The sequence below is a fragment of the Perca flavescens genome, chromosome 10 (assembly GCF_004354835.1).
Source record: "Perca flavescens isolate YP-PL-M2 chromosome 10, PFLA_1.0, whole genome shotgun sequence".
Lineage (NCBI taxonomy): Eukaryota > Metazoa > Chordata > Actinopteri > Perciformes > Percidae > Perca > Perca flavescens.
In genome coordinates, this window is record NC_041340.1 from 8,347,144 (window position 1) to 8,400,290 (window position 53,147).

General features: G+C 39.2%; 4 protein-coding genes across 6 annotated transcripts in view; all 4 read left to right on the top strand.

Moving 5' to 3' along the window:
* The first annotated feature begins 475 nt into the window (after positions 1-475).
* On the top strand, positions 476-7,717 carry tmem33 (transmembrane protein 33). 2 transcript variants are annotated; one of them, XM_028589322.1, is made up of 8 exons: positions 476-510; positions 2,779-2,846; positions 3,394-3,488; positions 3,599-3,786; positions 4,642-4,709; positions 4,988-5,121; positions 6,029-6,112; positions 6,632-7,717. In XM_028589322.1, the coding sequence occupies exons 1-8, from the start codon at positions 477-479 to the stop codon at positions 6,759-6,761; spliced, it is 801 nt and encodes a 266-aa protein (XP_028445123.1). In that variant the 5' UTR covers position 476; the 3' UTR covers positions 6,762-7,717. The 2 variants fall into 2 exon arrangements, with proteins under 2 accessions (XP_028445123.1, XP_028445124.1); XM_028589323.1 differs by lacking the exon at positions 476-510 and adding an exon at positions 1,258-1,371.
* A 1,205-nt stretch (positions 7,718-8,922) lies between these two features.
* bbs7 (Bardet-Biedl syndrome 7) lies at positions 8,923-15,158 on the top strand. Its single transcript, XM_028589524.1, has 19 exons — positions 8,923-9,447; positions 9,621-9,686; positions 9,798-9,860; positions 9,960-10,135; positions 10,232-10,418; positions 10,524-10,596; positions 10,706-10,813; positions 10,883-11,013; positions 11,253-11,337; positions 11,566-11,668; positions 11,795-11,987; positions 12,113-12,187; positions 12,292-12,360; positions 12,589-12,728; positions 13,206-13,370; positions 13,573-13,682; positions 13,781-13,884; positions 14,101-14,224; positions 14,433-15,158. Exons 1-19 carry the CDS (start codon positions 9,412-9,414, stop codon positions 14,564-14,566), a joined length of 2,142 nt encoding a protein of 713 aa, XP_028445325.1. The 5' UTR covers positions 8,923-9,411; the 3' UTR covers positions 14,567-15,158.
* Positions 15,159-16,414: 1,256 nt separating this feature from the next.
* ccna2 (cyclin A2) lies at positions 16,415-19,881 on the top strand. Its single transcript, XM_028589804.1, has 8 exons — positions 16,415-17,009; positions 17,598-17,868; positions 17,996-18,102; positions 18,266-18,489; positions 18,594-18,798; positions 18,897-19,010; positions 19,123-19,256; positions 19,332-19,881. Exons 1-8 carry the CDS (start codon positions 16,797-16,799, stop codon positions 19,381-19,383), a joined length of 1,320 nt encoding a protein of 439 aa, XP_028445605.1. The 5' UTR covers positions 16,415-16,796; the 3' UTR covers positions 19,384-19,881.
* Positions 19,882-32,782: 12,901 nt separating this feature from the next.
* anxa5a (annexin A5a) overlaps positions 32,783-53,147 on the top strand; it is a 22,306-nt gene continuing 1,941 nt past the window's right edge. The window contains exons 1-10 of one of the 2 annotated variants that reach the window (XM_028589814.1): positions 32,783-33,010; positions 37,571-37,665; positions 40,022-40,135; positions 41,457-41,547; positions 43,055-43,134; positions 43,500-43,550; positions 47,106-47,199; positions 51,231-51,326; positions 51,526-51,584; positions 52,744-52,866. In XM_028589814.1, coding sequence (XP_028445615.1) covers positions 32,878-33,010; positions 37,571-37,665; positions 40,022-40,135; positions 41,457-41,547; positions 43,055-43,134; positions 43,500-43,550; positions 47,106-47,199; positions 51,231-51,326; positions 51,526-51,584; positions 52,744-52,866 — 936 coding nt within the window. In that variant the 5' untranslated portion in view covers positions 32,783-32,877. The remainder of the gene's footprint in view (positions 33,011-37,570; positions 37,666-40,021; positions 40,136-41,456; positions 41,548-43,054; positions 43,135-43,499; positions 43,551-47,105; positions 47,200-51,230; positions 51,327-51,525; positions 51,585-52,743; positions 52,867-53,147) is intronic. The other variant, XM_028589815.1, reaches the window with a different exon arrangement.

The following is a 53,147-nucleotide window of genomic DNA, read 5'->3' on the forward strand; positions in this document are numbered from 1 at the left end:
AGCTCGCCGAAACTACTGCCGATTGCCGAAGTTGCTGGCTGGCTACGCAACGTTAGCTAATCCCGCTAGCATACGTACAGGCTAACTATAGCCAGTTAGCTTTGTGCTTAATATTTCAATAAAAAGTATGGCACAAAATGAGCACTAACGCCACGTCTTGTGTTGACAACGTGGACGTAGCTCCGAAGGCAGTTGTAATACCGTGTTAGCAGTCTAAGCTAACACTGTTGCGCTAACGTTAGCAAACGTCGGCGTAGCGTTAGCTAGCTGTTTAAACTTGTGAAATGCCGAACAGCATCCCCGTCCAAACTGCCTTTCACTTCCGCCCCAATATTGACTCGGTCGAGACCAAAAGCCATATTTTGCCAGATTAGGGGCAGAAACCGTGACCGGGGCGCGATATTACGAATCCCACTATGGCCACGCCAAGACCCGCTCTTCAATAGCATTCACACACTACTGTTGGCCAGGCGTCCATGGGTCCATGGGTAATTCCTCTACTGTGCGACAGTAAGTCACTTGGTTATGACCCAATCGTTAGCCTATTTTTACAAAAACGTCTGCTACGGAACCATAACGTGAGGTACAAGGTAATGAAGCCTTTTATACATTGTCGTGTTTCTTTGGAACTAAACAACGGACAAATAGAGTCTTCAAACATTTCTGATGTAAAGTTATTTGCAGTCAAGTGAAAATGGCGGTCAGCGGAATGCTAACAGGAGGTGATGGCCAGTTAGCAACAAAATGGCGCCATAGATGGCTCGAGTTCTGAAGCGAAGCTTACCTGTAGCTTACCCCCTTGGTTGTCTCCCCAACGTGACGTCATGCAATGCATTGTGGGGGAAAGGAGAAACCACTGTAAAAAAGTACTACTTTTTCGTATTTTATTCCGTTTTGTGATATCCATTGTATTTGATGTTGTTGGGTAACAGTTTAAATGTTTATTACCAACAAGCAAATTGCAAAAAATCGTTAGAAAATAAACCCTGCAACATGGGCTTTAAATGTCCATTATGTCCTGTAAGTCAGTTGTAACGATTCAGTTATGAAAAGATACCATATAGTAGCCTAAACTGTTTTTTTTCTTCATTTTGAGTGCATTGCGCATTTTATTGGTAAATAAATGTCCCATGTCAGAATTAAAAAGAAAAACCTTATGCTTCCATTAAAAAAAAAAAAAAAAAAAAAAAAGCAAGTCTTGTTGCAGTTCGGTATGTTTACCACTAGAGGGAAGTGTTATCTGTGACCCAGACGCTCCTTCTCAAATCTCGCGAGAGACATTTTCCTTTTGAAGGCCAGCTGATCGTTTACTTCAGTGTGGTGACTAGCCTGAAGCTTTTAAGTAAACGCAACGTCGACGCTGTAATACTGGTAAGCTGTGTGCTTTATGACTGCTATATATGTTATCAAAAATAAGTATTCATTCTGTACGAGTTCCTTTAAACAGTTAACAAGCGTAACATAAATGCACGAGGTAGCTAACGTTAGCGGAGAGTTTAGCTCAAATGCTAGTAACGATGGTAACAGGGAGAACATTCTAGAGCCACCTGCTACTAACGTTAGCATCAATAAACAACCGACAGAAATCTTTAATTATTTACAGACGTTTGTCTGTACTGGTCCACTTTAAACAATAGTAACGCGTAGTCTGTTCCATTTGCATCGGTCCTCCATTTAATAACGTAGTCGTTACTTAACGTTACCCAAACTAGCGTGGGCTAGGTGGGCTAACGTTACTCCTAGCTAGCTTACGCGTAACGTTAGCGTTTTATCTTTCTCTTCGGTTTCAGCTAATAATGGACTTTATAGTTCGTCAGTTCCAATGAAGGTTAGTCTCATTGAGATTAACACGTTCACTGTTAAAAGTCACAGTGTCTTTATGGTTTGCTCAATTGAATAAACTAAAATGGTAATCCAGCGGTGGAGGAAGTATCGTAGGGAAGTATTCAATACCAAACAGTAAAAACACTCTAGTACAAGTAAAAGTCCTGCATTAAACATGTTACTTAAGTAAAAGTACTAATGCAACACTGTACAAATACACACGTATAAGTAAAAATTCTGCTTTGAACCCGTTACTTTGGTAAAAGTATGTAAGTATAATCAGGGAAATGTACTAAAGTATTAAAAGTAAGAGTACTCAATGCAGAAAATGTTCCCTGTGACTATTCTATTATACACTCACCAGCCTCTTTATTAGGTACAGCTTGCTAGCACCGGGTAGAACCTCCTTTTATCTTCAGAACTGCCTAACTAGGCGATGCAAACATTCCCTAAGAGATTTTGGTCCATTGAAACTGAAATTAAAGCATCACGCACTTGCTGCAGATTTGTGTGCTGTACAGCATGTTGCAAATCTCTCGTTTCACCACACCCCAGAGGTGCTCCAATGGATTGAGATCTGGTGATTGTAGAAACTATTTGAGTACTTACCTACTGTCATTGTCGTTTGTGTACTTTGTTACGTTCCACCACAGCTATAAACATAACAATGATTCACCTCTGAGGTCAGTCACAAGCTGATGTTAAGTTAATATTAAAAAAAAAATAACAACAGCAAAAAGATTCCCAGGAGAAGCTATGACCTGCTGCTTTGAGACCAGTGAAAGGTTAGAGTAGAAATTATTAGCCTAATAGATCAATCTTTTTGGTGATTGACTTTAAACTCATTAGTTGCAGCCCTAGGAAAAGTTTGTTAGTAGTTAATTGTGACTCCTGTTAGTATGACTTGTCAGTATTGCTACATAATGCATTTTTATTTAATTTTTTTGCCAACAGAGCAACAAACACTTCCAAAGATGGCTGACGCAAACCAACAAAGTCCTCCTCCCCAGCTAGGGCCTGTGGTAAGTTGTCTGATTGATCCACGCACTTTACCTTCCAACTGTTTCTTCCCTTGTAAGGTCCACTCTGATCAGACCAATATTACATACAAAAATACTTGTCACAAGGAGCACTACTTAGCCTCTACAAACATTTGTATAATGTCTTCTGTGGCTCTACAGAGAGTCCTCCAAACTGTGTGGAAAGCTCAGTATTGTGTTAAACTGTTTCATCATGAATTAAACATCATAGGTTTCTCAAAGGTAATATTTATTTCAGAGCGGTGTTTAATAATGTGCAGGTGTTTCTTGTTATATCATTTACTCATTGAGAGAGCGTGAAGGAGAAGTCTGAGACTTTCAGCAAATCAGTTCTCAGTATACAAGTGAAAACAGAAGTCTCATCCTGTCATGATGGTGTCACAGCACTTTGCCCCAAACCCTAGCACAGTTAACATTGGACATCCTTTGCCCATGATGTTATATCATATGAGATGGAGCAGGATTAACACTTATCATCACATTTCCTAAAACATCTGTTCCTTTTCATTTTTTTTTCTTTCTTCCACAGCAATTTTTAATGAGCAACAAGCTGGAAACTGCAATGTGGCTTTCACGACTCTTTACCGTCTACTGCTCAGTAATGTTTATTCTACCAATTTTGGGGTGAGTACTCTGTGACAGTGCACATCATCAACACACTGCTTTTCACCCTATTCTCATTTCTCCCAGCCTAAATGGATGTAGAATGTTTGTGACTGCTTGTTGTATTTCAGACCCTATGCAGCAGCTAACTTCTATCAGCGAGCCTTGTTGGCGAACGCCCTCACCAGTGCCCTTCGCTTGCATCAAAGGCTTCCACGCTTTCAGCTGAGCAGAGCTTTCTTGGCCCAGGCTCTTCAGGAGGATAGCTGCCATTACCTGCTCTACTCACTCATCCTGGTCAACTCCTACCCCATCACAAGTATCCTTTCATCTTCAAATATGGGGAAAAGACAAATGGATAGTGCTGTATATCTGGTTGAAATTAGAGATGCACCGATTGACCGGCCAATCACCGGAATTGGCCGATTTTCGAGTGCTCGGCCATGACCGGCGACCGGCAGGTCAGTCTGACATATGCCGATTTTATGCCGGTCAAATGCTATTGGGCGCCGCATGATTAAAATCGCGCAAGATCAGCGCACCGCCGCTCAATCAGCTGTTTATGAAATGTTATAAAGTCGTAATTATACACGGCTCTGCAGAGCCGTCTGCTGTACTGATCTCAGCCGCTCTCTCTTCCCTCTGAGGCTGAATAAGTGGAACATGAAAACCGCGGGTCCAGTGAAATTTGACAGCTACAGTTTATTGGAAAATATTGTTGGGCACACTGACTTTGATGAATTTACTGTTGATCAGACCCCAGATGAGACAAGAAGCTAACATTAGCGAACGCTGCGGTGACTGTCCCTCTGACGTCCGGCTGCAAGAGACGCTGTTAAAAAATAAAAGACGCTGTATTCCTCCGACACGCTGTATTAACGTCACCGTTTAAAACACTTAACAGGTTAGAGGGGATGCATACCACTCAAAACCTACATTAAAAACATAGTAATCTTCCCCCAGCATTTAGTTTGTTCTGATTAGTCCTATGATAATCCCATGATTTTAATCATTAAAACATACTTTTTGCCGGGGGGGTCTCCAATAACTGCACTAAATTGTTGTGGAGGGTTTATTCTGTCTTTTTATGTCACTGGAATTGTACCCTGTACGATTTCATGTAACAAAAGAAAATGGATTGATTGGTTGGTTGATCCTTAACACTTGTGTCCAGTGAGCATCTTTCCAGTCTTCCTCTTCTCCGTGCTTCATGCAACTACCTACACAAAGAAAGTCCTTGATGTGAGTATAAGGCAGCAGTCCTCTGCTGGACTTTTAATGCTGACAGTTGACAGAAAGCCTTTTGCTGAACATTGTTTAACCCTAAATGGTGTTTTAGATATCTACTCAATTAACCAACCATCGCCCAGAGACCCAAATGCAACCCGAAGATCTAATAAAGCTGATTGGATTGATCTCATTTACTTCTCTGTATCAGTATTTCATGTAAACTCTGTGCCTTACTAAAGACTTACTGCAGCTTTTTGTTGTCGACTTGATGTTTTAATCTTTCCTTGCAGTCTGTGGGCCCCAATAGCATGATGTTCATCAGAAACCTCCTGGACAAACTTACATCCAATCAGCAGAACATCCTGAAGTTTATCGCCTGCAATGAGATCTTCTTGATGCCAGCCACTGTTTTCATGCTCTTTAGGTAAGTGCACATGTAGAAAGTGTTTGTTTTATTAATTTTGTGAAGAGACATTACAGATCCTTATTGCATTGGAATATCATTGCATTATCTACCAATATGTGCGCTTGGATCAGTGACACTATGGAAGTAGTGATTGTGTTTGTCAGTTATCCAACCAGTTTATCAATCTTATGTTGCCAAAAATACTTGGAACAGATTATGAGCAAATTTGGTTTATGGATTTTTATCTAGAAGTACATGAAAACGCAATACTGGAAATCCCAGTTACAAAACTGACCACATAAATTGTATCTCAACTACCAGTGTGTGTCAGCTTCAATAGTGGTCTGACAGAACATTTTCATATGCAAAGCTTCAAGGCAAGTTACAGAGTAAAGAGGCCAGATAGTCTTTGTATTGGACTGCATTAGATTATACAGGTGTTCGATTTGCTTGTTACTGCAGAAATTTAGATTAATGTTAACAATGTTTCAGCCCGATCTTGCAGAATTACGTGAAATTAAAACAACCTTTTCACCATTACGTGGTGGTGTTAAAATTGCCTGCCAGCCCCACTGAAACAACATGGGAAGTCAATTTGTCGTGGTGGACACAGAAATTCCCTGGTTCGACACAGTCCTGTCTCAAAGTCAAACAAACACAGGAATTTCACCAAGGAGACCGCTATTTGTGTACTGTGTGAAACCAAAAGTCAAAATTGCCATATTTTAACTTATGTATGCAACTTAAGTTGCGTAACAATTTTGTGGTGTTCAGAGGTCCTTGTTATTGGCATATTTCTGAGATCAGGTTGCAATGTTTATAAAAGTGCTGAACAAATGTTTATTATTAATGTTATTGTTTATTATTAAAACATTGAACAATCTACAATTGTGTAAGGTCAGTTTTTACTTTGTCTTTTTGACAGCGGACAGGGGAGCTTGCTGCTGCCTTTTATTTACTACCGATTCCTCACCCTCCGCTACACATCCAGAAGAAACCCATACTGCCGGTAAGATGTTAAATGATACAATTCAATAGTTTTGAGCCATTCATGGGACCTTATACCTTGCATCCATGGGAGCCAACATTACCTCATCTTGGATACAGTATAGCGGTGTCAGCGTATTTTGGCCCAAAAGTTGCAAGAAAATTCAGTACAGAATTGGCAGAGATATGTTTGAGGTAATGCACTATATATTCTGTCAAATATCCAGTATTAGTCAGGCTCTACTACATGTGTTGTTGTGTATGTGTGCAGAAATCTACTAATATAGATTCATCCAACATATAAAAACATTATGTTTCTGCGGCTGGTCAGAGCAATCTGGAGCACAAGGAAGACAAATGGAGAAGATAACTGTTGCAAAATTTGCACAATAATTTGATTGGAAATCAACGACTGTACTAAACTTTCAGTAGAATGTGATCTGACGTAACACAGTGGTCTCGTATTCAGAAATGTAAAACCTTAGAATGAATTTACTGGGCTGTCAGAGTTGAGAATTAAACAAATCTGTTTCCACCCCAGCACTTTGTTCACAGAGCTGCGAATTCTTCTGGAGCACTTCATAATGAAGCCTGCCTGCCCCACCTTCTTCAGGAAGATGTGCCTCAGCAGTATCGCCTTCATCAGCCGCCTCGCCCCCACAGGGGTCTGATTACACTCCATAAAAGTTCTGTTTTTTGTTTTGTTTTTTTGTTCCGCCACTTAAGATGCGACTTAAACTTTGATGAGGACAGACATTGCCATCAACAGAAGGAACTGTTTTTTGAATGTCAACTTTACAGCCTGTGCTCCAACTTCTCTGTAAATGAGTACAGTTGAAGAGCAGCCAGTAATGCACTGAAGGCTCATGGTGATATTTCCTTCCCATGTTCTTAATGTGACCTCATTCAAGCGGTGGACACCCCTAACTTTGTTACGTTCACTGAATGCAGCACAGTAGACAACTGTGATCTGTATGTACCGGCTGTTATTATTTGTTCCTTTTTATGTCCTTTATTTATTCATGAAATCACTTATTCTATGATGAAACATTAACATTCTGAGATTAGTAACTTAAATTAAAATGTGGTTCTACATTGTTAAAAATGTTTGGTTTTTTTGGTTGTTTTTTTTAAATGATCATGTTGTGCTTGGATGGGTGGAGGATAGGATTTGTTTGCAGCTTCTATGTGGTCCAATGTCTTTTATTTCTTTTGTGTTTAAAGCATCCTATTATTTGATTTGTCTAAATGCCTAACTTTAAATGTATTCTATCAATGCCATCAACTCACTCTTTTAACAAATTAGATCTATGAAGGTATGATGTCAAAATGGGTGTTCAATTGAGAAACAAGATATCTGCTGTATTTTTGAGAATATTTGAAGGTACCAGACATTTTGCTGTGGGATTCATATGTGAAATGAGTTGCACAATGCCTGTCATGTTTTCAATGCATTCTTGTTTCTCAGTTTGAAAGCTGTTTTGAATGTGCTTCATTTATTTAGTTTTCTTGCTCTGATTTATTTTTCTGCCATGTTAAATGTGTTTTATTTGCCTACAGACAAACCACATTTTTATGACAAGAATAAAATGATCTCTTAATTAAACCAATAAAATATTAAAGAAGAGTAATGTGGTTTGTGCTTACAATTTGTTTTAATTAACTGTAGTTGATCTTGGCCTCATAATGCATCTTAAACTAATCAATTACATTTGCCATCCATAGATACGAATTACAATTATTTCTATGCTGGCAATGTGTTTTGACCAAAATATATCTACTGAGGGGAAGTTTATTCTTCAAATTAAAAGTAGTAGTCTTACCCAAACAACCTTAACTAAAGGTCAGTTTACTATAACTAAAGCTATACTTATAAGCTTTCAACTTCACCTTGTCTTGGTTAGCGTATATGTTTAGTAACTAAAGATTCATGTTTTACTTTAAGGCTGTTATAGTGTAGCATTAGGTATATAGGGATACTTTACAAATTCCAAGTGCAATCTAATATAACTGTTCTGCCATAAAGTGTGTGTTTATGATGCCCATAATGTTTTGTGTTGTGACACTATCATAGAGGTGTTTAATGTTTCAGCATTGAGGGCATATTTAGTGATGTGTTGTGCTTGACTGTATTATATTCAGAGGTGTTTCTAATATTCTGCCCCCTCTCACATATGTAAAAATAGGGAGGACAAATAATTAGAAACACCTCTGAATATAATTTAGTCCAGTACAACACCACATTTCTATTACCTGAGAAATGCTGTGTTACGCTGTGTAATACGTCACCAGAAACTGTCAGTCATAAACTTTTATTAAAGGTGCTGTAGGTAAGATTGCGAAGATCCAGGAAGAAATTTGAACATCGACAACTTCTCAGTCCCTCCCCCCACAAAGGAGAATGAATGTGTGTGCATGAGCAGTGATTGACACGCAGTTAGACACTGCCGCTGGCCTTGATTGGTGCATCTGAACAGGGAGCTGTGGATTTTAGAAAAATTGCACTACAGGCTAGTTTGTGCCAGAGGAGCCAGATTTGTTTTTTAATTACCTGCTTCATCTTCATGTAGTTCTACTCGAACATAGGGTCCGTTTCAGCAAATATGACAGAAAGTTAGTTTTAAAAGTCTTACCTACTCCACCTTTAATGTATGGCAGATATGTTGTATTAGTTGCATTACATTGTACAGGTGAACCTAATACAGAGTATATACCGATATATAGCGTGATATTAAGTCATACAGAATCATGGAAAATAAACCTCAGAGCTAAGATAGCGTCTTTACGAAACAACCAATCAGGAAACAGCTTTAACCTCTGACATTCCATCTCATCCAATCGTGTCGCAGCTTTTTACTGGTTCAGCGTTGCCTCGACAACGAACACTGCGTTTATGTGGTCCTCCTGAAGTGTCTCAGGGAACGTTTCAGCCCAACTAACTAGTATACGCGTTAAAAAAAGATTTAAGTTCGCGTTTACAACATATAGAGACGTTTACTTGCTTCCGGTGTCTTAATGTATCTCGGTAAATTTGGTTGAAGATGATCTATTCACCAAAGTAGACAGTTGCCGTGCGAATAAATCCTGTTAGTCAATTAGCTTTCTAGCTAGCGTTAGCACGTCGAGCTAATCTCCTTGCTTTAGATAATCTCAGTCTCTCTTGACCATTACAATCGTGTTCTAATTTTATCAACACGTTGTGATTGACATACACAGTCTATGACTGCAACTAATGATCCCTGCAGTTCTATAACCTAGCTACCTGGAACATTTGCACTATTCTTTCTCCCCTTAAGAAAAAACACTCAGTGGAGAAAGAAGATGGAGATCAACCTTAATCGAGTTGATTATATTCAGGTAACGTTCACGCCAAGTACAGCCTGTGGTTTGTTTGTTTTATGATGTTCTTTTAGAAGTCTTTTATTCTGACATTGGATTTTTGAACATTAGCATTCAGGGTGTCTCCCTCAAGTGCCTTTTTTAACTTAGTCAATTTGTGTTAAACAATTACCTCTGTTATGTCCTCACAGGTTGGTGTGACATCCCAGAAAACTATGAGGCTTCTTCCAGCATTGGGAAAAAAGGCTACCCAAAAGGTAATGCGTCCTAAAAATGCCTGAGCCTAACCTGGACTTATCAGACTTTGTCTTATAATTCAATTGTTTCGTACTGCAGCATCGCGGTTCTTGGTTGTCTCTATGTTTCAGGTTGCTGTTGCTGATCATGATGGTATACTAACGTGTTTTGGGATGAAGAAAGGAGAGGCAGTGGTAAGTGTCCTGGTTATGATTTTTCTTTCCTTATCATACAGCCAGTTGAATCTTAGTTTGTCAGTTTCTAATGGAAAGGAATCTGACTCTCTGTTTCAGCCTGTGTTTAAAACACTTCCAGGGCAAAAAATAGCCAGAATGGACCTTGGAGGAGCTGCAGGAACTCCACAGGAGAAGATTTTTGTTTGTTCTGGTTCTCAGGTCCGAGGATTCACCAAGAAAGGCAAACAGTTTCTCACCTTTGAAGCCAACCTCACTGAGAGCATTAACGCCATGTAGGAACCACTTCTTTCCTTTACCCTACCTTATTTACTCATGCAGGACTGTGTGATTTTTACTGTAGTAAGTAATGTTGGTTGTCTCTTCTCTAGGCATGTCTCAGGCGCTGATCTTTTTGTGTGTGCGAGTTACATCTACAACCACTACTGTGACTGCAAGGACCAAAACTACTACCTTTCTGGAGACAAAATCAATGATATCATATGCTTGTCCTCAGAAAATGGGACTTGCCTCGTCCCGGTCCTGGCCTGTCAAGATCGGGTTCTCAGAGTCTTGCAGGTAGACCAAGATTATATTTGCTGTTCTTATTTTGATATGGGTAGTTGTTCTACCTCATAAAATTAGATGTGATTTATTATTCTGTGTTTTTTTTTTATTCTGTAGGGATCCGAGCTTGCCTATGACATTGAGGTCCCTGGCCCTCCATCTGTCTTGGAACTGTACGATAAAGATGGAGGTAAGTTGACCTCTCTGTGTGCTGTGTACCAGAACAATACCTTACAGTATATGACTGCTTTATACGCAAACAACAGATCTAACATAATGTCAATGATTTCTCTCTCTAGGAGAGGAACTCATCTGTGGAACTACAGATGGCAATATAGGATTGGTCCAGATCGGTGAATGCTCAGCTGCGACCAAATGGGAGATTGATAACGACAAAAAGAAAGGAGGTATGTTTACATGACCACACCAGGTATACAAATACAAATCACTATTAGAATATTTCTGTCTCCCATCAGGAATTCTTTGCATCGACACTTATGACATTATGGGAGACGGAGTAAACGACATCCTGGTGGGAAGGGATGATGGGACAGTTGAGGTCTACGGGTTTGACAGCGCCAATGAGCCCACATTACGCTTTGAGCATGTGAGTTTATGCCTCTATTATCAATTTACTCACTCCAATTTCCACCCAGTCAGTGTCAGTCAGTGCCCCTATAAAATTATAAGGATAAGATAAGATTAAATAGTATTTGTTATATTTTTCCCTGTGCATTGATCCCTTTCTGGCCTTTTCTTAGCTACCCAAGTCCATTGTCATTTTTTGTAAAACATGATTGATACTGATTATTGATGGCCAAAGTTTTCTGTCTTTCCTGACTTCAGGTTTTGTCAGAGAGTGTGACTTCCATCCAGGGTGGCTGCGTGGGGAAGGAGTCTTATGATGAGGTCTTGACTGCCACTTACACAGGTTAGATAAAAAATAACTAGCACTTAGTGTTCCCAAATTTTTCTTAAGAGAAGAAAATGTGTCTGTTGTTCTGCCTATCAAAGTATCCGTCAATCTGCAATACTTCATATTTGATTAAAGATGTACAGCCATTCTGACATGTAGCATGGGTTTCCTAAAACAAATATTTGAAGGGAGATCTTGAGACGTGCACAGCATATTCCGCTTTACTGTCATTACCTCTTTCAGGATGGGTAACTGGTTTGACCACTGAGCCCCAGAAGGCTGAGGCCGGCCCTGGAGATGAGGTCAGAATGAGTAAGGAGATCCAGTCCAAAGTAGAAGCACTCAGGTATCAGCAAAAAGTGTTTCATTTTCTCATTATACAGTATGCTCTTGTGCCTTTTTTTAATGTGTTTGACTTACTGTGTAATGGTTAAGATATGATTTCAAGACAAATCATAGTGTTCCCTTCCAGGGCAGAGTTGGAGCAGCTGCAGGTCAAAGTCAAGCAGGGCCGTGAGCAGTACCAGCAGACCTCTCAGTCGAGCACAGCCGTCTCGGCTGTGCCCGTCTTTAGCATCAATGACAAGTTCACCCTCTGCCAGGACGATGCCAGCTACAACCTCACTCTTGAGGTGCAGACGGCCATCGACAATCTGCTGCTCCAGGTCTGCTCGTTGTTATATCCCTGTGATTGCAACCTCTGGTGCCTACAGACTCTTCTAATAATAAATTATGCTCTTGATCCCATGTTGGAGACATAAACATGCTTAAAAATGAATCTCCTATGCAGAGTGATGTCCCCATAGACCTGCTGGATGTGGATAAGAACTCAGCTGTTGTCAGTTTCAGCGAATGTGATTCAGAGGTGAGCTGTGTAAACTCTTTCTACACAGGACAAACACACTTTACAAAAAAGGTCATGAACCTCCCGCTGCCCCCAGAGGTCTGACTCTTTAATTCTGTTTCTAGCAGCCTAATGGGAACTTTCTCCTGGCCACGTACAGATGTCAGGCTAACACTACCAGACTCGAGCTCAAGGTAACACTTGCATCAAAACTCTTCATGTTGTGGCGTTTTGTTACTCTTACTTCTGTCATGAAAAGCTACAATACCACAGTGGGTCTTCCTTTGTGTAATCATGAGTCACAGACAGTACTCAGCTGCGTCTTGTGCTCATTTCATCAGTCCCTTTACAAACATTTCTGTAGCCACACATTCCATTTGCTCAAACTATTTGATGTGTTTCATCCATAATAACTGTTCTAGGTGAGGTCCATCGAGGGACAGTATGGGACCCTGCAGGCTTATATTACCCCCAGACTGCAACCCAAGACATGCCAGGTCCGCCAATACCAGATCAAACCTCTGTCCCTCCACCAACGGACACACAGCATAGACCAAGAAAGGTGAAGGCTTTCAGACAGAAAATTGGGATTTGAATTCAGTTAATCAAATCCTATTTTGAAGCTTCCTTAAGTCCTTATTCTTGTGTTTCTGGGAAAGGTGGGGTTTGTGTTGATGCCCAAAACCAGGTAAATGTCAATCCCACTGAAATGATAACCTGGTTTCAGACTTATTGAATGGCTGCCCACATCCGATATGTTCACACGTGAAATAAAAAGCAAATTCCGTGTGATTATAAGTTATACTAAAAATAGTATTTGTTACATTTTATTAAAAAATGTCCCATGCCAAATGCTTAACCAGTTATTGTAGTAAAACTCTATATCTAAGCGTACTTTAGTTGCTGAGAACTATGTTTTGTTTCTAATCATTTATTATAAAAAAAGAGATCCAGTGACATTGGTGTCATCTATCAGTTGTTACTCATAATTTTGACCTTACAAAATATGTGTTACTTTGTCTCTCTGTCTGTCATACAGGCCTATGAACAGGCTCAGTCTGGTGGGACAGTTCAGTTTTGCTGAGATCCACTCCTGGGTGGTCTTCTGTTTGCCAGAGGTGCCCGAGAAAACACCAGCAGGAGAGAGCATCACTTTCTATTTCCATAACACTTTTCTTGGGACACAGCTTGAAGCCACCTACTGGTAAATGCACACAGTTAAAAGGGTTTTCTAGGATTGCATATACATTTGTAGAGATTATGAGCTAACTGACAAGGGGTTCTAACATTTTATTCTGTCTGATGCCCCTAGAAATGTTTTATATATCATTTCATTTTCAGATTTAGTAGGGATTTGTGTTATAATCTACTTGGATGAAATGTTTTTATTTTATTTGTAATTTTAGCAAAGGGGAGGGTCACTTCAAGTCAGACAACATCTCTACCATCTCTATACTGAGTGATGTTCTCTCTAAAGAAGCCACCAAGAAGAAAATCAACCTGAACAATTCATATGGTAGGTATATTATTATTCATGTTCAGTGTCTGCTGACAAAATATTTCCAATTAATTAAAACCTGTTAAACAAACTGTTCTTGTTTGTTATTCTTCCAGATATCAACGATGAGTCTGTGAGTCACACCCTGAAGATGATACATCCGAAGCTGGAATACCAGTTGTTGTTGGCTAGAAAGGTTCAGCTTATCGATGCACTTAAAGTACGTATTGGTCAAATGTGTCGTCCTTTTAGGAAAAATCCACTCTGAAGCTGAATCAGCTCTGTTTTAATACATTCACTGCGTATGTCCACAGGCCCACCTTTGGTTAAACGTTCTACGAGTTCTCACTAATTTTTTCAGGGCTGTTGACAGGCTTTATTTGGAAATGTTCATCACTTACTTACCCCCACCTCATTTCCTCTCTCTGACTGGTAGGAGCTTCAGGTTCATGAGGGGAATGCTGACTTCCTCATCCCAGAGTATCGCAACATCTTGGATGAGTCTGCTAATCTCCTTGAGGAGTACAAGAAACAGCCAGCGCACCTCGAGAGGCTTTATGGTGCAGCATTATTGCATTTCACTGACACTATTATCCAAAGACACTTTTAATTAACTGATTTTCCTTACTTTTTTTTTTTTTTTTTTTTTTTTACATTTGTCAATTCATTGCTAAAATTTTAAGACAGGAATTTACCCAAATGTAAAGTTCTACTACATTATGAATTAGAGCACATTGTGGTAACTTGTATTTTTTTTCTTTTTCTAAGGAATGATCACAGACCTCTTCATCGACAAATTCAAGTTCAAAGGCCAGAATGTGAAGACCAAGGTGTCCTCGTTGCTGGAGATACTCGATAATTATGACTTAAATTCTCTGTTAGACTTTTTCAATGAGGCATGATATCACATAGATCAGAGGTCAGAGGGCATTATTTACTTGTCTTTAAGCGTCTTTATTTGTGCTATGTTTGTATTGTAAATACAAAATTTTTTGTTGTATGGTAGTTACTAGCAGTGACAATGTCATGTTATCATTTAGATACTTTTTGTCCTAATAATAGTGTACATTATTTAAATATTTATAATATATTTTGTTAGCTAACAAAAGAAAGAACAAAGGTAGTGATTAATAAACCACTACAAGATTGCCAGTTTCCATTTTGTTATTGGTGACTAAATTTTGGTTGAGGTTTGAAATTTCAGTGACTAAAAATAAGCCTGTTAAAAGCACAAAAATTTGTTTTTATAACACCATTACCATAGCACTGTGAGTTCCCCCTCTTGAAATAAAAATGTGAGTTTATTTGTAACCATCGTAAGATGCATCATTCAAGGGGCGGATGGAAAGTATAGTGAACATACAGTATACTATGAAATATCATATGATTATATGAAATTCTGCACAAAGATAAAAGTGTGGTCATGAGCCATATGTGACAAATGAGTAATGTATCCATACAACACGCTAAAATCTCATTCATTAAATGATTACGTCTGCGGTAAATTGATAAGTCATTACATCATTGCCATGCTTGTTTTCTTTATATTGTCATCCTCTTGACCTGATTTGAATTGAGGAACTCCCAAGCACCAAAAATAAGATGGAACAGCACTGTAACTGCTTCACAGCAAGTACTTAATTTGAGTATTTCCATTTTATGCTACTTCATACTGCCACTTACTATATTTAGGAGGAAAAAAATTGCACTCTACATTAAATTATTAATTACATTATTTTATCTGCTAATAATAGTTATGTACCTTTAAGTTACATTTTTTAATACAGAACTTTAATTAGTATTTTTATGTTCTGGTATATTTCTACTTTTTCTAAAAATAAAGAATCTGAAATCTATCGCTGACAAAAGATGGAAAGGTGGGTGTTTGGCAATCATCATGAGTCAAATTACTACAGAATAACCAAAATTATTTAGTATTTAGTAAGAGTATTATTTTCAACAATGTTTCTATGTCAAATCATCTATGGTAGGAGCAAATTAAATTACACATGAACATTATCCAGTGGTGAAATGTAACACATAGTACTTACCATTTTGAGGTAGTTGTACTTTACTTGAGTCTTTCCATGTTATTCTGCTATATTTTGGAAGCCAATATTGTACTTTTTCCTTGTTACATTTATTTAATAACTTTAGTTACTTTGCAGATTCAGATTATTAATAAAACATATATATATATATATATATATATATATATATATATATATATATCATAATCTAATTCATGATGTTGGATTATTATAGATTAAGATACCCAGCAGTATATGAAGTAATCCAAATTAGCTCCACTTTTACCTCTGCAACATTTATTGATACCTACACGTTAATGCATCAATAATTATAATCCAGGGATATAATAGGGCTACAAATGATGCTCACATAGCCCATTCTGCATAATGAGTTGTTTTTACTTGATACTTATCATTTTAAATCCATTACTTTTACTACCAGAGTATTTTACACCGTGGTATTGTCACTTTTTAAAGTTCGGAGTACTTCTTCCACCACGGACATTTTCCCGCAGCTGTTACTCCTAAATAACGTTAGTCCATATCATAGACAGTATATAAACGGTCCATATGCGACTTTTACGTGTAAAACTGTCAAACCAGTTTTGAATTTGCAATCAAGCGAACATTGTACTCTTTCAGTTGCCGTACATCTAATGCGTCACTGCCTGTGCGGCTTGTGATTGGTCCGTTTCAATCCTCGCGGGCTACTTGAACTGAGAGAAAGCACCATCTCTATCTGCATGTTTCTGTGTGAATGGACCAAGGCTAGCTGGCTTGTTTGCAGGTTGGTTGTAATCTTGGCGCACAACGAGTATGGCAACTTAAAAAGAACACATTTGTAGAATTTGTACCGCCAACTCTGCATTGATTTGTCTGGTGTGTGTGTATTTCACTGCATTGCAGTTCCAAGACTCGTTGCCATCTCAACAGTTTAGTTTTGATTCTGCACGGTTCTTCCTAAGCAAACTAGAAGCTAATGCGAGCCTTGATTATAATTGACCATACGTGATCATTTAAAATTCTTACAAGAGCACACACCAGCTGTAGTATCTTGGTAATCGAACGGAGACGGGTTGGACTTTTTGGTCTGAGAGGAAACATGTCGGGAGCTAACAGAGGACAGGGAAGCGCGGCTAGTGAGTTTCACAACCAAGAAAATGTGCAGTTAAGACTGAGGGGCTCGCTTAAACCCCGAGCTGCTGCTTCAAATGAGAACCAAGAAAACCTTCCACCGAAACAAGCAACCGGCAGAACCGTCCTGGGAGCCCTGCAGAACTACCAGCGAAGCAAAACCCAGCGCGGCACCAAACAGGTTAGTTTGGTTAACGATGCTAAATAGCTCGCCTAGCTCGAGCTAGTGATGACCTAGATGGGGGTGCCATTGTAGTTTTTGGAGGCAACTAATATGTTATCTTGCCAGTTAACCTAAGGTGCATGTCGAAGTTTACTGCCACATCTAAGTTTTTGTTTTAAAACATGGGTTTATACGTAGCTGTGAGTTTAGCTAACAATGTTAACCAGACTGTCCGCCATTTTAATATCACCATTCACTCACTTGTACACTTTAAATGTTTAACTGCTGTATTCAGCAGATTTTGAATAGACAACCCACAGATTTGGCTTTATATCGTCTGCTTTGTGCATTGGCGTGTGGCTAGTAATCCTGACATCCTATAATTTCTGAAAATCGATTGCAATAAATTCTTTTACATTAATTGCTAATTAAAAAAAAGTAACACTGCCTCCTGGTTGCCTACATAACTTACCACTTTGTACTATTCCCATACTTATTGACACTTCAACTTTAAGTGTGTTGTGCATAGTACCAGCACTCTTAATGTCTGCAAAAGGAATTTCCTCTTGTGGGACAAATCTGAATTGACCCATGTTCTGCTTCTAGGAGTCATCACAGCCCTCTTGCTGTAAAAATGAAGATTTAGGCAAAAGCTGCAATGAGAAGCCAACCACCAAGCAACCCACTTTCCAGATCCACGTGGACGAGCCTGATGGAACCTGCACCAAGAAGCCACAGCAGGTGGTTGACACTGTCAAAGCCAAAACCAAATCCATCCCCAAAGAGGAAGAGTCTCTACTCACAATCAATACTGTGGCACGGCTCCGACAGCCCCTGGCCACCATTGACATGCCATCTGCAATGGATGTCAGCTTTGGTGGGTTTTGAATACTTGAATTGAAGTCTTAATTTCTAATTTAGGTTCCATTTTTATAGAAACTGTAGTTGAAGACCAGAATTTAGTTTTTGATTTTTACTGCTCCTAAATGTAACCTTGTTTTCAGACTCTCCCATGGACATGTCTGTGGTTGAGGGGGAGGAGAAACAAGTCGATGTAAATGAGGTCCCAGAATATGCTGCTGAAATCCACACGTACCTGAGGGAGATGGAGGTGAGAAATTCAGTGAAATGCTACAAACGACAGCCTTGCCTCAATTCTTTCAGCTGTCTTGCTGCTTATAATCTACTTGCCATGAGGCCTTTCTAGAAATGCATTAAGTATCTTAGGTGTATGGCTTTGCCTGCAGTTTTGTAACACTGGTGACTCTTTACAGGTAAAAACAAGGCCTAAGGCAGGCTACATGAAGAAGCAGCCTGACATCACCAACAGCATGAGGGCCATCCTGGTAGACTGGCTGGTTGAGGTTGGAGAAGAATACAAACTCCAGAATGAAACACTTTATCTGGCTGTAAACTACATCGACCGCTTCCTTTCCTCCATGTCTGTCCTGAGGGGGAAGCTTCAGCTGGTTGGAACTGCTGCCATGCTTTTGGCATCGTATGTACCCATTATTTTGGATTCAGTCTATTCAACTTGCAATGTTTATGCTCAAGACTGGCTTCCCTGCTATGTAAAGTGACTGTTTAAATATTCAAATGCAGGAAATTTGAAGAGATCTACCCCCCAGAGGTGGCAGAGTTTGTTTACATCACAGATGACACCTACACAAAGAAGCAAGTGTTAAGAATGGAGCACATGGTGCTTAAAGTGCTCTCCTTTGATCTGGCAGCACCAACCATCATCCAGTTTCTCACCCAGTACTTCCTCCATCAGTCTGTTAGCAAACAAGTGGAGAGCATGGCAATGGTGAGTTTGCAGCAATATTGAAAAGTGTTTTCTATAAAAGTCTATGCAGTCTGGACACACAAACATGGCAAGGATTAATCCCTAACTTTGTTTTTCAGTACCTCGGGGAGCTCAGTCTGGTTGATTCAGATCCCTTCTTAAAGTACCTCCCATCACATACGGCTGCTGCAGCCTACGCCCTGGCAAACCACACAGTGACTGGTGGCTCATGGGTAAATTTAATGTAGTAATTGAGTCAGGGTTTTTTGTCTCTTTTATCTAAGTTTAGTATTCTGTAGTGTGTGCACAAATAAGCAAGATGACTAAAAGTTGTCTCTTCCTCAGCCCAAGTCCTTGATGGAGATGTCAGGCTACTCCCTGGAAGATCTGATGCCATGTGTTAAGGATCTGCACCAAACATGCCTCAATGCTCCTCAGCATGCTCAGCAGTCTGTTCGGGAAAAGTACAAGGGCTCAAAGTAAGTGGTTGACTGGTTGGCTTCATAATTCTATGCAGTTGGGACAATTTTCTAAAAGGATGTTTTCTTTTCTAGGTACCATGAGGTTTCCATCATCAACACTCCAACCGAATTGCTGCTGAACTAACTTCCTCCTCTTGTCCATGTAGAGTTTTGTACTGTTGGTCTTAAATATTTTTTTTTTTTAAAATGATGTGTCACAATTTCAAATGACATGGCCTGCTCTTCTTGGAGTAGCGCTAGATGTGTTAGAGTTTTTTAAGGTATTTTATATACTCAATCGACATTCATACCAGACGCTAAAGTTGTTGGTTAATCAAGCAGTTTTAATGCTTACTTTTAATTGCAGACAAAATGTAGGTGTTATCCACACTGCCAACATTCTGCTTTGATGTGTCAAACTCGTGTGAATGTACTTTTTTATTAAAGGTTGAGTTGATGGCAGATATTGTTGCTAGTTCACCTTAGGTGTGACCTTAATTTGACCTCATGGGATGCACATTAAAGCATGATTTGTCTGTAATGGAGTCAGCTGTCTCATTAAGTCTTGAAAGTTGACAGCTTTTTCAAGGCACCATCTGCACTGTAAAATATGGCTCTTGTAAATAAAATTCATTTAACATAACAGTTCATGTCTGTCTTTATGGTCAGTGTTGGACTCATGGGGGCAGCAGAGGATAAGGTTAAGATGCTTAAAGTGAACAGTGCTTTATGTAGTTGGTCATATCTACAATGTTGGATTTGTCATGTTTTTGGTTTAATAGATTTTAGAACCTTTGGTTGATCGAAGGTGCCTCACATGTGCATCCAATTTAACTTGAGGCATAAAATGATTAGCTTTAGCTAAAGTCTTCCCTCTTGAAAGGGACACTGAATGGTACTTGCTCAAAGTGTGAAGAGCCTTAAGACTATTAGTCTTAATCACTAAAAACAAAACGGTTAAGGTTTGTATATCATTTATGCACAATAACTTGGTTATAAATGTTTGACTCAAAGGTGTAGGCTGAAGCCTGAGCTTGTGCCTACCCTTTACACAAGTGTTTGGGTAATTACATTTTGGGAATAAATTTGATAACATTCTAGTTTTCATCTATAATTACTGGTGTATACCAACATTTTAATATTTCAATTAAATGTTTCTCACACCAGGCACTTGATCAGTTACACTGGAATTAAGCAAGCATTAAATACTGTAACAGCTGTGATTCTATCCATTGGTGCTGGGTAAAATTGTGTTTGACTGAGAAAATGAAATGCTGAGACATTAACAACTCAATTTAGGGAAAATTTTTCAATATTTTTTTTTAAACAATTTAATAGATTTCTCTATAAACATTCAAAACGGCAAGCCTATATTGACAATACATAAAAATACAACAACCTAAAGTGATCATGAATCAATGCTACTTGCCCAAAATGTGTTAAACTGAATTCAAACTGAGTATATAGGGAATACTAGGACATATAGCAAACAAAGGCTGCCTTTTGTTGTCCGCTCAGTTAACAATTAATAAATGGCATGATAGGGTGACATGTTTTTACTTCTCATTCATCAGTGATTTGATTTTTCTCTGTGAAAGTGAAGTAAAGGCAGCCTGTGGCGTCGAAGGCATCTCTCGCTCCCCCCTCCCCATGATAAATTGGGAGGCTGGCTTTGTGCGAGGAGTCTGACAGGCGAGGGGCAGCACAGCCCAGCTGCCGAAAGCTTTCCACCATTTCATCTCAAGAGAATGGACAGCTCAGATCATGCACACACTCTCAACAGGTTAGCTTTGCCACTGACAGCATGCCTGTCTATACTACCTGGAGGATTAAACCATGGGAACAGGATGGGAATTCTATAACATAGCCAAACCAGTTGGATACCTGTTTGAATAATGGCTCCTGCAGCTACATCACAGCATCTGTGGAATCCCTAAGAAGATCCAAGTAGTGGGAAAACAGAATTTTTTTGGAAGAGGTAGGGAGGGCGGGTTGCTGCCAAACCCCATGCCTGCCCCCAGAAAATTTCTGGTGGCGTCCACCTCGCTGCCCCTGGCACTGGGTTGGGGCTGGAACTTGAGCTTGTATGTGGGGATTCTCCTCGGTCTCTTGATGCTGATGCTGCTTCTTCTCTGGATGCTCCTCAAGCAGCTGAGAAACTCGGTGGGAAAATCCATGCTGCAGCCTGCCCGCTCTTTCAGGCAGCCTTGCTTTGAACAGAGGTTTCAGCATGTGTTGTGAAAATTGGGGACACTTCTGCCAAAACACTGCCAGGACTGAGGCTTGTTGGAGTGCTTTGCAGATTCATGTAAGAAAATGACTTTAAAATATGATTTGATTTGGACTCAAGTGCTTATGTTCCCTTAAAAAAATAATAAAACCTGTTATGTTCTTACTTATAGAAACCACGTCTTTTTCTTCTACATTATCTCTCTGGCATGCACAAAAGAGGGAGACTTCATCTACATCATCCTGACTTAATAAACAGCAACAGCTATTTATTTTCATCTCAGATTGATTTACACAGCCGAGCTCAAACATCTAAATTGCCGAGTAAAGGCACAAGCCAAGATTAAATCTGCATCTTGATTCACGCAGATTAAAGCAATGCATTCAGAAGGGCCATTTGCACTCCTCTCATCTCATTGGTAAATTGGCAGTAGGGAGGGATATGAAGGATTTGCCGCCCATGAGAAATATGAAATGAGGCAAAAGGATAATATCAACTGCAAGTGCCCACAGGCTTAATACTATTTCTCAGTGGTTACTACACACAGGTAGGGATATTTGACACTTTTTCACTCAGTTATGACTGGGTAACTTTATGTCTTTTAGTTTTATTTTTCTTCAATGATTAGTCAGAGGTGCCTGACCTGTATTTGATTAAATAGCCTGAGAGGAATCAATAGCCTCATAGCCCTGAGGGTATTGTGTTCATTACAAATCAACAGTTGATTTCCTAAAGGAGCAAAGCAATAACATAAATAGAGTCCTTCTGGGTGTGATGACTCAGCCTAGAACATTTCTCAAGGGGCGTAAACAGTTTCTACAGGGAAAAGATAATGTTAGCTTTAATTAAAACTATTAAACTAGTTGCGCAAGATAATTTTCTATTGTTCTATGGATTGCACCTTATTGATTCATTTAGAGGCATTTATTTTTAGGTGTTTTTGTTCTATAGTTTGACATTTTGGGGAATACACTTATTCGTTTTCTTGTTGAGTTAGATGAGAAGATTGAAACACACTTTAGAGCCAACAGCCAGTTAGCTTAGCATAAAGACTAATACAGGTGGAAGTAGCAAGTCTGGCTCTGTACAAAGGTAACAAAATCCAACCATCATCACCTCTTAAGCTTACTAATTAGCAAGTTATCTTCTTTGTTTAATCTGTACAAAAACCAAAGTGTAAAAATTACAATTTGTGAATTTTGTTAGCTTCCGACAGAGCCAGGTCAGCTGCCCACGTTTCCAGTTTTTGTGCTAAGCTAAGCAAATCAGCTGCTGGCTCTGGCTTCATACAAAGCGTAAAGACGTAATATGGGTAATATGGAGTATCAATCTTCTTGTGTAATTCTTGGCAACAAAGCTTGTACGTGTATTTCCCAAAATGTTGAACTAGTAAACATTGTCTCTGACTTTTAATGCTTGGTCAGAAAACACTTCGCTATTTCTCTACTATTTCAAACCAGGAAATCTTGAGGATTTTCTCTTCAACAGGTCTGAATACAGGTTATTTCATACTAATAAGAGTTTGCTCCCTTCAGCAAGAGACCTGCATATTAATGAGGTCTGACATTGTGGCTACATCCCATGACTGCATTTTTTTCACCTCTGTTGAGATCAAATTTGTCTGTGGCATCTCAATCCTCCTCTAACATAGAGGGCCATATGTCTGCTAATGCAGCACGTGTGTGCAGGTTCAAAGAAAGAAAGAAAAAAACAAATGAACTCAGACATGAAAAGAGTCACAGCAGTGTCTGAGCCAGTATCCATCCCTGCTGCAGACAGCAGGGAGGGAGATTCTGGTCAAGGAAAGATCAAAACATCTGATGAGGTGAGAGTTGAGAATAATAATGTTGCAGATGAGAACTACAAAAATACGCCTCTTATTCTCTGTCCAATTTCTGGGCCTCTGGTTGCATTTTTGAGAGTGAGACTTAAGAAGAGATGAAAACACCTGCTTTGATAAATCAAACCTATGCCTCTGAGCAACAGAAGAAAACCATCTTACAGGAGTTTATTCTTCTGGTGAAATAATCTTCATATGAAAGGAATACCTATAGGTTATAGTAGATAAATTGGCATTTTATAATGGAAATAAGTCATGTACCTTTTTTTTGTTTTTGTAGTTTGTTCGCAATGTAGCCACGACTGTTCCAGTGGAAACATTAACTCATTTTACATTCTTCTAACTATTCACATGTACTTTGGACACATAATTTGACCTCTATGTAAATGTTGCTTTGAATATTATATATATTCTACATTGCTGATTTCCATACCTAAACATGCTGCTAATTAGCTCTGATGTACTGTAGCCTAGTTTTGTGTTAGGATATTGCAAGGCTGACATCATTCATTTTGTTGGTATATTGTAATTTTATTAATTGCTAATTTGTTTGGGAATATGCATTACTAAGGCATAATAAAGTAATAGTTTGACAGTTTGGTGAACATGCCGATTTGCTTTCTTGCAGAGAGTTAGATGAGAAGTGGTAACCTTCTTGTCTAACTCTCAGCAAAAAAACAGATTCAATTAAATTTCCGAAATTCAAACTGGGTTAATCCTGCTTCAAACATTAAGTTGTATGTTGTTTCTGTACTGACCCCTAGTCTAAAGAAGCCAACAGGCAATTAGGCTAGCTAATGTCCCAACTAGTCATTATTGGTGCAGCTAATGTTGCTACCTCATTTTGTTGTCACTAATGTTTTTAACTAATTCGGTCTGACAGTGCTAATGCTGATCTTGCATGTAGTTTCCCAACTGAATGTAACCACTCTGTCCCAGTGTGAAGCTACATGGTTCTTTACATTAGAACTGTGGACAGTTGCCCAAAAGAAAAGGAAGAAGTTATTCCAACAAAACGGCCCCAGTTCTTATAATGGACATTTTGTGGACGTCTTTAAAAGATCCATGCAGCCAGGTAATATTTGTAGAAATGGAGCCATTTGCATTTGATAACACCTGCCCTCAGCACAGAGTAAGAGAAAACAGAGCCCATCAGTGGTGGTGGCTGGGGAGGCCCTTTGATTGATGATAGAGCTTATTGTCTGTCAGTCAGCACCTGACAAATTGAGCTGACCACAGCTCTGTATACCGGGTTGTCCCATGGTGCTTCGCTCATAAATAAAAAACGTGATTCAGTTTGGGAACTGACAACTCTGGGATGATAGCAGGAAGTAAAAGCAACAGGTGGCCGTTTGCAGCATCACTGTTCAGCTTACATACGTTGGAAGCACTTCATAGCTGTTGCTTTTTTCACATATTATATTTTGAGTTACAAACATAATTGGCATGGGGTACTTTCCATAAAATCATCTCTCAATTCAAATCAAACCAGCTATTAGGCTAACCGACATAAAACCATGCCAATCTCTAGGTATAGTGAAGGGTATGTGATGATGTGGGGCTATTTTAATTCCAAAGGCCAAGGGAACTTTATCAGGATGCATAGTATCCTGGATCCATGAAATAACTGGCCTTCAAAAATAAAAATCTGCCTGCCTCTATGGGAATTTAACATAGGGGTGTACTCACTGTTGTTGCTAGCGGTTTAGACATTAATGGCTGTGTGTTGAGTTATTTTGAGGGGACAGCACATTTACACTGTTATACAAGCTGTACACCTAATACTTTACATTGTAGCAAAGGTTTTTCTTCAGTGTTGTCCCATTAAAAGATATAATTAAATATTTACTCAAATGTGAGGGGTGTACTCACTTTTGTGAGTGACTTTTTTGCAACGAAAATGCGGGGATTATGAAATCATGCAAGCCCCGCATATTTTGCGTGGAAATTGGCAATTTATGCGGCGAAAGTGCGGCGTATTTGAAATAATGCGGCCCCCGCATAAATATGCGGACTTTGGCTAATTATGCATTGAATTATGCGATCGCATAATCACATTTTTTCTGGAGGGACTGATTAGGCTTGTTCGAGATGAGCCAGGTCTGCGCAGAATCGATCACCGCCGATCGCCGCCCAATGCATGATGGTTAGATTTGTGTCCGATTTGATCCATAGACAGTATACTGTATAAACTGGACCAACAGATCCCGTTGCTCTGGACGGAGACCAGTGAAGGATATTAGAAGTACTTTTCCGGTGATGGCTGAGCGTTACTGCGCAGCCTCAAACTGAGCTTGAAGACGTAGAGGTGATGTGACCAACCTGTCTGAAAGTTGGAAGTCTTCTGGTAGCTGTGCCAAGAGAAATCTCAATCATTCCCAATCTTACAGACACGGAGAGCGTAGGTATATGTAAGGATATAACATAGGCACAGGCTAATTATTGCTAACTAAAATGCTAGTTAACATTAGTAATTAAACTTAAACAGCCAATATAAGTTGAAACTGCCTGCAAGCTTCTCCTGTACTATACGGTAATTCCTCTACTATGCGACAGTAAGTCGCGTGGTTATGACACAATCGTTAGCCTATTTTTACAAAAACGTCTGCTACGGAGCCATAACGTGAGGTACAAGGTAATGGAGCCTTTTATAGATTGTCGTGTTTCTTTAGAAATAGACAATGGACAAATAAAGTCTTTAAACGCTTCGGATGTAAAGTTATTCGCTGTCAAAGTGGTGCCAAAATGAATGACAGTCAATGGAATGCTAACGGGAGGTGATGGCTTAATAGCATCAAAATGGCGCCAGAGGAGCTACGCGTTGCGGGGAGAGGCTTACCCCCTTGACTTGATCTCGACTTGTTCTGACGTCATGCACACGTGGGCAACGATAACCTCACGAGATCAAGGCGGCCGCAGTTCTGAGACGCAGGCAGCGCAGTTGCTTTTCACCGACTGAAGGACCCAGGCGGACCCAGGGCATGCTGGGAAACGCCGGCCTCTCAGCTGATCTAACAGCTGATTGGTTCAGAATGGACTCAAAATGATGACTTTTTATTGATTTTGAATCATCTACATCATCATCAGTGTGTTGTTAATTAAAATCAGCAACAGATCGCATGTAGAGCATTGTGAGAGCTACTCTGTCATAATTAAAACAACTGGAGACTGTGTACAAGCTGATATATGGGTCTGATAATATTTTATTAAATTGGAATCGGACCACAGTGTTTCTGTGACTTCCTGTTCAGCCTGAAGGCTGCTGGAAGCGGCTGGAAACTGTCCGACTTGACAGCGGATTTTTGTCACCGCCCTCTGCTGCTCTCGCCTGCTCTCGTCCACTTTACAGGCGAGGCGCAGTTCATCTCAAACGAGCCTATTCATTTTACCTTGGGTTGGGAGGGGCTTAGGAGACCGTTTGGCTTCTAGCAGAAAGGGAGGGAGGGATTGAGAAATTGTTGATGTTCAAATTCTTTGGCCATGTTCAAAAATATAAAAATAATAAAAAATGGATCATAAAAAATCCTACCTACAGCACCTTTAAGGGATTGTTGATGAAATAAAAGTCTCAAATGATACTAAAGGAAACGGTACACAATTCATTCAGCATGATCAGGCCTGAAGCTTGTGGACTGTGAACACTGCGCAATTATGGGGAAAAGAAAAAAAATCAACATTTAATCTGATAAATTTGTTATCAACTGCTTGTTTATTAGCGATTAAAGGATATTGGCTTCATATCAGTCTGGGAGGCTGTGAGATGAAACGGTGAGCATCCGTAACTGGAGGAGATGGTGTTCACACTCTCATCTCCTCACAAGTGCTCACTTTAATTAAGGTTTGCAGGGACGAGGACAGCGATGATGATATGTGAGCTGCACCTCAGCGCTTCGCTCTGCTGATCCCTTCGCTCTGCTGATCCCTTCGCTCCTATCAGGCATCAAGCATCTCCTGCTTGTCTCCTGCAAACGTTTAGCCACACCTGAAAACATGTTGTCCTCAGATATGTAGAGCATGAAACATAAAGTGAATGATGTTGAAGGCAAAAGGGAAAGGCACAAAAAAACATGTTAAATTATGTCTCACTCCAAAATGTATTAATATTTAAAAGCAATGGCAACCTCTGTTACATATTCATGAGATTTGCTCAGAAAATGTAATTAAGTGGTGGAAAGCAACTAGGTACATTTAGTCATTTACATGTGTACGCATTTGAGTACTTGTACTTTAGTCATGTATTTCCATTTCATCCCACTTCTTTTAATTCTACTCCACTACACTTCAGAGGGGAAGGTTGTTTAAATATTATGATCTTATAATATATGATTAAATATAAAATGAGTTCCACCTCGACTAAGTAAAATGATACTCACGCATTGATGCAATAATTCAATATTATAATAGTATCATACTCATTGGTCCATACATTTTTCAGCATAGAGTACTTTTAGTTGTAATTGAGTATTTTATGTTGAGGTAAGTAAAAGATCTGAATACTTCTTCCATCACTGATGAGGCTCAAGTACATATCATCTATGTTTTTTGTATATTATATCATTTCAGGAAATGAGTGTTAATTTAAAAATGGTATACAGTCTGTTGAATGTCAACAGAAGTAACAGAATTTAATCGAGGGGTGTGTGTGTGTGCGCTATGTATTTCATCTGTACACTTAATGCTTTTATCTAGAATTATATATATATATACATATACAAAGAAAAGTTAACGTAAACTAAAACATTTTCTCATTACCTGTAATTTAATATATGAGAAACGCTACTTGAAAGAATAACTTCTTGAAAACAGCCTTCACTATCTATAAGAACAATACTCTGGACCTTTGGCAAAATTACTTTTAAACATTTAACCCTTGTCACTTCTTGGAAGGTCACACAAAGCATCTGAGTGATGGCGTCATGCTCTCCTGTTTCGATAATGAGTGAAAAACAACACCGCATGTGGATGAGGAAGTGCCTCTTCTCAAATTTCCTGTGTGATGCTGCAGCCTCTGACAGCAGCCAGGAGCAGACAATAAAGAGCTTCTACCTGAGCCGCAGATCACCTGTGAGGAGAGAAGAAACACACCTGTTGGTAAGAACACTTACAGTTACTTATTCGGCTGGATTGATGCTTTAATTAGGTACCAACAGTGGTGGAAGAAGTATTTTGATCCTTTACTTAAGTAAAAGTAGCAATACCACACTGTGAAAATAGTACAAGTAAAAGTTTGAAAAGTTATTATTATTATTATATATTAGCAAGTACCAAAATACTCAATGTTCTCTGCCAGTGTTTTACTATTATAGCCGATGTTTTTATGACTGCTGCATTAATGTGTATGTTGCATTTTATTGCTGTAGATGTTTAAGGTTGTGTTCTTCCCAGCACACAAAAGAACAATTAATCCTTCGGTTTATCACAAACATTCAACATCAACACATCTGGGCAGGAAAACAGTGCAATCTGCAAAGTAACTAAAGCTAGAGTAGACGTATAAAGTTGTGTAACATAGCTTGAATTTGTACTTAAGTACAGTACTTGAGTAAATGTACTTCACTGCATACCAACCCTGCCTATTTAAATCAGGAATTTCTTCCACCTTCTTTTAGTTGACGACGGTTGTCTTCAATCAGCAAACAGGATGGTAAGTGTATACTTTCTTTGTCTTATGTTCTTTTATATGAAATATCCCCAAAGTATGTAAAGTAAAGGATATGAGAATTACCAAGAACACCGAAGAGAAAAGAAACAGTTGGAATTAAAACTAGTGTTGTTTACAGTCCCAGAACTCACATAGCCTATGTTTGCGTAATGAAGTGTGTCTTGACTCTGGAAAGGTCACTGCCTTTTCAAGCCACACTGAGACCTGTGCTGCATGATCAGTCTTAAACAATACACATCACAAATAACTGTCAGCCCCAGCCTCTCATTTACATGCAACCCTAGATGCCTTTTATTTCCATTTCCTATTTCTTCCAATTCTCCAATTTGATATGCTTGATTTGATTTTATTCTCTTGAGCTTGTTGAGAGATCTCAGACTGTCTGATGAGGATAAGTTGATTCAAGATGTAAAGTGATGGCAAGAACCTCAGTTTAAGTTGGTGACAGTGGTCTAATCAGAATCAGAATCAGAATACTGTATTGATCCCCTCAGGGAAATTATTTTAGTTGCAGTTGCTCAAAGTCAAATTCTATTCTATTTTGATGTTGTTGTTGAAAGGCTTGTACCTCCAAAATGTCAAGTTTTTAGCACCAGAAAAAGGATTATTTTAGTAAACTAGCGACTTTACAGCCACGCTAGCAGCTCTGTAAGGCTTTACTTAGGCACAGTGGAGCTTTGAACTAAATGCTAATGTCAACAAGATAACATGGTCACAATGGCAATGCTTGCATGTTTATGTTTTGCAGGTTTACCATGCTCACTATCTTGGGTTAGCGTGTTAGCATGCTAACATTTGAGTACAGCTGAGGTTGATGGGTCATTAGTTTTGCAGGTAGTGATATTTTCACATGACAATGATGATCCCCATAGTCAATTTGATCAGTCCTCTGGGGACCTCAAATATCTTTGCCAAATTTCATGGCAATCCATCCAAACATTGTTGCGGTACCTCACTCTGAACCAAAAAAGTTAACTTTATGACAGACAGCTGAAAAGCTAATCCGTCTAGTAGATGGGGAGATATGTCGCTGGCTAAGTGAAAGCTTTGACTTGCTGGTGGCGCTAGATGAAGAGTCATGGGATCAGCAAAGTCATCGGGATTCATCCCCTGGGTCCTTACAGTGTCTGCACCGCGTTTCGATAGTCAATCAACAGTGGTGAAGATATTTCAGAGTGGACCAAAGTGGTGCTTAACATTACCATCATGAGAGCCCCAATGTTAGCGTGGCTGAAAATGCTTTGAGAGTTTGAAAGACAACACTGATGTCTTTGTAGAAGATAGAACATTGAAAGAACAATAAGTGTTGGCTCACATCCTAATAATGAATGTGAGTTTGAAAATTAGCTTGTGCCTGATTTTACACTAGAAAAAAGGTTTGTTTATTGTCTCTCAAGAGAGACTGAGGTGTCAAATTGAAATTCAGTTTCATGATGCATGCAAGCAGGATGCTATAGAAGCAGAGTGGGGGTTTCTGGCACAACTTCACCTACATCCAAGACAACAACTTTATTGTTAGAGCAACATGTTTTTTGCTGTGGTTGAATCTGACAAAAGCCAAACGCTGAAACATGTTAGTCTTACAATAAAGTAGTTCTATTTTGTTAAGGAAAAACTCATCTTATTTATTTATTTATTTATGAACATTTATTAGAGGATCAACCCCATGAGATGCAGCATCTCGTTTTCATGGGGGTCCTCAGGATCATGTACACAACAATTCACATAGGTGAATAATGTTTGGGAGACTTTGAAGTATTCATCTGCCTGGAAAGGTTATGAGGTTATGTTGGACACTGACCTGCATGACAACTGGGTACCATTGTCTCAATTTACATAGCATAAGTTCATAAGCTCGAAATTCCACAACATATATGCTCAAGTGTTGCTGAAACTTTGACCACATGCAGACAGGATCAAAGCTGTGACAGTAACGTGTACTGTATGTAACAGTGACACTTCAAGATTGTCATTTTGCAAGAAGAGGTTGTTCTCTTGAAAACAAATAACCAGCTAAAGAGATAATAAAACAGAAAGATTAACTGAGATTACTGAGAGGACATGGGCACAATATTTTAACTTCTCCCACCTGCTCAGCTGCAGCTGAGGCAGATGTTTTATTGCTTTTTTTTCTTCAAATTACATTTTCTCTGGAGAACAATCTACAACTGAGGCCTGGCACAATTATTTTAATTGACCTGCATGACATAAAGCAGCAGCCAGACTTGATTTGGGTTACACTTACAGTACTTGTCACAGTTTATATATAGGATGTTTAAACCCAGCTGGGTTTTGATGGCCCAATATTTTTTTATAGTGCTGCTACCAACAGTCATTTGCAGCAATAATTAGTATCTTTACATTTTTTTATGCACACAGTTTTATACTTATTAGGGCGGGGAAGCACTTGAAACATAGACCATAAGAGAACACCTTCTGTTGAAACAATATACATTTCATTTTAGCATATCTTAAAGGTACAGCAACTCACTTTACCAAAAACATGACATATGATTCTCGTTTATTTCCTTTAAATTGAGGCATAATCTAACTGAACAACTGTATGTGCAAAAACATTCCATTTCATTGCAGGTTTGTTTGCTGTTCATGAGATCATTGAAAGCATCTGCTTGTTGCAGCAAACACTTGCATATAGAGACATAGGCCCTCATTTATGAAACGTGCGTACGACCTAAAACAGGCGTACGACGGGCGTACGCCGATTCCTACGCAAAGCTCGGCATTTATCAATTTCGACGTGAGCGTAGGCTGCGATCAAATCTCACGTCTGGTCTGAACTCGTGTACGCAAGTTCTCGAGTCAGTGTGGACTTGCGGTGCAGCATATAATCAGTTTAACAGGAGAAGCAGAAGTCATCAGTTGATCACATATCAGCAATGGCAGATCTGGCTCTTTTAGAAGACCTCTATGCGCCGGTCTGCAACATTGTTTTAGCCTGTGGGGTTCTGCACAACATCACACAGGAAAACACGGTGCCATAAATGTAGCGATGGAGCCAGATGACCCGATGCCCAGAGAGCAGTGTCCAGAACAGCCCCAACTGAGGGCTATATGAAGGAGACAGGATATTATTCCTCACTTTTAAAAGGTAGCCTATAGTGTTATGTTTGGCAATGATATTCAATACAGGAAACATGACAATGCACAACATTTTTATTTATTCTTCAGGTTTTTGTTTCTCTTTCAAGTGAATGATTTATTTCTGCCATTGACCAAGTTATTTTGGCTTGTTTTTCCAGCCCCTCTGCTGTCAGGAGACAGAGTCCAGCACGGGGGGCGGAGGACACGTGCTCTCCCTCAGCTGACGAACACGAGTAAAATAAAAGACACTGCATAAACTCCGCTACCGTGTATTTATTTAATTATAGGTACACCTACATGTAGGCCTAATAGATTGCAATAGAAGCCTGTATATTACTATTAGGACTATAGAAAATGTGTCAAGGATGTATAAATTAAATAGGCTAAACTTCAGCTGGAGTCCGATTTACTACGGCAACACTGTTGACCGCATCAGTGATCTCTTTCCATCCCGCATTCTTTCTACAGCCTTTAATACCAGTTTTCAGGCTGCCAAATAGTACACACGTTAGTGCAAATTAACCGGAGATATCAGGGTTTCAATCTCCACCTCTGAAAAGTTCCGCTTCTCAGCCGGATTATGTCTCGCCATGTCGTAAATTGTAGGGGCGAGGCCTCAAAACCCAGAATATATTGGGGCGTGATATTTAAATGACGTTCGTTTCCAGCCGCCGCATTTATCAATGTACGACCATTCTTACGCTCGGATTGGTATGATACGAACTTTTCATGAATCCCACGTGAAGCCTTTCGTAAGATAATTTCTGCGGTCATATCTGCGCTGGTTTCTACGTTAGGTTGATAAATGAGGGCCACTATGTGTAATATATTTTTTGTTGCTCTCTTCCTCCAGGCATACAGAGGCACCGTAAAACCTTTCGTCAACTTCAACGCCAAACACGATGCTGAAATCCTCCATAAAGCCATGAAAGGATTGGGTCAGTTTTCTTAACCTTTTCCCTCTGCTGTTTGCCCAGGTTATATATCATGTGATCCTCTATGTTATATTTGATATATGAAAGATGAGTACATCTCAATTCTGTATATAGTGGAAAGCTTTTTTTCAGATGGGAGTTAAATATAATATAATATAAGGATTCCCCAACACCTTCAACAATATAGTCGCATCCTTTAAGCTACAGGTTTATTTGCACATACCCACAAGTGAGAGTTGTGTCTTGTTTATATATTCATGTGTCATTAGTATTATAAATACAGTTGTTTGTTTAAAAAGTATAATATGATATATTTTTACTATACAATTTAGGCTTGTTCTGACTGCTGTCAGGGAAGACTTTCCATTTGGTGGTCTTAACAATAAGTGTCTACCTCTGGTGCTTTTCCCAGTGTTTTTGTCTAATTAGAAGAAAACCCGAGTATCACCAAGTTTGAAACATAAACTTTAAAGAAAAAAATTCAAAGACACGTCACAGCGCTCACATTTCCACAACATGATCTGCAAAAACACCACAGTAATGAGCACTTATTATACGCCAACATACAGACACACAGAAAATAAAATCTGTCAGTTCTATAATAAGCAGGACTGCTAAACCATCTGAAATGGTTATAATAATTTGATATCTTTGTATATGCTTAATGATAACGTGATAATGCAGGCAATATTTTACAGGTGATACTAAACAAAGAAAATTATTCTAAGTTAAAACTTATTTTAATTTATGTGAAAAAAATGTGTTTTTCTATTAAAATGGAAAATACTTGAATATTTTATCCATCCATCCATCCATCCATCTTCGTCCGCTTATCCGGTGTCGGGTCGCGGGGGGAGCAGCTCCAGCAGGGGACCCCAAACTTCCCTTTCCCGAGCAACATTAACCAGCTCCGACTGGGGGATCCCGAGGCGTTCCCAGGCCAGGTTGGAGATATAATCCCTCCACCTAGTCCTGGGTCTTCCCCGAGGCCTCCTCCCAGCTGGACGTGCCTGGAACACCTCCCTAGGGAGGCGCCCAGGGGGCATCCTTACCAGATGCCCGAACCACCTCAACTGGCTCCTTTCGACGCAAAGGAGCAGCGGCTCTACTCCGAGCTCCTCACGGATGACTGAGCTTCTCACCCTATCTCTAAGGGAGACGCCAGCCACCCTCCTGAGGAAACCCATTTCGCCGCTTGTACCCTGGATCTCGTTCTTTCGGTCATGACCCAGCCTTCATGACCATAGGTGAGGGTAGGAACGAAAACTGACCGGTAGATCGAGAGCTTTGCCTTCTGGCTCAGCTCTCTTTTCGCCACAACGGTGCGATAGATTGAATGCAATACCGCACCCGCTGCGCCCGATTCTCCGACCAATCTCCCGCTCCATTGTCCCCTCACTCGCGAACAAAACCCCAAGGTACTTGAACTCCTTCACTTGGGGTAAGGACTCATTCCCTACCTGGAGAAGGCATTCCATCGGTTTCCTGCTGAGAACCATGGCCTCCGATTTAGAGGTGCTGATCCTCATCCCAACCGCTTCACACTCGGTTGCGAACCGATCCAGTGAGTGCTGAAGGTCGCAGGCCGATGATGCCATCAGGACCACATCATCTGCAAAGAGCAGCGATGAGATCCCCAGCCCACCAAACTGCAACCCCTCCCCACCCCGACTACGCCTCGATATCCTGTCCATAAATATTACAAACAGGATTGGTGACAAAGCGCAGCCCTGGCGGAGGCCAACCCTCACCTGAAACGAGTCCGACTTACTACCGAGAACCCGGACACAGCTCTCACTTTGGTCATACAGAGATTGGATGGCCCTGATTTGTTGTTGGACTTCTGTGCTAGTCATGGATTGTCTATAACGAACACCATGTTCGAACATAGGGATGCTCATAAGTGTACCTGGTACCAGAGCACCCTAGGCCGAAGGTCAATGATCGATTTCATAATCGTTTCATCTGATCTGAGGCCGTATGTTTTGGACACTCGGGTGAAGAGAGGGGCAGAGCTGTCAACCGATCACCATCTGGTGGTGAGTTGGGTCAGAGGGTGGGGGAAGACTCTGGACAGACCTGGTAAGCCCAAACGTGTAGTGCGGGTAAATTGGGAACGTCTGGAGGAGGCCCCTGTCCGACAGACTTTCAACTCACACCTCCGGCGGAGCTTTTCGTGCATCCCTGTGGAGGCTGGGGCATTGAACCCGAGTGGACAATGTTCAAAGTTTCCATTGCTGAAGCTGCGGCGAGGAGCTGTGGTCTTAGGATCTTAGGTGCCTCAAGGGGCGGTAACCCACGAACACCGTGGTGGACACCAGTGGTCAGGGAAGCCGTCCGACTGAAGAAGGAGTCCTTCCGGGATATGTTATCTCGGAGGACTCCGGAGGCAGTTGCAGGGTACCCGGGGGCCGAAGGGCTGCAGCCTCTGCCGTGAAAGAGGCAAAGCAGCGGGTGTGGGAGAAGTTTGGAGAAGACATGGAGAAGGACTTTCGGTCGGCACCAAAGTGTTTCTGGAAAACTGTTCGCCACCCTCAGGGGGGGGCGGGGAACCATCCAAGCTGTGTACAGTAAGGATGGGACACTGTTGACCTCCAATGAGGAGGTAATAGGGCGGTGGAGGGAGCACTTTGAGGAACTCCTGAATCCGACTAATACGCCCTCTATGTTAGAGGCAGAGCTGGAGGATAACGGGGATTGTCGTCGATTTCCCAGGCGGAAGTCACTGATGTAGTCAAACAACTACACAGTGGCAAAGCCCCGGGATTGATGAGATCCGTCCAGAAATGCTCAAGGCTCTGGGTGTGGAGGGGCTGTCCTGGTTGACACGCCTCTTCAACATTGCGTGGAAGTCTGGGACGGTGCCAAAGGAGTGGCAGACTGGGGTGGTGGTTCCTCTTTTTAAAAAGGGGGACCAGAGGGTGTGTGCCAATTATAGGGGTATCACACTTCTCAGCCTCCCTGGTAAAGTCTACTCCAAGGTGCTGGAAAGGAGGGTTCGGCCGATAGTCGAACCTCGGGTTGAGGAGGAACAATGCGGATTCCATCCTGGTCGTGGAACAACGGACCAGCTCTTCACTCTCGCAAGGATCCTGGAGGGAGCCTGGGAGTATGCCCAACCGGTCTACATGTGTTTTGTGGATTTGGAGAAGGCGTATGACCGGGTCCCCCGGGAGATACTGTGGGAGGTATTTTATATTTAATTTAATACATATTTTTGCCAAATATTAAATATTGGCAAAGTTACATTGTATCGTACCACTGAGAATGAGCTAGGAAGGTGATAGTTGACTTTAATATTAATTAATGTTTTGGTCACCAAAGTACTATTTTCACTGTAAAACAAATTTCACTTCAATAATACTAAATAGTTATATGTGATATGTATATTTTTTGTTTAAGGCTATCACATTTTCAACATCCTACATTTAAATTCACAGTATCAAAATCAAAGATACATAATTTTCCTCTTACCTGTAGTGCTATTTATCATTCTAGATAGTTTTGGTGTGAGTTGCCCAGTGTTGGAGATATCTGCCATAGAGATGTTTGCCTTTTAAAAATATGATGGCACTAGATGGCACCTCGGTTTGTGACACTCAAAGCGCCAAAAATACATTTGAAAAACTCAACAGTAATGTCTCTTTCCAGAAATCATGACCCGATTACTCAAGATAATCCACAGACATGTTTGTGAGCATTTTCATTTAGGAACTATTTTCTTTCTACCATAGTTCAACTCACACCAAAACAATCTAGACTGATAAATAGCCCTATAGGTAAGAGGATAATATGTATTTTTGATTTTGTGGTCCATTGTCACTCTAGGCCTAGGGCAAATGTGGCTGGCATACGAAGAGGACAAACCTACAAAACAAGATGTCAGAAATCAGTTAACCTAGTAGGCATTAGCAAGAGATGGATAATTTAAAGGATGTGTCACATTTTGTCACATAATTTATGTCTGTATTTGAAGGCTTAGTTTGGAATACATTTTAATAGTTTAACCTTTGACACTGTTATTGTCTCTCAGGTGATATTATTTTGAATAGCAGAGATGCAAAATGCGAAATTGCAATAAAAAACGTCCCTCTGCAGTCATTAGTGTAAATCAATGGGCCTGATGACAATCAAATTAAAGGTGTACTACAGGCGTTATTACAAGGTGTGACAATTAAAACTGATGCTTCTTCCGCTAAATATAACTTTACTGACAATCTCCTCCTGTATTGGGGTATGCTGCAAGCTGTCAATTATTCTCAAGTAGATGCTTCTGTTAAATGATGGGTACATACATGATAATGCTTTATTAGTCCTCATATATAAGAAAAGAAGAAGAAATTGTTTGCAATATAAAGCTGATTGTTGTCTTTATCCACATTCATCCCCTTTTCTTTTATTCGAGCTAACCAGGGATGTACAAAGAATTTCAGCCTTGGCTGACAATAAAGTTGTATCGTATCGTATCGTATTCCAAAGGATGTCTTCTGGCATTTGTTTGTGTGAAGCTCACACACATTTTATTTGTTATGTTATTTAATGCTTATTGGATTTCTGGCGCAGGTACGAATGAAGATACGATCATCATGCTTCTGACTGCACGCAGCAACGATCAACGCCAGCAAATTAAGGCAGCGTACAAAAAGGCCTACGGAAAGGTAAGCTGAGCCACTGAGAAGAAAACTGAGAGCTGGTGACAAGCAGCAGTCACACTGATGGTCATGGGACTGACAGGTCATGTCAAAGTGTTACTTTGTCCTCCTCACTTATCCAGCATCACCTGGATGATGTTTAAAGACACAGAGATATCTGCAGCACTTACTCAAGTTCATCTGTCTTCCTACCATCCCTTTATCATTTTTTTTTCCTTAAAGACTGAGGCTTGTTCGTCTGTCAATCCTTTCCAACTTCAGTCAGTCACAGAAGCCATTTTTTGGGCTATTTTGCTTCCATAACATGTCTTCTTTGAAACTAGTGGAAATAAATGTATCCATATTTAGGTGTTTATTTTACTTTTTCTATTTGCATCTGTAGAGTTCTCCTAAATTTACCAAAAGTTAATGCATATTTAAAAAAAACTCTAAAATAATAATAGTCTTCATGTAAGTAATCATCTGGGGAAGTTTTGTGATGATATCTATTATTAAATGTAACCCTATTCACCTTTAGTGTCTTTACATCACATGTAAGGCCGTTTTCCCGAAAAGATTTTTTTTTGTCATACTCTAAGCCAGACATCTCCACTTCAGTAGCACTAACCACCACTATCACCAAACCTTCCAGTTTCATTCCTATCTATATTCTGAAGGTTTTTACTGAGGGGTTTGTTCATAAATTATTCATAGCCTGATTTTTATTCCTAAAAACATGGCAAAGTGGATTTTCCTCCCCCCCCCAAAACACATATTGTCTTAATGTAAGTACTGAACTGGGGAAGTTGCATGGTGATGTTAGCAGTGGTGTTTTCCCGTTAAAAGGACTTTTGCTTGTAATGTAGTACCTTCTACATTGCTGTATTGCTGCTTTTACTTAAGTAAAGGATCTGACTTTTTCCACCACTGGCTTCCTCAGCTACACTAAGGATTAAAAGTAATTTAGCCACCTGAAACATCACATTTTTTTTGTCATTTGGAATCAAAGAGCAAGAGTTGACATTTTGTATAAACATACAGGCAGAGGATCATAGAAGAGGCAAGAAGGCAAATACAGTCTTAATGGAGCAGAGTGCAGTTAGTTATACAAGACCATTTTACGCTCTCCTGGTCTCACTTTTCTATCACACTGTCAAGTGATTTTATGACCACCTGTGGATTGAAAGCAGAGAGTTAATTTGCTTTCTGTGGATGTTATTGAAAAGCAAACGTAAGTGCTGACTGGAGTATAAATAGATGAGGCAGTTTGAGAGAAATAAGGTACATCAAGAAATCACAAAGTAGTTCCTGGCGTATCTCTAAATATTAGTGTTTTGTCAAACTCAGCCGACGAATGAGAACAAATTTGCTGTTATCACTATTGCTGCTGTGTTTCTATTATATGTTATGAAATGTAGTGAATGCAAGAGACACTGCCTTAAACTACTCATTTGCAATAACATCTGAAAAGAGAACTGGTGCCAAAAAGTCATATCTCTTACGGAGTGCATGCTCTTATTTCTCTGCTGCCAATTTCAGTTTTCAGTTTTCATCATTTATGCTCAGTAATGCACCTTTTGACAAACCTTTCATACGAAATTTGATTTGAAATAGAAACCGGTTGTTATGTGAAAAGAAAGATGACTTATGTAATGAAGAAATAAATAGGCTTTCCGTTAGAGGTCTCACATATTGAGCTGTTAAAGAGATGAGTGTTTGACTCTATATTGAACTGGCCAAGCAGAGTAGATTATAGGATCACTTGGTGTATATACAGACACACACACACACACACACACACATGCACACACACACACACACACACACACACACACACACACACACACACACACACACACATGCATGCTATTACTCTCTCTCTCTCTTTTCAGTGACTTTATTCAGGTCGCACACCCAGCAATGTGATTCATTGCATTAAGAAATCAATAAAGCCATCCATGAGTAATATGTGCTGTTTGATTAGCTGGTAGTTTGAGTAAATATAGCTTTTCTGAGGAGTTCATTTCTTATGATTATCCTCATTCCTCTGAAAATGACAGCAATGCAGTGAAAGGTCACTTATGCCCTTATTTTTTTGACACGAGGATCCTGAATGCTCTCTTTATATTTTTTGGCTTATTTGTAATTTCATGATAATCGACATTTCTGGGAACTCTAGACTGTCTATTTTTCCCTTTTGCTGTAATGAAATTGTTATGGTTCATGCATTTAAAGACTATTCCTTTGAATGGAGTTACATTTACCAGACAGCTCATTTGTTCTGTTTCTTTAACAGCATTTAAGTGTTGCAAAGTTAAGTTCAATATAAATACAATTATTGCTTTTGTTTCTCTCGTCATCAATCATCTTCTCCGGACAACAGGACTTGGTCAGCGCTCTGAAATCGGAGCTCGGTGGGCTGTTAGAGAGTCTGATTGTGGCCTTGATGACCCCGCCTGCTTTATATGATGCTTCCCAACTGCACAAGGCTCTCAAGGTAACTGGGCTAATTTTCCTCAGATGCTCCAGATTGCAGGTGTTGCATGCAAATGAGAAACCCTGAGGCAATTCACAATTAAGTCAGTGGTATTCATGCACAGATGTTCCATGTTCTGATGCTGAAACACTCAACTGAGCAGTAGACCTTTATTTTTTCATGGCACTCACTTCAACTTGTCAGAGCAGGAAAACAATGATGAAGACTTCCTTCTATTTAAGCCTTGCCAATAAACTGGCATGCACAATACCAGAGCTCCAGAACTGGCCTACATGAATGGAACTTTTTAATTCACCTGTGATCGACAAGTTGAAATGTCTGCCATGAGAAGGTCATATTTCATGTTGCCATTTAAAAGATGTGTAGTGAAAGATGTGTGGTGCATTGTGCCTTGTTGATGAGGCTGACTGCAGAGGGGAAGAAACTGTTTTTATGGCGGGAGGTTTTGGTTCTGACGAACCACAGCCTCCTGCCACAGGGGAGAGGTTCAAACCGTTTGTGTCCGGGGGGAGAGGGGTGAGAGGGATGAGAGGGATGAGAGTGATGAGAGGGATGAGAGGGTTGAGAGGGATCGCTACAATCTTCCCAAAAAAACTGAACCAAAAACATAACCTCCTTGGCATAGGTAATAATATGTCAGACATATGTATTGATGCTGTGGGCTAGATATATTAGCCAATTAATTTTTATAGATAGATAAATTAATAATATTTCAGATACCTTATTTTCTTGACTCATCACATACTTGCTTTTTTATGTCACACTTAAGGCTCATGAAGTTTGAAGGAAGGAAAATAGGTTTTAGCAAACTCCTGGATCCTCTTAAAAGTTGCAGATGTTTTTTTTTTTGTTCTCATTATTCTTTAACGACATTTACATTTGTATTAACAGCTCGGATGAAATGTTCAATCAAAGTGAATGAAAAGCATCTAGGACTTGGCCTTGACATTTCCATATCACATACTGCTCCATTTCCTTTTGGCATGTCAGACAGTTTTTGCTGCAAGGTTAATTACAGCAAAGAGAGGATAATTTGCTTTAAAGTATGACTGAACCTCAAAGCTACTTCTTTCTCCAACTGAGCTTCTTCATTCTCTAATTGCATATTTTAGTTTGTTGTGCTGACAAATTGTACTTATTTTCTTCCAGCATTTAAAAAAAAGGTTTTGTCTGTTTTAGTCACTAATATTCCTCTTTACCAAACATAAGATAGATAGATAGATAGATAGATAGATAGATAATACTAATATAAGACGGGATAAAATAAAAGAATTGCTAACACGCCAAATCCACGTTGTCCCGTATTGTGTTTGGTTCCCAGGGTGCCGGGACTGATGACGATGTGCTGATTGAGATCCTGGCCTCCAGGACTGCCGAAGAGATTGAAGATATCATCAAAGTGTACAAGAAAGGTGAGTTACTCAGCCATGAAAGAAAGAGACAACAGCAGATACACATATTTACTGTGACTGTTGTGACTAGGCATGGGCCGGTTACCGGTTTCAAGGTATACCGCGGTTTGAAAAAGTCACGGGTTCAAAACCACTACAATTTTCTGTCATACCGTTCCTAAGATATGAGCTGTTTTGCACAGAAAGTGCACTTAAGAAATTCCTGTCCCTGCCAGTGTGCAGTGTGTTTAAAAATAAAAAAATTTTGCCCAGAAATAAAAAAATTTAAAGCTGTAATTGCAATACAGTTATTTTTGCTGAAGGTTATCATATCGTCAAAATCTTATACCAGCCCATGCCTAGTTGTGACTGTTAGTTAGGCTCTTTGTGTTTTATTGTGAAAGGGTGAAATGTGACAAATGTTGAATACATATTTCAGTATTATGAAAAGTTTAAAGAGCAACTTAACGGCAGCTGAAAATCTTGTTTTTACTGCCCTTCAATGGAGATGTTATAAGTGTACTCCAGGGTGTGTCAGTGCACCGTGAAATCGCTGTTGGGTTTGATTACAGGTGCAACACACTTAAAACTTTTAGCGAAATAACTGCTTTTCAGCCTGGTATTAAGGTACTCTTCAACAATATGATTTAATATACTTGTATAACATCCACCATAGGAAACATGTGCCACCACCAACAAAATAATCATGGGCTTAAACCTATGTGTGGTTATGAACTGTGACTGGTATATTTTCTACAAATAAAACAATAATAGATGGATAGATTTGTTCACTGTCTCTTAGCTTAATTTTATTGGAAATCTTTTCTGGGATTACTATACATTCAAAAAAACGTGGCAACACTAAAAGCAACCAATAGTAAATAGTCCAAAGAGTGGCAGACGTATTTATAAAGCAATATAAAGTATTAAGAAGGGGACTCACCTTTCATCAGTTATTATTTTGGACACATTTAAGACCAACTTTCATTCCAGGGAAAAATTATGTGTATTGTTTTATAGGATAAAAAAACTAGCTTACTTGTATAAAAGCCTCACACAATAAGTTAAAATGTTTTTTGTCTTATTTCGTTATACATTTCTAGTATCTTTTCTAGTATTTTCTCCAGTGAGTAGAAGATGTAGAGGACTTCATTCCCTCGTGCACATGGTTACCCACTGTAACATGGAGGAGTTCTGTCCCTGGTGTAATATACTGTATCTTAACACCTGTCTCAAATGTGTCGCTGCAAGAATCTCTCTAACATACCAGCATCAAATTGCAACTAACCACAATGGAAAATAGTATGTGACAGCAAAGGTACCAGGAGCCAAAGGCACCAGGCGCCAACGTTTATTTGATCTGGACAAAAGAGAAGGCCACACTATCCATAAGCCGACTAATCAAATTTCTGCTGTCGGAGATCCTCCTGCAGAACGGAGGACGGCCCACTAGGGTCGATTGCAACCTTTCCTGTCGTGACAGGGAGGTGTAAATAATCGTCTGCCCCTCTTCTCCTCTTTCCTCCAGAGTTCAGCGGAAAACTGGAGAAAGACATCTGCGGTGACACCTCGGGGCACTATCAGAAACTACTGGTGATCCTCCTGCAGGTACAGAGGGGGGCTGCTGGAAAGACTTATGTTTCCTTTGCCTGATAATGAGAGCCTCTGGTGATGCCATTACACAGTCATGGGAGGTTCAGGTGTGGGTTAGTGGAGGGGAGACGGGGACGGCACAATTACACAGTTGGTTTCTCGAATGTGTTTTGGTTTACAGACAGAAATGTGATCTTCTTGGTTCTGGGACATTTAGCAGATAATGTCATCTTCAGGGATTACCTAGGTTAGGAGAGAGTATGAGTTCACTGTCTTTCCAACCACGCTAACCTGATTTTTCTTTCCGTTTGTCCATCTGTGTGTCTGTCTTTCCACCTGTCCATCTCTCTGTTTGGTTGGTCATTTGTCCTGCTGTGAAGGGGAGCAGGGAGGAGGGAGTAGACGAGGAGAAGATCGAGAAAGACGCTAAGGTAAGAAACAAGAACATGAGAAGAACATGTTTTGTGTTGATGTCAGCGAAATATAAGCATTTTCAATAAATAACCCAAAACTATAACCAAGTACTGTACTCGTAAGTAACATTTTTGACTACTACTTTATACCACTGGTCCACTACACTTCAGAGGCAAATGTTGACACTAGATTAACTTGATAACTTCAGTTGCTTTACAGATTCAGATTAACAAAATATACAGTAATCGACAAATACATATTTGGTGTGTTATTATAGGTGAAGAAAAGGTGGGAAATTCACAAGCTAGCAGTGTATCAAAATGAGCTCCATCTTTACCAGGTGCAACATTATGACCACATTAAAGCATCAATAATTGAAAATCTAATAATATAATGGGCATTATTCTGACATGGCCATTTTGTATAATGAGTACTTTTAATGCTGATATTTTTGTACTTTAAGAGTAAAGATGTTGTACTTTCAGTAAGAGTTCCCATGACTTTTACTTGAAACAATAAAATACCTAAGTACTTCTTCCACCACTCCTGGAGTCTTTGCTAGTTGCCTGGCAACTGCTCCCAGCCGAGAAATAATCCGGCTGTGGCACTTAACCCCCCCTGATCTGTCTGATCACCACCAAGAGCCAGGGTCTGCCTGAGGTTTCTGCCTGTTAAAAAGATGTTTTTCCTCGCCGTTGTCGCACCAAATGCTTGCTCTTGGGGGGAATTGTTGGGTCTCTGTAAATTATAGAGTGTGGTCTAGACCTACTCTAACTATAAAGTGTCCTGATATAACTTCTGTTATGATTTGACATTTTAAATAAAATTGAATTGAAATTGAATTGATCTGGTAAAAAAAAAAAAAAAAATGCAACCATTAGATCTTTTGAAACTGCTGTGGTTTCATTGTTTACAACTGATGCCTTGAAATGAATGTAGTAATAGTTCAGTGATTATGTAAAACGCAACATTCTTTAAAAACTCAAGATTTAGTGAAATGAGCAAGATAAACAAATATACAAAATAGTAACCATATACAAAATAGTAAACATGGTTAAAAGTTAAAAGTGAAGTGAACCGTGCAAATAAAGTGGCAACAGTAAGCCTATATAAATGGCAGTAGTGGAGTAAAATATGTGTGAATGCCCTTGGGTGTATTGTCCTTCAAGAGTTTATTGTTCAATGTTAAAGGCTCTGATAGCCTGTGGGAACTCTTCCTCAGTCTCTCGTTGTGTGATTTGTGGCTGAGCAGGCACTTGCCTGGTTGCAGCCATATAAACAGTCCATTGCTGGGGGGTGGAGTCCTTTATCATCCCCCTAGCTCTGCTTATGCACCGCCTGTTGTACAGGCTCTGCAGGGAGCGGAGCGCGGCGATCCTGCCCTGAGAGGAGCTGTTGAAAGCCTACCGTCAGGACGCTCTGCAACGCAACAGAAGAAGGATAGCAGGACTTTCTGTGAAACCTAGAATTTGAAACTCAAAACACAGCAGATATCCTGTGCAAGCCTGTAAATAACATTAGTGTGACAGAGCATATTTAACTTGATTTCACTATCTTCTTTCAAATGTCAACATGTTAAGGATGTGAGGCTGCTCCCCAAAGTGCAGCTAAAGGCCAAGAAAGCTCAGACGAATAGTCAATAGGATAAATGAATTAAAGCATATCAACCTTCGGGAATGGAACATCTTATTTCCTAACGATCAGAATTATTAATCTAATTATTGATATTAAGTTGTGAATTGGGATTCAGTAATGGTAAACATTAAGCAATCCTACATGTATCTGCATGTACAACAAATTATCAAGATACCAGTCCTGCTTCACTGGTGACAAAACTTCTATTAAAGTGATAAACTGCCTTGTCATCAGCAGAGGTGGAAGAAGTTCTCAGATCCTAGAGAAGTAGAAATGGTCTAAAATACTCGTTGAAAGTAAATGTCCCAAATTCAAAAGGTTACTTAAGTAAAATGACCGAAGAATTATCAGCACAATTATCAGTTTTGGAAATTGATCTTAATGCCTTAATAAAAAAAATGAGGAAAAATCCAACCTTTAAGGACACCAATTTTCTTTGTGAATGAATAATGTATTGTAAATAAATAAATGTTCTTCCTTAAAATACAGGGGGCATAATTATAGACATCCCTATATTAAATTCCCATAGAGGAGGGCAGATTTTTATTTTTAAAGGCCAGTTATTTCATGGATCCAGGATACTATGCATCCTGATAAAGTTCCCTTGGCCTTTGGAATTACAATAGCCCCACATCATCACATACCCTTCACCATACCTACAGATTGGCATGGTTTTATTTCAGTTAGCCTAATAGCTGGTTTGATTTGCATTGAGAGATGATCTTATGGAAAGTACCCCATGCCAATCTCTAGGTATGATGAAGGGTATACATTACTCATTCACAAAGAAAATTTGTGTCCTTAAAGGTTGGATTTTTCCTAATTTTTTTAATTAAGGCATTAAGACCAATTTCCAAAAGATTTTATTCCTCTTTTTAGTCAACTTCAGCATGGGTTCATAAACTTATATAGGAGCAGTTTAATGTTCAGCAATGTGGAGCCAATTGTAGATACTTTGTATATTACTGGGTAGATAAGTAGTATATAACTCCAACATATCACATAAGCATGTTTAAGTGTCTAATAAATGGAGTAAAAAGTACAATATTTCTCTCTGAAATGTAGTAAACTGGAAGTTTAAAACAACATAAGTAAAAAGGAAATATTTAAGTAAAGTACAAGTAAGTCAAACTTATACTTAAGTACAGTACTTGAGTAAATATAATTAGTTACCGGTACATTCCACCACTGGTGAAAAATACACCATGTATAATAATAATAAGAAGAATTGACTGAAACTAATTACACATTAATGAAGAAAAATAAGAAGTGCTGCACTCAGATAGATGAATAGAAAAAGGACTGTGCAGCGTACATTTAATGGAAGTCAATGGTATTGGTTGGTCTTAAAAAGCACCCTAGGCACTCTGACAGGAAGTTAAAAATCCTTAAATAATACATGGATAACCAACATGTTTCAACTTAAAGAGACTTTATCAGGGTATAACACATTTAAAAGTATGTCAAGTGTTATACCCTGATGAAGTCTCTTCGATTCGGAATTGTGTTTGTTATGCATGTATTAATTTCTTTATTTTCAATTTACTATCAGACTGCCTCGGGTGCTTTTTAAGATTGCCAACCAATACAATCAACTTCCATTAAAAGTCATCTAAACTTTCCTTGTTTTTTTTATTCTTACACTACATATCAATTATCTGGATGAATTGTTATTTCTTCATTTAATCAAATAATTTGACCAACAGATGAGAAATGAGAAAACAGAGCTGCAGGTGAAAGTGCAGATTTTCTGTCACATAGCAAAGACAAATTGAGAAAAACAAAACTTTTCTGTGTTGTTTTGGCACATTGCAAGGTCCTTAATCAGTGCTGTAATTCCTGCTCTGCCTTTGTTCAAATACGTCACAAAAAACACAACGTTTTCTGTATGGGTTGGTGAGAGTCTTATTGTACAAGTGTGTGTCCTGCCATTACAGGACTTGTTTGCTGCTGGTGAAGGGAAGTTTGGCACAGATGAAGAGACATTCGTCACAATTCTTGGCAACAGAAGCGCAGAACATCTCAGAGAAGGTGAGTTTGTTTGTGCCAGAATATTTGAATGTTGTGATGTGCAGAGGTGTAATTTGTCAGTCACCTGCTGTCACCAGCTAAAAAAAAAAAGAGCAAGGTCAGTTGCAAACAACAGACAGTTACTGTTTAAATAAAAGTTAGAATGAGCAGTATAAGTAACAACAGTGAAAACATCTCAAGAAGAAGAGAAAATCTTGGAATTTCAAGTTCCTTCTCTTTCAACACAAAAAAAAGAAATAAAAGAAGTGCTGAAAGACCTAGATAATGGTAAAAAGTATAACAAATCAACGAGAAGAAGTGAGGTGCAGGAGAGGCCGGAACTCGTCCAAACTTTGACACACAAGGTGAGAGCGTGACAAAAACAGTAGACAGCACCAAAGTTTGTAGAGCTTACTAAGGTGTGATCAACAAAAACCACAAGCTCAGCGGCAGTCCTGAGGGATAAAAATGTCTCGCTGCAACAGAGAAAGGTTGGAGAGGAAAATGGAGAGACTGCCGACTGAACACACGACTCGCTGAAAAATGAAAGTGGATGGACTCGTGCAGCAAGAAACAGGTCAGTTGACGGGTTATACAAAGCTAAAGTGAAAGGGAACGTGATTACCAGCAATGAGCGGCCATTAGAGGAACTTTATATTAAAGTGCATCAACGAGTCCTCATACCTTAAAGAGAAAATAGATTGCTTGCCAGTATCTTCCAAAATGACCTGTAACACCTCTGATCTAGCACTTCTCTGGTCATGTTTATGCAACTGGAAACATAATTATAATTTTTTTTATTTGTTTTAGATTATTTTTTGGGCTTTTATTGCCTTAATTGATAGGACAGATTAAGACAGGAAAGTAGGAGAGAGATTGGGAATGACATGCAGCAAAGGGCCAAAGGTCAGAAATTAACCCGCAGCCGCTGCGACAAGGACCGAGCCTCCGTACATGGGGCGCACACTCAACCAGGTGAGCGAACCAGGCGCCCCGGAAACATAATTATAAACTTTATTTATAATTTTTCTTTAAAACAAGTTACCAAGTGCTTTAAATGGGAAAACTAAATAAAATTAATTCAGCACTATAATTAAATAGTCAGGCAAATTAAAAATACAGATAATTCAATTCAATCCAACATCTTTATCAATCCCACAAGGGGCAATTAGTTAAGAGCAGCTACAGACAACACACATATACATATAGCACACAAGCCTACATATAGGCCTACACCCTAGAGAGTAGATAAATAAAAAATGTATATAGAAAAATATATAGATTTTATTCATTTAAAAGTCGAATTGCAGCAGGGATAAAAGAATTAGAGTGGCGATTAGTTTTAAAAGCAGGTAAAATATAAAGACGTCTTCATGGCAACAGAGAAAATGACTCAGAAGAACATGATCTGAAGAAGACAAAATGCTTGTTGGTTAAGATTCATTGATTATAAAGAGAATTTAAATCTTTTTTTTTCACACCAATATTTTTGGAGCAGGTTTTGACTATATTGTTCAGGCTGTTTCTGTCTTTCATTGTGAGGCTGTGAAACCAGCAGATAAAAGAAAAAGTCATAAGGCCTTTGATAAAAGATTGATAAAAAACAACAGAGAATGTCTGGCATGACGGACAATGAGTTCAGTTTCCTGAGTAAGTGATGTCTCTGTTGCCCCTTTTTCACAACAGCCTCAGTATTAACACTGAATTCAAGGTGGTCATAAAAAAAAATATTTATATGAGGGGACCATTTCAACCTTTTTATTGTGAATGATTGACTCCCTCCCTAGGTTGAGCGTGTCTAAAATCGATGAAAAGTTCATTGGTTTTTGAGACATTTCAGTCCAAGAAGTGTTTCTCACACCAAGAAACAAAATCAGGGAGAGCCTTCCCATGATCAGATCATGACAGTTAAATAGAATAAAATACTCAACAATAAAAGGAGATACAATAAAAACATTGGACTGGAACATAAATGAAAGGCTTTCTTAATAGTAAAGTGAAAATAATATTGACTGATGGTATGAGATGGGATGTTAACGTCTTCGGTGTCAATTTCACATATGTTTTTTAACGCAATAATCCAACCTGACCTCCTCCTTAAAATTATTTACTGCAATATAACCACGTCATGATACTTCTACTTCTGTTACTTAAGCAAAACACTAATTACTCTCCAGACCTCAAAAAAACATGAACGTAGGTTGCTTAAACAACCATTGCTGTTGTTTTTCTAGTCATGTCTCTTTTGCATTCGCTCCAACAATTAGCCTTTCAGCCACTTGGCCATGAAGTATTTACCATCCCCAGTTGGTTTACTCTAATATCCTGTCCTTGGATCTTAACCTAAAAGAGATTGTTTAGAATATAGGGGAATGGCATGCTTTAGGCATGAATAGGCTGCTGAAATAAGCCCCACACATCACAATACGTGTGGCATCCATATTCTCTTGACCAAGTTGTGGCAGCAATAAACAACAATATCCAAACGACTACAATTGTTTTAGTTTTTTTGGTTTGCTAAATTCACGCACAATTCGTGTGTCTGATCAAGTGGTTACATATAATGTGATGGTTGTGCATATGGGTGATAATGTTGTACCTAATAAAGTGGATTCAGAACAATACTGCCCTACAAAGGTAAAAGACCATAACTCGCTAGAGTGTGGAACTGAGAAAAATGACTTTAGTTTTTTTAGTTGTCCAGCCAAATGACTTATAGGTAGGACACTGGAAATCTGACAATTAGATGGTTTAGTAATGAAAATATCTACATAAAAAATCTTGAACTCAAACTTGACTTTTGACCTCTATTTGTACTCCGCCTTTGTATTGTCTGCAAAAAGTGAGAAGTCACGCCAAGGCAAAAGGCAGTAACTTCCACATTATCAATATTCGGTGGCTGATCACCATTTACAAAATCATTACAGTAAATAAAATATATGTGTATAAAATCTAGGGATCATCTCATATATTTTGATGATTTACAATTACTTATAAGTTATAACCATCTATTTATTGCTATCCTGTACCCTAACTCAATTTGAGCATTCCAAAACAAAGCCAAAGAGTGGTAACTGGTGTTACAGTGTCCTGCCTTGGTTCCTCCTGGGCTCTTGTCTTGCACAGTGAATATCAGCTTCTGCCTTCAAACAGACGCTTTAGAGTTCATTCTTTTAATCGTATTAGACTTAAAAACTCCTTCATACATCAATCTATCCTATTGCTAAACCGGTTACATTAAACTCAGTGCAATATTTATTTCAGGGATATACATCTCCAAGACTTTGTCTGTGTGTATGTTTATGTCATGTAGGCCTACTGTTGTTATATATGTTTTCTCTGTTTCCTTATTTTTGGAGTTTATGTCATCTGTGGTAATGTCTCATGTATGTTTGTTGGTGTTATTAATCTCATGAATGTTTGGATGTATGTGTATGTCCTCATTAGGATGTATGTGTATGTCCTCATTAGGATGTATGTGTTTGTCCTCATTAGGATGTATGTGTATGTCATTTACTGTTTTTGGATGTATGTCTACGTGCTCATCTTAAACAAGCTACCCAGGGATGTACAAAGAATTTCAGCCTTTGGCTGACAATAAAGTTGTATCGTATCGTATCGTATCTTGGAAGTTACTGTTAAAACAACCCACTATTTTCGCGAAAAAACAACAAAATTGACTCAAGATACTTATTCACGTGATAATTCAATTCAATTCAATTCAATTTTATTTATAGTATCAAATCATAACAAGAGTTATCTTGAGACACTTTACAGATAGAGTAGGTCTAGACCACACTCTATAATTTACAAAGCCCCAACAATTCTAATAATTCTAATGATACAGGATGTCTTCAATGTCGCAAAAAGCCCCGCAAAGTTAAGGCCTTTTGCCTTTGCATGGCAGAATAGGCCTACAGTAAATGCAAAATACAATGCATTAAAATGCAGTCCAAATGTTAGTTTCTGCTCTGAATCCAAAACATTTTGAATGAATCCTGAATAGGGTTAGTTTCATCAAAGTGTCGCTGTGGTTGTTGTGTTCTTTGTAGTGTTTGATGCCTACAAGAAGCTCTCTGGCTCTGATATAGAGGACAGCATTGAAGGAGAGACCACTGGGCATTTGGAGAACTTACTGGTAGCTATTGGTAAGACATGTGATTTATTAGGATGATACTTTAGTGATCACAAAGAATGGGGCTTTCTTCTGACGTGCATTTTAGAATGAAATGCAGCAGAAGATAACACTGGGCAGTAGAAATCAATGCCAATAGATTGTGAGATTAACATGACACAAATTCAATTTCCCACAGAACCTTGACTATGTGTTGTTTTTTTCCTCCACAGTGAAATGTGCCAGAAGTGTCCCAGGGTTTCTTGCTGAATGCTTGTATAAATCTATGAGGGTAGGTGTTTCCAACAGTATCGCACTGAAGTTCTTCGTATCTCAGCATACGTTTTTCTCTTATGCTTAAGAGTATTTTTGCTGTTTTTTTCTTAATGAGGCTTCAAGTATGGGTAGAACTAATACCAAACCCTTTCAAACTTCCGTAAGGTTTTCTAGCACAAAAATAAGATATTATAAGCATAAACAGGTTAAGATATAACGTGTTTAATTGTTGTCCCCTTGGATCCTTTTGCATGTTTTAGAAATCAGAGGCTGCATTTTACACAGCTCACCGCCTTGCATCAGTGCTGATGTGTTTTAGATTGGTGGATTGTATTTTTCCTACTGGATTTAATTGGTTTCAATTAATTTTGATACGTGATATGAAAATCAATTAGCAGACTCTTAAAATGTTCTTGAGCTACTTAATCCATTGCAATGAACATCAAGTCTGCATTAATTTGTGTGGTAATGAAGTTTAAAGGAATAGACCAACATTTTGGAAAACATTGTATTCCCCTTTTTTTTTTTGCAGAGAATTAGATGAGAAGATTGATATTACTCTCACGTCTGTGTACGATGAATATAAAGCTACAGCCAGCAGACAGTTAGCTTAGCTTTAGCATAAAGCCTTGAATCAAGGGGAAACGGCTAGCCTGGCTCCATCCAACAGTAATCAAATCCGATTATCATTGGGGTGTAAAGCTTACTCCTAGCATATTTCCCAAAAGTTCAGACTGTGATTGAATACTGTTCTCAAGCAAGTTTCAAGAGTACACCATTTGATTTTCATATCATACAGAAATGAAGCCAACCACACCTGGAAGGGGCAGAAATATACATCCACAAATCTATATCTGTATACAGCATGCATTCGAAAAAATACTGACAAAAATGTACAGCAGCTAAAACTTTCAATAATCAGTACATTCTATTTTGTAAATACTCATTTTCAAGTAGCTACATCTCTTAAGGGAATTAAACTCTACACCTGTCTTACCATAACACTCTACCGTATGAAATATTGTTCGTGGATCTAAAAAAAAAACAACAGCACCTGAAAGATACAAAAAGAAAGATGTTTTACAGTTTTGTCCGCTATAAAGCTGGATGAATATGTAATATCATAGATTAACACTGGCTGCTGAAATAGTTTGGTTGTTTGTGTGTATGTTAAGCGTGCTGGAACTGATGATGACACCCTGATGAGGATAATGGTGTCGCGGAGTGAGGTGGACATGTTGGACATCAGAGCCAGCTTCAAAAAGACTTATGGAGTGTCTCTTCACTCCACAATCCAGGTACTTAGTTATTGCAACCTTCTCAGTGTTTCTGTTTTTTTGGTGACTGTGTACTTAATGTACTAAATACTCCAATCCTTCAGATAAAAACAAATGCATTGCTATAAGACTCCCCTGATGCTCATCTATCCCTCTGCATGCTTTAAAACGCCAGCCGGGTGTACTACGCTTATGCTGCTTTTACACCAATCACGTCGGTGCAGTGATGGAGTGAAGTGATTTACCTTAAATGCCTTGTTCAGTGTGATGAGGCTGAGATGAGATGAGGCTTCCCTGTTTTT

Excerpts from the sequence above, each read along its gene's own strand:
- tmem33 (XM_028589322.1), top strand. The coding sequence starts at position 477 with ATGGGTCCATGGGTAATTCCTCTACTGTGCGACA. Across the intron at positions 3,489-3,598 it reads TTTATTCTACCAATTTTGGG|ACCCTATGCAGCAGCTAACT; the intron begins GTGAGTACTCTG and ends GTTGTATTTCAG. Across the intron at positions 6,113-6,631 it reads AGAAGAAACCCATACTGCCG|CACTTTGTTCACAGAGCTGC; the intron begins GTAAGATGTTAA and ends TTTCCACCCCAG.
- ccna2 (XM_028589804.1), top strand. The coding sequence starts at position 16,797 with ATGTCGGGAGCTAACAGAGGACAGGGAAGCGCGGCTAGTGAGTTTCAC. Across the intron at positions 18,103-18,265 it reads CGTACCTGAGGGAGATGGAG|GTAAAAACAAGGCCTAAGGC; the intron begins GTGAGAAATTCA and ends GACTCTTTACAG. Across the intron at positions 18,490-18,593 it reads GCTGCCATGCTTTTGGCATC|GAAATTTGAAGAGATCTACC; the intron begins GTATGTACCCAT and ends ATTCAAATGCAG.
- bbs7 (XM_028589524.1), top strand. The coding sequence starts at position 9,412 with ATGGAGATCAACCTTAATCGAGTTGATTATATTCAG. Across the intron at positions 11,014-11,252 it reads CCACATTACGCTTTGAGCAT|GTTTTGTCAGAGAGTGTGAC; the intron begins GTGAGTTTATGC and ends TCCTGACTTCAG. Across the intron at positions 13,885-14,100 it reads AGCTTATCGATGCACTTAAA|GAGCTTCAGGTTCATGAGGG; the intron begins GTACGTATTGGT and ends TCTGACTGGTAG.